Raw genomic sequence first — 72,089 nt, forward strand, 5'->3', positions numbered from 1 at the left:
TGGAACGAGTTAAGGCTTGTACTATCCCTTCACTAAACCCGATTATCCTGCGTCGTAGCAAATCCTCAGATTTGTTAAAAAACATATATGGATACTGAGGCGAGAGATGTGCCGAGACGGCAGCTTCAGTGTCCAGTACTCCAAAAGGTCCTTCGATACGAATCTTGGCCACAGGGAGAGAAACACTGGAGGTTTCCACGGCTTGCCTTATCCCAGCACATTCTCCCCTGAACTGGCCTTCTTCTACTAACGACGGGTGCACCACGTCCATTGTGGCTGCCGAGTCGCGAAGCAGCCTACACGGTTTGCCGTTTACCACGAGGTCTCGAATGTATGGTTCTAGAAATTTTAGATTTTCCTCGTTACTAGTTAGTGACATCAACACTAGTTTGGGATTTTCGCATCCCACGGAGATATGCCCCGTCTGCTGACAATTGTAGCAAACTATTCATTTTTTGGCCTCGAAAGCTTTTTCTTTTGCCTTTCTGCACACCGTTCGGGTGGTTCCATTTCTCCCTCGCTGTTCTAGTCACTACTTTTCACCGAATCTGACCTTATCATTGTTTTATACCGACTAGACTGACTATCACTCTGGCATGTCGGGTCTGCATTTAGTCACCTCCTTAGCAGCTTCGTTGCCTTCGAACGCACGGCGGGTTACGTACTCCCCGGCGAGATTTGCCGCTCTCGTGATGGTGTCTACGCCTGGCCTATTCTGAACCCAATACTTGATGTTTACTTGGCAGCCGGCGGTAGAACTGTTCTAAAGCAACGCACTGCATTGTTTTTTTGGCGTCGCCGAGTGCACCCTCTTCTCTGAGCCATTCCTTCAGGTTTACCTCCAAGGTGTATGCAAAATCCGAGTATGATTCACTTTTGGTTTTCTCGACTTCCCTGAATTTTCGCCTGAATGCTCCTGCTGACAATCTATGCTTTCTAAGTCGGCTCGCTTTGACTTCATCGAAGTCCTCTGCTTCTTTTTTCCCCGTACGGGCGACGATATCAGCTACCTCACGTGGCAGTTACGTAAGCAAGCGTTGCGGCCACGTGTTTCTCGAGAATTTCGCCTTCTCACAAGTGCGCTCAAACTCTACCAGAAAAAAGCCTATGTCCCCTCCTACTGCGTAGGGTGCCATCAAATCTGTCATTCTGCGCTCGCTTTCACGTGCCTCTCTGCTAGGTCTTCCAGTAGTTTGAGCTTTCAGGAGCTCAATCTCTAGGCACTTCAATTCGAGGTCGCGCTATTCTTCGGCCTCACGTGCGGCGCGCTCGCGCTCTGCTTTTTCCTCTTTTTCTAGGCGTTTATGCTCTTCTTCTTTCTCTTCAATGCTCTCTAGGCATTCCCTCAATTCATCGTCGTCTGCACCGCTCGCTTCCATCGCCTCAATTATCTCCGGCTTTCTCTTTGATTCGGCAATTTGGAGGCCCAACTCTTTGGCCAAGCTCAACAATTCCGGCTTCTTAACTGCTTTCAAGTTCATGGCTGCCCTTAGTGCTGCTAAATCTTCACTCTATACAACCTTGACGTACTCAAATTTCCTTCAACGGTTAAAGAAAAAAATCATGGCAATGTACTTTCCAAAAAATACGTAAAAGCCAAGTGATATCTCAGTGAAGAAAAGTCGTGCACTCACCATATGCAGTCATGAATCCAGACACCTTCCTTCCGAACGTTGTCGCCAGGATGAATAGGCTACGATCTCGTAGTTGTCGTCCAAGTTGGGGTCTCCAGGGTTCCGTATACCAATCGCTGCCAGTCAGTTTGTTGCGTACTCCAGGGTAGCGTATCGTACTGCTGCCGAAAAGTAGCGGCGCCTGCCTATCGAACCTCGACTGACGTTACTTATTGGGTAGCGTGGCGTTGTCGGCGAGCTGCACGCATCCGGTAGACCATGGCGACCAAGCAAGGGCGAGACGATTTTCTAGTGCGAAACTTGCACGGTTCATTCAAAGGTAGATGAAAGAAAATGAGAAGAGCATGAAGTGATCAAAAGTACATTTCGGAGCCCCTTAAATAGGCTCTCTACAATCGTGGGCGAGATCTTGCTTCCATCGATGTCACGTGACCGGCACAGAAAGAGGGCCCCTCCTCCTCTGATTATACCGAGCCTGCTGAAAGGAAGCAGTCGTCCCGCCTCCCGGAATTGTAGACGCCTGTCCGCCTCTCCTGCGTTCTGCGGGTTCATGGAAGTTCTCTTCTAGGCCCAATTCGAGGAAAGGGCCTCTCTAAACATGCACACACCCACACACCAAAGAGGCTGTACACTGCGGGGCTTCCGGCAAACAGGTAGACACTCGAAACGGTCATGGCGAATTAGGAAGTCACGCTTCACTTCGACGAGCCCTGGTGGAAGAAGGTCCGGTGAGAGAAAGTTCTTTGTGCACGATGTGCGGGACGCCAACCATTGCAGGAGAAGTCACGCCTCATTTCGACGAAGATGGTCGGATGAAATTCCTTTCGCCACGTGGTGTCAGATGCCAGCCCTAACACGCTCGAGAAGCGCACACTCACGATCTCGAGCTTGTCGACCGTGCTCCTCGCGGATAGGAGCGAGTCCACGAGGTCTCTTCACAGATAGTCGTCCAGCAGGTAGTAGCAGAGATGGACGTGCCTCAGGCTGCCGCTCAACTTCAAGCCATCCCGGCACCAGGAGTGATTTTCCGAGATGCATGACTTACCACACGGCTTGACGAACTCAATGCTGTTATGTTTAATGAGCAACCAGTAGACCAGCGCGAACGAGTGCCTGCGCTGTTGCTTGGACGCGCCGGCATGCAATGCGTTCACGCAACCAGGTCAAGACCAGCCCTCCTGGACTGACTTCGCGTAGCTCGATGCTGTTGAGCCAAATGATTCTGTTTCATGGGGACAGCTCTCCAGGGAGAAAACAGCCATCGGCAGTGCTGGCGGTGAAAGATTTATCACAGTGCCCCCGGCGACACTTCAGGATGCGCCACAGGTAGCGAAGGGTGGAGAAGAGCTGGTTTACCGACCGGAACAAGCTGGGATATCTGCTGACGAAGTACAGTCGCGGACAGAATAAAATGGACCACGGCGAAGGCGGCCGGAGCGGCTGCGGGGGCGGCGCTGCTATCGCGCTTCGTGCGCTCCCGACGAGAGTACCCCGAGTGACGTCAAACTTCTCCACACCCTCGCTCTCGCGCTGGCGCTTGTCGCGCTTGATAAATATCTAGTGCCACGTTCGGCTCCTCTGCTGCTGACGGTCGGGACGAAGGGGCGCGTGAATCGCCAGTAGTTCAGCACTTAGCGCTGTCACGCAGTAGCGGACGGCCGCAGCCCATCAAAGCGCCGCGCTGTGAAGGAACCAAACTCGATGTTTTTCTTTTGTCGGCGATTTACAGTCGCGGACGCAATGAAATGAGCCATGGCTTCGGGCGAAAAACGCGAACCAGTGCCAACAAGTGAAGGCGCCTGATACGTGTTGAGACGTCTGCTCTTGCATGCGCGTCCCTTTTAGTTCGCAGCCTCTCCAGACCTCTAACATCGACTTAGCGCTATTTAATCGTAGGGCGCAGCGCGAGGTGACGCCGCTACAGCGCCGCAACGTCTGGTGCGCTGCCGGAATGGGTTGTCGGGGGTGCACTGTTCGCTGCGCCCAGCTCACGCTGTTGCTGACGTCTGCCACCATAAAGCCACAGTCCCTATACATTTCTTTTTTCTGTCGCGTGACGACGATACCGCGTAGTCAAATGATAACTGCGGCGTCTCGTCCACTAGACTCCAAATTATCCGTGCGTGATAGGTTGTTGGAATGACGGTGCGCGACCCACTCTTTATATTTGCCCATGCTATCTCGCACTGCTAGGGTTTATTCGCAGGAGATAATGCGACGAACTAAAAGGGACGCGCATGCAAGAGCAGACGTCTCAACACGTATCAGGCGCCTTCACTTGTTGGCACTGGTTCGCGTTTTTCGCCCGAAGCCATGGCTCATTTCATTGCGTCCGCGACTGTAAATCGCCGACAAAAGAAAAACATCGAGTTTGGTTCCTTCACAGCGCGGCGCTTTGATGGGCTGCGGCCGTCCGCTACTGCGCGACAGCGCTAAAGGGCCGTTTAAGGGCAAGATATAGTCCGGCGTAACGCGCGCGCGCGGCCACGCGCGTCGCGGTTAAGCGACGTCGGTGAAAAACGCGCACTCTACAGTTCGGCGTCACGGCGTAGCCGGCGTGTTTAGGCGCGCTTGGCGAGCACAACGCCGCCGGCGCGGACATAGAGCGTGTTCTATTTCACGCGGCTGCCGCTAGACCAGAATGCACTGCGCGCTGCAGCGGCAGCGAGCAGAAGGCAGAATGGCGGCCTGCGGTGCGCGTACTGACAGTGCGGCTGTGGTTTTTTGAACATCCGTGTGGGATGACAGCGCGAGTGAGGACGCCTGCTTGAAGCGATTTGCAACCTTCCATGTGTATACGATGTGAAACGCATGGACCACCGCGACACAGAGCGCAAGAACAACGCGTGGGAAGCTATACGAAAGCAGTGTGGTCTCGCCACAGGTAAGCTGCATTTCGCAGCTCCTGCACTAGCTGGTGGTAGTCGCCGAGTTGAGGGCGCTTGTCGAATAGCTTTCGCATGTACATACATGGTCCGCTTCCGTTTTTGACGTAGCCGAAGTACTACCAATATGAGTGCGATGTTCTGGCTGTCAGGCACGGCGGCCGCATTTCGATGGGGGCGAAATGCGAAAAATACCCTTGTGCTTAGATTTAGGTACACGCTAAAGAACCCCAGGTCAGAAAGAAAGTGGTTTTCGCACGTAAAACCTTATGTTTTTTTTTCTCGCTGTCAGGACAAGTTAACGCCATCCCGCAAATGTTTTCATTGTAGCGCACAAACACCGCGCGGAACGAGAAGCGCGCGCGCTACTCGAACGGCGAGGGTATATGCAAGACGCGCATGCGCCATGTAAACAGCTGTTCGCCGCGGCGGTGAAGTTGCGCTCCCGGACGCACAGATGGCGCCAGCCTCGAGCTACGCGTAGCTACGCGCGCACGCCGAACTCTAGAGCAAGCAAATTTCTTGCACCCCTGGCGTCGCTAGCGCAGCGTATCCGACTTCGCCTGCCGCGGCCTGGCGCGCCGAGAACGCCGGACTATATCTTGGCCTTTATAGTCCGACGTAATAACGCACGCGCGCGCGCACGCTACGGCACGTCGGCGAAAACGACACCTCTATAGTCGCGCGCACCGGCGCAGCTAACGTAACCGGCGGCTTCCAACGCGCCCCGACGGGCGCGGCGCCGATTTGGCTCCGGAGCCATTCGCGCGTCGAAGTCGGCGGAACTCTCGCACCACAATGCATTGCGCGCGAAGAAAAAGGCGCCAACACAACTCTGCAGACGGCTTTTGCGGACGGCGCGCGACTTGGCGAACCTTCTGCGCATGCTCCGAAGATAGCAGCCTACGGCGCGCGCGTTGAAGTATAGAGGGGATGGCATCTCGGCTGGCGCAGCGCAACCGACGTAGCGTGACTGACCGCGAACGACGCTCGCCTGCACGCCGATAACGTCGGACTATAAACGGGCCTTAAGTGCTGAACTACTGGCGATTCACGCGCCCCTTCGTCCCGACCGTCAGCAGCAGAGGAGCCGAACGTGGCACTAGATATTTATCAAGCGCGACAAGCGCCAGCGCGAGAGCGAGGGTGTGGAGGAGAAGTTTGACGTCACTCGGGGTACTCTCGTCGGGAGCGCACGAAGCGCGATAGCAGCGCCGCCCTCGCAGCCGCTCCGGCCGCCTTCGCCGTGGTCCATTTTATTCTGTCCGTGACTGCACGCGCTGTACTCGCGCAGCAGACAACTCCATGGTCCAATCTCGCAGAGCTGAGAACAAAAAGCAGTCGTACATGTATGGCCTCTCACACTTCAAGCAAGCGTAGCAAGCAGCACGTACACATGCTATGACTTCTCGTGCTTCTGAGCGCGCGCTCACGTGCATTCGCATCAGTCCGGCTCGGATAAGAGAGCTCACTTTTGTTGCATAAAAGTTGTATGTTTATAAACAAAAAAGCCTGGCGAATACTTTGTAAGGAAAGAAGTAGGTGAATATAGCATATGTTTGGAAAACAATAACATGACCCTAACATAGATAAAAGAATTCAAGTTGTGATATCACCGTCAGAGAAAATTTGCAGGAGCACAGTTGGTCGAAAAACTCTTGCCTGTACTGAAACCGAACACAGCGCGGCAGTACCTCCATGACGTCACAATGTGCAGTTTGTCTGCCTAGCTACTCTGTTTCACGTTAGTGAGGCAATGAGATGCCAGCTACCACTGACGTCAGCCAATCAGGAGCGATAATGATGGGGAAGCACATGCCTACGTGCTGCGTCTCCCTGCACGTCAGGGCGCTGTCTATGCCTTCCAGGGAGTAGTATCGAGTGCAAGAGAATGGATCGAAGACTTCACTACGCTGTCAGATTGAAACGTAGTGTAGGGACATCAGACACATTAATTTCTTGACGAGCGATTTCATTGCAAATCCAGGCAGCAGCACCTTAGCTTCGTTTGTCTATCATCATCATCGTCATCAGCCTATTTTTATGTCCACCGCAGAAGAAATACATATCCCTGTGATCTCCACTTACCCCTGTCCTGCGCCAACTGAATGCACTTGCACTTGCAAATTTCCTAACTTCATCACCCCCCCCCCCCCCAGTTTCCTGCCGTACTCGACTGAGCTTCCCTTCTTTATGCACCCATTCTGTGGCTTTAATGGTCCACCTGTTATCAATCCTACGCATTACATTCCCTGCCAAGTATCATTTCTCGCTCTTAATGTCCACTATAGAATATCCGCTATCACCGTTAGCCCTCTGATCCACACCACTGTCTTCCTATCTCTTAACGTTATGCCTAGCATTTTTGTTGCATCGCCTTGCGCGTTTCTTAACTTGCTCTTGAGCTTCTTTGTCAACCTCCAAGTTACTGTCCCATATGTTAGCACCGGTAGAATAAGGCGATTGTACATCTTTCTTTTCAATGATAGTGGTAAGCTCCCAGTCAGGATGTGGCAGTGTCTGCATTTGTCTATATAACGAATCATATTGAACAGCGAAAAGAGGTTTGGTAAAGGCGCAAGGAATGCACAGGTTGATGAGCCAGATGAAACTGCACTACCGCTTAGGGCTGTGCTACACTGTGCATTCACGTACGCCAAGGGAATGTGAAGGACAATAGGTAAATTAATTATAGACATACCAGCGCTATAATTCTGGTTTAGTCCACGTCCTGCAGTGATGTGCATTGACCTTCGCGTAAGCTGTCGCCATCCTAAAGCACTATCAGCCTGAATAGTTACGCGAACAAATGAAAGCGACTATAGCCGCGTTTACATGAATGCGACAGTGTCGCATCGCATCGCATTTCTAGCGCATCACATTCATGTAAACAGTAGTAATGCGCTAGGAAGGCGCATCGCATTAATGCGCCAGCCGAGGGTAGATTTACGGGCGCGAGTCGACTCTCGCGGAGCATGTAAACACAGGATCGTCGCATTAGGAATGATGGGAAGGAATTAGCCATCAACATGGCGGCGGTCCCGGCTGCCCGCTTTGAATTGAATTTGGCGTTTCTTTTGTAAAATGCACTTCGTTCGCAGCCATTGATTGTGTAAATGGCTTTCGCTTAGTCTCAGGCCTTTTCGACGACAGAGTATTATGGATACCCTTGTGGTGTTTTCGAGATCGCTTCTCGTTTCGAACGAGTCGGAGCCTAACGAAAGAAACGTTCGAGATGTCAGCGCTACCTATCGCTAGAGTCGGAAAATAGCCGCAACGACGGCACATGGCCTCTGAGATCTGAACATCTCGCTGGCCAACTAAAGCTGCAAAACACGTGCGCGGCTTTGTGTCCGCTACACTATAGCGTATAGCGTACGCTATAAGTCGCGTACGCTAAACTAAAACTGTCTGTTTCTCGGCACTCAACCGCCAACGTGCACTCGGCCTACTACCGGAAACCAGTTACACCGGAAGTTGGCTGCACTTCCCTTATACGACACCATGTGGCGCTACGTTCTCGCGAGAGTTAAGGCGCTACATGTATACGGCGTCGCATCGCCTTTCCCAAATGCGCTTGGAAATGCGATGTGCCACTGTCGCATTCATGTAAACGGGGCTTATGCCTTGGCGTTGCGCTTGTAACTTTCCCTACATTGATATCAGCGGCTTAATTCGAGCGTAACAGTACGCATTTGAATCATCATGTTTGCCTAAGACCGGCTACGGAGCGATTGCACATAGCACTCTTATTAGATTACAAAGAACAGATGTTCCGATTAGTTATTTTTTCACGTTGGTGTTTCAGTTTAGGCTGTTGGTGCAATAAACTTGAGCCTCCAGATATAATTTAGTGGCAATGTCTTGAGGGTCCAAGAAAGTAGTAAGGCAGCTACCACGGGCGAGAGTACCCGATACCGCAAGTTCAGTTGTAAAGCGCCATGTAACCGCTTAGCCACCGTGGCGTGTGACAAAGCTTTTCTTCAGCGCAGCGAGCCACGAAGCTGAGAGGAAGAAAAGTGCCTCACGTGGTCATTCAGGAGTTGCGGACCCCTCGGGTACATCGGCAACATCGATCGTGAAGCTCGACCGCCTCCAGGTGTGGACGCAATCCTGGGCAAAATCCCTGGAAGCGAAAGGTGCCACACCGGACGCTGGATCGGGCTTTGCGTGGTTCACGCGTGCATCTGTGCAATTTCGTGTGCACGCCTCACTCGTGGCACGCTCTCTCGGGGCTGCTTCATGAACGCAAGGTTTTCACTCGAGACACAGCGTCCTCCTTTGAGACATGTACTAAGCCACAAGCGATGAAAAGCCGAAACACCGTGAAGTCACGCAGTGCGCTCGAAAACACAACATACAAAAAATTACATTTCGAAAAAATGTTAATGGACAAGTTTTTATTGGTTTATAGTTAACAACACCTCAGTAACCTGGGATTAGCAAAGATTCATAATGCGAGGTGCAAGGGAGATCCGTCTCTTTCTCTTCACGTGTGTGTGGTTGTGGTCACGTTAACCCTGCGTAATATCAGTTCTGGTTTTGGCAGCACACAGCGCAGAATAACAGCATAAGGAAGGCTATATGGGAAACTAAATTGGCCGAGCTGTTTTCATACGAAAGGTGATAAGATTAAAGTAGAAGGTTCAATATATTAAGCGCAAAAGTGATAATGGCAACTATAAGAGAATACCTTGCATTTGTATGAACCTGTGATTTGTCTATTTCAGGGTAACCGTTTGTAGATATATGTGGCGGTAGAAACAAGTCCGTAATGCTGACAGAAGTGCATTTTCGGTGGCGACCAAAAGTACTGCCAGCGCGCCGGCCATGCGGCAACATTGGCCAAATCTAAGCGCAGAATCCGCTTAATTAGGCAGCTTTTTCCTAAGTGTTTTTTTCTGCCATGTTCCTGATCTTCTACGCTTAAACTTATTGCCATAAAACATGGAATTATGGTTTTCTGGAAATTCTGGAATCATGGTTTTCTCGACTGGCCCACCACTGTAACATATTTCTTCAACAAGCGCACTTTGACTACCATGTTTTGTTGGTAAAACATTGCTCCTCGGCATTTTTGAATGTTGTTGCTTAAAAATTTCGCATTGCTTGTCAGTAAATGTAAGGCTGTGTCCTCCTGTTTGGCTGATATAGTGCATGTCAGCGAAACAAAAGACTGCGGAAAAACGTTATCTTGAATCATGCATTCATATATTAACCAATTACTTATAGCTGTTTCTTTCGCCCATCAAAAGTGCGCACAAGTCACAGTTTAACGCTTTTGCTTTCATTCACACACTTCACACAGGGAAAGGACTCGAAGTAACTTGCTAAAGGTCAAAGCAGATCAGCAATTATCATTTGGAACTCTAATTCCTACATACTAAGTTAACAAAGGTATGAGAATGCCCCAATCATTGCAAACTTTTCAAGCTAGTAGGGTGTCCTGCTAACACAGGACACTCTACCTTTTCTCTTTTGATATGACACTGCCTACGTGTACAACCTTACTAATGTGCAAACACATGTAACTAACTGGTCGAATGAGAAGACCTACGGTATCGCAAACTGTTTACATACACGCGCGTGCACATCAAGTAGCCCCGCTTTATGCAGACTAAACACTAAATGAATTTCAGCTGATAAAAAATTCTCTCGAAAGTGTACTTTTGCAAACTTCACGGTAAGAGGTTGGTGGTTGGTAAGTTAGCGTGCAAATCAAGATTTTATTTCTTGGATTCCGCGGCAGAAACTCAGCACGCGCTACATCAGAGGGAGGGCACGGAGTTCAATGCATTCTTCTGTAAGTATTTCCCATATAAAAATGACAGCATATTTTTTCTTGCCATATTGTTGAAAGCATGTAGAATCATTGTGTTTTCATTTATGTTTGCGCAGTTATAAAGTGCATACAAGCTATGATCAACGATAATAGCATGTTGTATTTCTCAGCAAAAAAAAGGGATTGACAACATTATGTTGATTTTTATTTTGTGTTTATCGAGACTGAGTGTGTGTGCGTGCTTGCGTGTGGATATGTCTGTGTCTGACTGAAGAATAGCCGAACAAAGCATCAGTTATTTCTTTAGTTACAACCACGTGATAGCTGTCAGAAGGCATCGAAGCCAAATAAATTTAGAACCCATTGCACTCTGTAAAAGTGGATGACCAGCGAAGCTGCACTACGTTGCACAGGATAATACGAGACCCCCACCTAATGCAAACCAACAATAAAACCAAGAAAAGCATCCAGAAAATTAACTGTGGTTGAAATTGGAATGTAGAAAATAACGAAGGGAAAATGAAACTGGACTAAAAGATAAATTGTCGCTGGTGGAAGCCGAACCCACAACCTCAGCATTAGGCGTACGTTGCACTTCCAATTGTGCTACGGTGACGGCTATCAAATCGTCCACTAACTTTGGTATTTATGTTAACTAGGTCTAGCCTTAGGAGTGTTAGCCAGGGCCACTCAGAGTCATGGTCGGCGGATGTAGAGCATCCGCCCAGGTTAGGCAACGGTACATTTATTTATTTTCATCATTTATTAATGGTAGTGACGATCGCTTTGTGTTGACGGTATCATAAACTGATTGGTTGGCTTACAACCGTGGAAAGAATCTTGACCAAAGTTAAATCTATGCACGACCGTTGTTGAGTGACTTGGATTGGTGTGGCACTTCAATCCAAACTCTTATAACGCACACTGAGTGGACGATTTCTTGTCTGGTTTTAAAATATTCACACTGAAGTCGCCAACGATCATCACAGGATGGTTGTGTCATCACGGCTAACAAGCACAACGTGCGTAGTCATGAACTTCTCGATATCACACTTGGGTGTGCCTAGGGATATATACACAGTGGATATCACAATTCCGTCTTCTGCTTGTACGGTACAGACATCCCCACAGTCGGTGGCATTGTCTTCTCGCGAGTCAATGGCTTACGGTTTTACACACATTTTATCTTTTGCATATATTGCAACGCCTCCTGCTCGTGAGTCGATGTTCTGTTCACAAAAAATTCCAGTATACGCACCGACTTGGTACAATGCGTCTTAATTTATTTATTTCATCTAAATTATTATTATTATTATTATTATTATTATTATTATTATTATTATTATTATTATTATTATTATTGTTGTTGTTGTTGGCGGAGAGAGACAGGAGAAACTTTATTCAAAGTCCTTGCTGAGGTCAAGGGAGGCGGGAGGCCGGGTGACTAGCCCGACCGGAGCCTCCCTTCCTCAGGCAGCAGCCAGATCTTGAGCCTTGGCGGAGTGTTTGAAGCCTGTCTCACCTCCACTGCTGTTCGGCCCAGTACAGTGAAAGCTCGTTAATTCGAACTTCAATAATTCGAATTTATGGATAATTCGAACTGTACGATTTGGTCCGGCCAAGCTCCACAGAAGTCTATGTATAAAAAAGTCCGTTAATTCGAATGCGAGAAGGTTCCCTCACGGATAATTCGAACTACGCTCGCCTGGCACACGGCCAGAGAAGCGCGCCTACTGCCTACACACAAGGCTGTATTGCCTCCGAAACGGAGAGAACGGCGAGAGAAGGCAAAATCGGAAAAAAATGTAACCGACGCGGGGTCAGCCAAAAGGTAGCGGCGGCTGCCGCCTCTCCGTTCTACGTAACCTCCGAGACTTCTTGCCCGTTGCGAATCTCGGAGGCTTTGCAAATCTTGTACAGCTGCTAATGTTGTGCGGAGATGGCACGGCAAGCTCCAAAACACAGCGAATCAAGTACGTCGCAGCTGCGCCTGCAATCAAGAACCAACGAATCAGGGCCTTCGCCACCTTCACATGTTCAGCGTCTTTGTTTCGGCAGTCTTCATCAGTTGTGCACCTCTGTTTTCAGCTTAGGAGGTATCGGCCGTCGCGATTCATTGTGATGGTGTTAAGCCTCGGCCAACGTTCGTTTCGGTGGACATCGGTGGTGTGGCACAGTCGGACACAGAGCTTCGACTTGAAGATGGCGTATGGCACACGCCATCACTTTCTGACACACCAAATTTCTGACATGCCCTACTGCTTCCAAATCGCAGTGTACTGTTGCCCTCCTTCACTTTCGTTAGTTCGAACTTTCGTTAATTCGAACTGAAGCGGCTTCCCCTTGCGGCTCGAATTAACGAGCTTTTACTGTATTGCGTTATCTCATGGGACCAGCCCACACTCACCTTTTCTATTGTTCACTCATGGACATGGACAATGCATGGAGCCTAACCCATATACAGCTTCGCTGTAAAAGTCGCAGTTTGGCCCGAAAGGCGAACGGTCGATTGCGATAGCAAATTAGTAGAGAGCTATACGAAGTGAGGATAGTAGTTTTATCGGCAGTATAAGCTTGTCAACATTCGCTTACTAACTAAAACCAAGGAAGGTATCACGCTCGCACAAGCAAACTTGAACACATCTCACTGGATGACCGCGCACACTCGCTGCAAGACACTAGGGTGGGAAAGCACGGCAGCAGCAGCGAGCGGACTGACTTCCGTGCCGCCCTATCAAACCCCTCAATCTCAAAAAGTAGCGCCAACCACTTCCCTCCTCCTCCACTTCACTCCCGCACTGGGCACGGTCTCGACAGTGGCGCCGCCTGTGCTGGCCCTGCCGTAGTAGACGACGCCTAACGTGCTACGGGAGGAAATCCGTGTTCTCAATAATGACTACACAGCTAGCGCGATTGTGATTACGTACCTGTGAAGCTGACCAGACTGTTCAGTGGCAACAGTACGTGCGATAAGTACGCCACTGCGATAGGGTAAGAACAGGCTGTTCGTTAACTTAGGCTGCTTAAGTTATGTTTGGGTATTAGTGGTTGAGAGCCTTCGGTTAAGTTCTGCGTAAACCTTTACTCTTGTGCAGCGCGACGGTCAGGTTTGGTTGAACTCAAGGGGAACATGGATAGGATAGGAATGAACTTTATTTGTCCAACGGTTGTTGATGTTGGTGCCCGGGGCTAGGCTGCCAGGGGTCTATCAACCGAGGAAAATCTTTCGAGATCCCCGGCAACGGCCCTGGCCCGCTGGACGGCCCACTCCTGGTCTTCGGGTGCCTCGCTGAGGAGGGCGGCTTGCCATCTCTCAGCGAGGCGCAAGGGGAACATGAACGTCCGCTTTGGCGGCACGAAATTTCGGGGCGAAATTTGGGGTTCCCAGTTGAGTGGCTTGCATGGAAATTTTGATAGTAAGCTTGGCGGGTTAAAAGCTGATTCCGGGCGTTTGCACGCTGAGTGGTATTGTGTTGCCGGGATCGACTCTTCTGTGCCGGTTGTTGTGAGACGGTTGAATGCATTCCAAGTGCGCAAAGGTTGCAGAGAGCAAAGCCATTTTCTTGCTCGCCAGCCATTCTCTTCCTGCCCAGCGGTTGTCAACACTGGCCAGGCGGGATTTCCCGGGCCATGGAGGAGCTGTTAGGATCGGCCTGCAGGGGTACTGCTCTGCAAAGCCATTTACGGAAGCGAAGATCTTGGGAGCCTGGCCTCACAGTTCGTAGGCCCAGAAAGCAGTTCGAGCTCTTTTTCGCTACCTGAGGGCAACAGACTTGAGTGCCCGACTATAGACATCCTATACTTAAGTTCTCTCTCTTCCTCTTTTACTCCCCATTCCCCTCCCCACGTGTAGGGTAGCAAACTGGACTCAGTCTAGTTAACCTCCCTGCCTTTCCGTCTTCCCTTCTCTCTCGCTCTCTCTCTCTCTCTCTCTGTCTCTATTTCAGCCCGCTGCACGTGCTTCGATCGACCCGCGGTGGTGGGGCCCTTCGGAGAACCAGCGAGGACGACAGCGCTAACCCACCATGCGCCTTGTTCGGAGAACCGGTGACGGCAACAGGGCGGGCCACGTTTGGCGCCCAACGTATTGTTGGTCCAGACAGGCCGCCATGGGAATATGAACCTGGCAACGTTTAACGCTAGAACGTTATCTAGTGAGGCCAGTCTAGCAGTGCTGTTGGAGGAATTAGAGGGCAGTAAATGGGATCTAATAGGGCTCAGTGAAGCTACGAGGCCAAAAGAAGCATATACAGTGCTAAAAAGCGGGCACGTCCTGTGCTACCGGAGCTTAGCGGAGAGACGAGAACTAGGAGTCGTATTCCTGATTAATAAGAATATAGCTCGTAACATACAGGAATTCTATAGCATTAGCGAGAGGGTGGCAGGTCTGGTTGTGAAACTTGATAAGAGGCACAAAATGAAGGTTGTACACGTCTACGCCCTTACATCCAGTCATGATGACCAGGAAGTCGAAAGCTTTTATGAAGGCGTGGAATCGGCCATGGGTAAAGTCAAAACAAAATACAGTATACTGATAGGCGACTTCACTGCCAAGGTAGGCAAGAAGCAGGCTGGAGACAAGGCAGTGGGGGAATATGGCATATGCACTAGGAATAGCAGGGGAGAGTGATTAGTGGAGTTTGCGGAACAGAATAATATGCGGATAATGAATACCTTCTTCCGCAAGCGGGATAGCAGAAAGTCGACGTGGAGGAGCCCGAACCGCGAGACTAGAAATGAAATAGACTTCATACTCTGCGCTAACCCTGGCATCATACAAGATGTGGACGTGTTCAGCAAGGTGCGATGCAGTGACCATAGGATGGTAAGAACTCGAATTAGCCTAGACCTGAGGAGGGAACTGAAGAAACTGGTACATAAGAAGCCGATCAATGAGTTAGCGGTAAGAAGGAAAATACAGGAATTCCAGATCAAGCTGCAGAATATGTATTCGGCTTTAACTCGGGAAGAGGAACTTAGTGTTGAAGCAATGAACGACAATCTTGTGGGCATCATTAAGGAGTGTGCAATAGAAGTCGGTGGTAACTCCGTTAGACAGGATAGCAGTAAGCTATCGCAGGAGACGAAAGATCTGATCAAGAAACGCCAATGTATGAAAGCCTCTAACCCTACAGCAAGAATAGAACTGACAGAACTTTCGAGGTTAATCAACAAGCGTAAGAGAGCTGACATAAGGAGGTACAATATGGATAGAATTGAACATGCTTTCAGGAACGGAGGAAGCCTAAAAGCAGTGCAGAAGAAACTAGGAATTGGCAAGAATCAGATGTATGCGTTAAGAGACAAAGCCGGCAATATCATTACTAATATAGATGAAATAGTTCAAGTGGCTGATGAGTTCTATAGAGATTTATAGAGTACCAGTGGCACCCACAACGATAATGGAAGAGAGAATAGTCTAGAGGAATTCCAAATCCCACAGGTAACACCGGAAGAAATAAAGAAAGTCTTGGGAGCTATGCAAAGGGGGTAGGCAGCTGGGGACGCTCAAGTAAGAGCAGATTTGTTGAAGGATGGTGGGCAGATTGTTCTAGAGAAACTGGCCACCCTGTATACGCAATGCCTCATGACCTCGAGCGTACCGGAATCTTGGAAGAACGCTAAGATAATCCTAATCCATAAGAAAGGGGACGCCGAAGACTTGAAAAAATTATAGACCGACCAGCTTACTCTCAGTTGCCTACAAACTATTTACTAAGGTAATCGCAAATAGAATCAGGAACACCTTAGACTTCTGTCAAGCAAAGGACCAGGCAGGATTCCGTAAAGGCTACTCAACAATACACCATATTCACACTATCAATCAGGTGATAGAGAAATGTGCGGAATATAACCAACCCTTATATATAGCTTTCGTTGATTACGAGAAAGTGGTTGATTCTGTCGAAACCTCAGCAGTCGTGGAGGCATTACGTAATCAGGGTGTAGACGAGCCGTATGCGAAAATACTGAAACAATATCTGTAGCGGCTCCACAGCCACCGTAGTCCTCCATAAAGAAAAAAACAATATCCCAATAAAGAAAGGCGTCATGCAGGGAGATACGATCTCTCCAATGCTATTCACAGCGTGTTTACAGGAGGTATTCAGAGACCTGGGTTGGGAAGAATTTATTTACATTTATTTACATATACCTTACAGGCCTTCGAGAAGGCATAGTGTAAGGGGGGAAATACGGTAACATATTAGTATGGAATCGGGAAAGAAATAAACATCAGCACAATGAAAGGAGTACGCACAGAACATGGAAAATTAATACATTAGCAAATACAATATGTAGCGCAATAACAATAAATGGTAAATAATAACATAACAGCATAATAACATTGTAAACGTTTTTGCATGTTATACAGTAGTAAGTATTGTAAAAAAAAATTTGAGAGCACTGAAATTCTTTAAGATTGTAGAAAAATGCAAGAAAATTACGAAAGATATGACGTGTTCAGACTGTTGAAACGGCATATTGATTGGTTAGCAGATTGCGAAGTGCAGTGTGTTTAGGTTGGCATGCAATGGTATCTGGCAGTGCGTTCCATAAACGGACCCCACGGGGCGAAGCTGAAAAATTAAAAGCGTGTGTGTTGCCATAAATTCGGGTGTAGCTGAACAGATTGTTCAGTCGTTGTGACGTCGAGGATGCTTTTTTCAAGTTTGATAAGGTTAGGCCAACTGTGTGAACAAATCTATGAAATAATAATAGAAGGGAAATATCACGGTGAGTAGTTAGTGGTTGCAACGAAAGATCGATTTTTATTTGGGTTACACTTGACTGGTTGCTATAATTTCTAGAAATGAAACGGCTCGCTCTATTCTGGATACTCTCCAGGAGTTCGATGAGGTAATTTTGATGTGGAGACCAAATACAAGAGGCGTACTCAATTTGTGGCCGTACAATAGTTACGTAAGCTAGTTTTCGTAGTGCTGAAGGCGCACTTCGTAAGTTGCGGCGCAGATATCCTAATGATCTGGAGGCATTAGCTGAAGTGGAGGTGATGTGTTTAGTCCATGAAAGATTGTGTGTAAGGAGCACTCCCAAGTACTTATATTCTGTGGTGTGGTCAATTATGTTAGAATCCAGATGATAAGAAAAGTGAGAGTTAAAAGTTTTTCGAGAAAAGGAAACTACTTTGCACTTCGACACGTTTAAGGACATGAGCCATGTAGCACACCAATCACTAAGTGCCGCGTGGTCAGAGGGACAGTTAATCGAACGCTATACAATGCAGTCGTCAGCAAATAATCGTACGGAAGATGATATATTGTTAGGTAAGTCGTTAATGTAAATTAAAAAGAGAAGAGGCCTAAGTACACTGCCTTGAGGTACACCAGAGGTGACGTCAGAAAGGCCAGAGGAAAAGTTAGCAACAACAGTGAACTGTTCGCGATTAGTAAGAAAATTACGAATACATGATAGGGTTAGTGAGTCGAGTTTAATTGCTGAAAGCTTTGATATCAGGCGACTATGGGCTACGCGATCGAATGCTTTCGAGAAATCCAAAAAGATGCAGTCAATTTGTTTATTACTGTTAATTTCAAAGTGTAAGTCTGACGTGAAGTCTAGTAGTTGGGTTTCGCAAGAAAATCCTTTTCGGAAACCATGCTGTTTCGGGTAAAAAAACTTATTACATTCAAGATGAGAATATATATGGGATGCGATAATGTGTTCCAACATTTTGCAGCAAATGCATGTTAGTGATATAGGACGATAATTATCACTAGAACTCTTGTTACCTTTCTTAAAGACAGGAACTACTTTTGCTATCTTCCAGTCTGTAGGAAGCATACCAGTTGTAAGCGATTGCTTAAAAAGGTGTAGCAGAATTTCGCTTGATACCAGTATTGTAGTTTTTAGTATTTAAGAATTTATACCATCTATACCAGAGGATGAAGACATTTTAAGGTTATATATAAGATCGACTACGCCTTTTAAAGTGATAGTGATGGGTGCCATGTACTGGAAATCAAAATCGGGAACAAAAGGTATGTTACAACTATCTTCTCTTGTAAAGACGGATGTGAAAAATGAGTTGAATGCTGTTGGACATTGACTGTCAGGAATAGGTGTGTTGTTTTTATCCTGCAATGAAATATTACTGCCTTTATTACTAGGGTTAACTATGTTCCAGAATTTTCTCGGATTGCTTGTAAGAATTCCCGGTAAGTCTATTGAAAAATATTTATTCTTGGCGACCAATAAAGCTGTGCAGTACTCTTTTAGACAGCTTTTGTATTTTTCCCACGTCAATGTTGTTTGTACACGCTTTGCATTTTCATATAGGCGTTTTTTCTTGTTTCTCGTTCTGTGAAGACTTTTAGTAAACCATGGGTTGGAATTATCGTTAGTTATAGTAACAAGAGGAACGTGCTTTTCAATCAATGTAGACAACTTATCTCTGAACAGAACCCAATTTTCGTTGACAGATCTGCTGTAAAACGATGGTTCCAATACAGTAACAAAAAAGTTGCTTAGTTCTAAATTGATGATATCATAATTACCTTTATTGTAGTCTCTAATTAGCTTTGTTATGGAACCGGTGGACGCGCACGGAATATCGATGGTCACTTGGAGTAGCCGGTGATCGCTGAATCCATCTAAGTAAGTTATATGTGCGACAGTTTCTGGAGCTGTTGTTAAAACGAGATCCAAAAGATTGGAATTACGAGTCGGTTGATTAACTACTTGAAATAGGTTAAAATCTAATGTTAAGGAAATAAAGCTTGTGCACATATGACACGAAGAGGATAGATTAACCCAGTCGATTGAAGGAGGATTGAAATCTCCGAGTAGGTACATTACATCTGCCTGATACAGACCAATTACCTCATTAATACTGTCATGTAATGCAGTTACGAAGGAAAATTCAGAATCCGGCGCACGGTAACGGTTACCGAGCAGTACCTTCATGGTGGATACAGAGCAGGCTACCCAAATGATTTCGAGGTTAGTACGGGTTTGAACAACAAATGATGCGATATTCTTTTTAATTGCTATCATGACACCGCCCCCTCTTTTCTTATCTCGGTCGCGTCTGTATATGTTGTAGCTTGTGTTACCGGGAAAAATTTCGTTGTCGGTTATTTCAGGGTTTAACCAGGTTTCGGTAAAAGCAAGAGCATCCGAAATGCAATCGTCCAGAAAAGAAGGAACAAGATCGCGCTTTGACATAATACTACGGATGTTAGCAAACGATAGTGATAAGGATGAATAAGTAAACGTTTGATTTGGTTTATGGTGATTGCACACATGCGTATTGTGCCGGAGCTATCTGTTGACCATGACAACTGCATCGGTTGAAACATCGTAGGTGTACGTCTCAGAGTCTATGCACATTCGGTCGACATGCAACTTAAATGCCTTGTTATTATTCCTGGCAAAGCTAATTAATTTCCGCCTCGCTTGTCGCGTTGCGGCAGAAAAATCCTCGCGGATTGAAAAAGTCGATCCCTTACATTTAGGTGCTGAAGCCAAGATACGCTCTTTGTCTTTGAAAAAAGTGACCCTCGCTATGATTGGCCTGCGTTTTTCTTGCGAATGTTTGCCCAAACGGTGCCCGCGCTCGAATTGTTGAGCTGTCGTGTTAACGCGAAGTTTTTCTGAGCAAAACGTGATAATTTTTTGCTCGAACGCAGCCCAATCTTCTTTGGGATCATCATCTATTCCAAAAAACAGGAGATTCGAGCCGCGTAGTCTATTTTTAGTGTCCTTACACCTTGAAGACATGGCTGCCAATTGCTCGGAAACGTTGCTTATAGCATCGGAATTTGTCCCGGCTTCGGCTCTGGAATGCGAAGAAGTGGCGGATTCTAATTTTATGATTTTTGCACCGAGCAGCTTGATTTCGTTTTCAGCTGCCTCTTGCTTTTCTTTCGTCTCCTTAAGTTCGGCGATTAAAGCAGCGTAACCATTTTCAAGCTTTCGAATAGATTCTAAAGCCTGGGCAAATGCATCAGCTTCAGTTTTGGACATTGGACCAGGATTTCGTTCCATTGGGGATAAAAGTTAATGGAGAATACCTTAGTAACTTGCGATTCGCTTAGGATATTGCCTTGCAATATCCTAAGCGAATCAGGGACCAATTGCAATGCATGCTCACTGACCTGGAGAGGCAAAGCCGAAGGGTGGGTCTAAAAATTAATCTGCAGAAAACTGAAGTAATGTTTAACAGTCTCGGAAGAGAACAGCAATTTACAATAGGTAGCGAGGCACTGGAAGTGGTAAGGGAATACATCTACTTAGGGCAGTAAGTGACGGCGGAAATAATCAGAAGAATAAAAATGGGCTGGGGTTCATTTGGCAAGCATTCTCAGATCGTGAAGAACAGGTTGCCATTATCCCTCAAGAGAAAAGTTTACAACAGCTGTGTCTTATCAGTTCTCACCTACGTGGCAGAAACCTGGAGGCTTACGAAAAGGGTTCTACCTAAATTGAGGACGACGCAACGAGGTATGGAAAGAAGAACGATGGGTGTAACGTTAAGGGATAAGAAAAGAGCAGATTGGGTGAGGGAACAAACGCAAGTTAATGACCTCTTAGTTGAAATCAAGAAAAAGAAATGGGCATGGGCAGGACATGTAATGAGGAGGGAAGATAACCGATGGTCATTAAGGGTTACGGACTGGATTCCAAGGGAACGGAAGCGTAGCAGGGGACGGCAGTAGTTAAGTGGGCGGATGAGATTAAGAAGTTTGCAGGGACGACATGGCCACGATTAGTACGTGACCGGGGTTGTTGGAGAAGTATGGGAGAGACCTTTGCCCTGCAGTATGCGTAACCAGGCTGATTATTATTATTATTATTATTATTATTATTATTATTATTATTATTATTATTATTATTATTATTATTGTTTATTGTTAGTTGATTTGCCGGGTCTTCATGGTCTCTCTCGGCAGCAAGAAGAGCTTCCCTAACAAAAGGGTGCTTGGCGGTACGGGGGCCCCAGTCTGCTGACACCCGTGGCGACTACATGACAAAGGCAGCTTTGGAATTTAGAGGCGCAAGACAATGGGCAACCGGCAGCCGCGCTGCGGGGGTCAGCTTGGGGAACCGACGCGCCTTTCAAGACTCAAGATAATGCACAACCGGCGGGTCCACTGCGTTGACGATGACGCTGAACGGTTCTTTTACCTATGGATCTAGGGAGAACGGAGTGTTTATAAGCGGCTATTTGTCGGGTGCTTGTGTGTGCTCGTCGTCGTGCTCTGTGCTCGTGTTTGTACTCGTGAGCTGCGTGCTCGTCAGTGTGTTTGGAGCTCCGTGCTCGTTTGCTGTATGCTTCGTCTTGCGGGCTCCATTTGGGAGTCACGCTAGAATGTGTAAATGTATCTCTTGTTTAAAATGTAAATACTGTAAATAAAACCCTGTACGCCTAGTTCCTCCCAAGTTTCACTCTACGACCTACAACCCTTACAAATGGTGGCAGCGGCGAGATCAGCAGACAACCCCTTCAACTGGTGGCAGTGGCGAGATCGTCATCCAAATCTCACAACGCGGAGTCAGAAATGACATTCTGCCTCCTCGCCGGCGCGCTGTCGTAGTGATGCCCAGACACCCGAAGTTTGTTCGATAAAGCATGACGATTCCTCAAGCGAGAATGTGTTTGTTCTCATAAACTCCAAATGGATCGCAAATAGGTCGGTGTGTCGTACGTGTCTCTAGTGCGTTCTTGCAGTGCAGTGAGAATGCGTACATTTTTTTCGTATCGCCAGACGTCTAGCTCGCAAGTCCGTATGAGGGCCGCAGGAAGCCCAAGCAGAGAAAAGCAAGTAGAAGGCAGCGATAAAGGTGACTTTTAAAAAAGAAACACGCAAGAACTGGGCAGCAGCCGGTACCTGCGATTGATGAGAACAGTTCAGTTGGCTGGCCTTATGAAGCATGCATATTTTCATGAAAGCCGGTAAAAGCAGCTGAGTCGACCACACGGCCCAATTTGCCAGTGTCATTATTAACTTCTTTCAACATGACTTCGGCAACGGCAATGCAATGGGACATCGTGATTGTTTAGTATTGCTTCGGAGCTCGCGCGTCCGAGCAGCCCGGTTGCGCGCAGCGCGGCGTGGTTTCATGAGAAATGTAAACAAGAGAGGAGAGCTGGCCCGATAGGTGGAGCAACTCCATGAGCAGCGCGAACTTCCGGCGTCACTTTAGCTTCATAGAGTGACGTCAGGGCCTCTCCTGAGTTTCCTTCCTCCAGGGCTGCCGCGGAGCGAACGAGCAAACTGCGAGTGCGAACGACGAGAGAAAGAGCTAACAGCGAGGAGGCCTAGAGAGGAGAGACCAGGCGAGGACGAATATCGCTGTCTTTAGTTTTATCCAGGTGTAGTATGCTGTCGCTGCTAGCAAGTGGTAGCAAGGGGAAGCACGTCCGCTTGTGGCGTCATCTATTGGCGGCTAGAATAACCAGGCATGGGCGAAAGTCAAACGCCTGCTAGAATTAGCTACACTGCACCTCCCCCCCCCCCCCCTCCGCCCTGCCTGTTCATGAATGTAGCGCAAGAAGCGGGGCCTGCAGCGCAGCATCTGCTGCTAGCAAATCGCGGTGGGTACGCAAGCGCGCTGAAAACGTGGAAGTGCCAACATTGATTAGGTACTCCCAGCGCATATTATTTGCGTACGCATTCTAAGGCTGCATCCCTCGAAACGCTGGCCATCCGTCCGTCCGTCCGTCTATCCGTGCCTTTCTCTGTAACGCGTTACATGATGCAGTGTATGCATAGGTATAGAGTAGGTCCTATGGAGGTATATTTGAAAATGCCTTTGACTACTTATGGCTGCCGATATTTATGATTATGATTATATATAGGGAACACTGAAGAATATAGAGTAATTAAGGTTAATAAAGACTAAAAAGATTAATTACGATAAAGTAGTAACGATGACTAATTCAGCCTAATAAAGAACAGTGAGGCTAATAAAATTAACGTATAAACAAGAGTACCTAATGTTAAATTAACAGAGCCTAATCAAGAATATTTAAGGGTACTTGAGATTAGTTCAAACCAATTAAGTATTCGTAATTATTGAGTGATTACTTACCCATACCTCTCCATCATACTTTCGATTAAGCCAGAATAAATAAATAATTATTCAAACGTTCTCATTTATTATTATTATACATAAAGAGGCGTGGCGCGTTCTCTTATTACATTACAGAAAGAGCTGCGGCGCCGTTCTCGGAAAATAATCGACTTTATGATTGGAAACAGGCAGTTTCGGTTGTCGTTCACTTCATGTAAACGATGAATGCAGATTGGGTTGGCCACACCTCTTTCAGGTGCGTGGACATATGTCAGGATGCCCTTCCAAGCCTGCATTGCTTCTTCGTGGTACCTGAGTGTTTCAACTACACGAAGATAACCATGTTTTCCCTGCACTTTTGCAAAGGACGTGAGTGGCTCGGTGGCGAGTTTTGAAGGGGGAATTTTTCTGATATTCTTCAATTGTACCAATTATGTACAAAGTGCAGTACTTGCAGTACAAGCCCCTGTGAGAATCGTAGAGGGCAGGCCACTTGAATTTGTTTAGGTGCTACTGACTGACGTATCGCTTGTAATTTTGTTGTTTTCCCTGTAAACTGGGTATGAAAAACTAGTTATCTGGAGAGCAACAGCGCGTTTCTAACAAATACCGCGTAGTGTAGACTTCAACTTGCCCGCCGAAAAACTTTCAGATGGCGCATTGAGCTGGCACTAAAAAAGTGGCAGACGTCCTCGAGCACGCGCTAGTGAATATCGCGTCCAATCCTGCGATTTGGCATTTTTGGTTACACGCAGACGCTGGGTGCCAACATTCGCATTGGAGAGGTAGCGAGGTGCTAAATGATGCTGACCCGGGAGGAACACAGATATTCGTATTTTTCGCGTCAAATGACAGCTTTGGGTAGACTGCTGATGAGGCGTCTCATTCGGTGCCTTCGACTGCAATGTGTAGCGCTTTCTTGAGACAGAGAAAGAGAGAAAGCCAAAGGAAACGCAGGGAGGTTAACCAGATATTATATCCGGTTGGCTACGCTGTACCGGGGGACGGGCAAAGGGTTGCGATAGGTGAGAGATAAAAAGGAATGAAAAAAAGAACGATAAAAAAGCACACACAAGTATTAACAAAATACAGGGCTGTTTCTGTGGGCACTGCCACGTAGTCTGCGAAGGCATTCCTAGTATTAAGCAGTGTTACTATCCCATCCTACGTTACACAATGTACAGTCACAATTTTTCACAAAGTCCGGTGTCTTTTTAATAACGCAGCAATGCTTTCATAGCGGTTCGCGCTGACGTTCACGCAAACCAGTTTTCAAGGATCTTGTTTCCGTTATTGAGCGCTTCTCCAGTTGGTCTAGGGGGGGGGGGCTGCTCTTTGGGGGTTGAAACGAGGGCACTCACAATGAAGGTGCGCGATTCTTTCGTTGCACCGGCAGAAGTCATAAAGTGCGCTGTTGGCCATTCCGATAAGAAAGGAGCACGCATCTGAAAATGCTACTCCAAGACATAGACGGACCAGAAAGGTTCAGTTACGTCGTGGGAGGTCGGACAGAATACAGAGCTGTAAATGATTGTCGAGGGTATCAAGGCGTGGACTTGTGGATTCGGATAAATTTCATTGACCTAATGTTAGGTCACGCGCAAGCACGGAAAGTTTTTTCGCTGCGTCAGCTCTCGAAAGAGGAATGGCAACGCAGTTGACGCCGTCATGGGCAAATCGGGCAGCTGCCTCCGCCCGATCATTGCCATGTATGCCACAGTGACCACGCAACCGGTGATATATTATATCGTGTCCTTCTCAACTATGTGATGGTGGACTTCTCTGATCTCTGCGACGAGCTGCTCATGTGATACATGGTGCAGTGCTGAGAGCACGGTGTAGTGGGGATGAGCTCGGGCAACGTTTGACGGGTCGCGTGTTCTTTTGGTTCGGACCGTTTCATCTAGTACGATAAGCACAGGCGCCGCAGTAAGTCACGTTGGAAAGAGGCTTTACCTCACGGTCTCCGAACGAAATGGATGAGAGCAGAGAAACCATTTTGGAGCGAGTAGCTTTCCGGGAGTCTTGAGTTGCGCTCACCCAACAAATCATGTAAATAGCTGCCAGATTAGATCCCTTACTCAATTTTAATAACGAAATCCCCTATTCCCTAACTATTCCTTTTTTATTCTTTTTGTCATTTACCGTTGGCCCATAGGAGATAGCACCGTTGCTTTACTGTCGGCCACTAGGCGCGATAGATAAGAAATGAATTAAACAGGGGAGAAAAATAACCGTTACAAATTGGGCCCAAAGCTACTCCTAGTTTACTCTTCAACTGTGCAGAGAGGCGGGAAGGGAAAGCACGAACAGATAGGTACAGTAAATGACGCACGCGTATGCAAGATGTGTTCACAGTGAATTCGCGGTGTAGTTGCATGATGCATCTTCGAGAAGAGCAGTTCGGATTCAGCTGTTTTGTGAGTAATGGCGCAGGTTACCGAAGTAGCAATACGCTCTGCAACATAATAGCACTGCCTAGTAAACAACATATAGATCAAGAAAAAAAAAGACAAGCGTTATCTGACAATTGAAAATTTACTGCAAAGGAAACGGGATGCACGCTGACTGTCCCAACTATCATGCACCAAGGTTTAAAGATAGCCAAGTGCGACGTAGCTGGATAGTACCAATGCAATGTTGTTTGCCGTCGCGTGTAGATAGTCAAATTATTTTATCATACTGCCTAATTACATAACTAGCCTTAAAAATAATCAGATTCTCATACATTATAATTAGATGAACAGTGTCAATGAGAAAATTGTACAGCGACATCAAAAGCTCCCGACGCAGCTTTCTGTTGTTCAATGTGCTACATGTAAGTGGCTTTACAGCGTGAAAGACGCCCGCAAATGCACGCAAAGTTGCCGCGTGACTGGCGGTTTGAGGCGCTTTACATTTATTCGCGGAATTTTTTCACACTTGAAGGCATACTTTTATGTAGCACATACACAGCAACAGGAAGCTGTATCGGGAGTTTCCCATGTTGCTTTGATAGTTTTCATCTAGTTATATTATTAGAGAAGTTGATTAATTAAGTAAGATAATTATCTAACGAGGTGAAGTGCAAAAAATGTATGAGTATATCCAAGCGACGGCAAACAACATTACCTAGGTTCTGTCCAGCTAAGTGGCATTTGCATATTTTTTAAATTTTGGCGCATGACAGTTGGGACACTTTGTATACTACGAACCCAGACGAGAAATACATACATGGCTGCGAAAGTGTTAAACTCCAGAACCCCGAGAGAAGTGAAGAGCCATCACGGCATATCTTTTGCCAATCCCGCTGAAGACTCGCTGACACGCGCTTTTTTGTCCAATACTCCAGAACAGGGTCTATAATTTGCCACACACGCTGATAATTGCGCCTTGCAATTATGGCAGTGCTACAGAACTGCCCGCACTGGTGAATCACTGTCGCTTTTAAATGCGAAGCATTCCACTGCGTAGTCCGAGCCAAGGTCAAACGCGGCCATCCAAGATCACAGAGTTTGTCGCACGCTCGCTGACCGCTATTGGTTCGGTGTGTTCTTGCTCCACGCTCCCGCTAACACGCCGCGACTGGCTTGGCACCTTCTTGCTGGTACGCACGCCACAAAGGTCCGGGAAATTTTGCCGCTGCTCTCGGTTGCGCTGGTTCATCTCAGCGCATAAGGACGACTGCCGCTTCTGCGCATCGCCAGCGTCTAGACACGTGTGGTTCAGCGGTGTACCTGGGCACCGCGGCCTTTGGCGCTGTCAGCATCGCCGGACTGCTTAAAAGAAGCTATCCAGCGAGCGTGCATTTCCTTGGCAGCAGTGGCAGCGTATGGTATCTACATTTGCCTATTTTACAGGTTGGTGTTTTCTGCGCGGATGCCATTTTTTTGGCCTTGTCGTTTCTTTTTACTCAGTAGTTGTCACTGCTGCCCTCGCTTGGTTTTTACATCACACCTTTCTTTTTGAGTGTGTTTTGGCGTGTGCTGATACTGTCTTCAGTCATGCAGAAGTCTATCAATGATTTAAGAGGGGACCTACGGCAGGAGCTGAACCCAGTCCGGAAGGCTGTAGAGAGCGAGTTCCGCGCGCAGGTGAAAGCATTGCGAACAGAACTTCGTGATGATGTTCGCAGTATGGATCACATGAATGGTGTCTTCGAAGACATTCGACAGAATTGCGATGCCGTCAAGGCGCAAAACGCTGAGCTGAAGGATGAAAATAGTAAGCTACGCGCTGAACTTGATGGAATCAAGAAACACCTTGCAGACGCGGAGTCTCGTTTGCAACACGCCGAACAATATTCGAGCAACAAGAATATCGTAATTAAAGGTATAGTGGAAAGCCCCAACGAGGGCCTAACTGCTGTTGTTTGCAAACTTGAACAGCTTTCAGGAGTGAGCGTTGCACCAGGTGATCTTGAGGCTTGTCGCCGTGTTCAGGCTAGAAAAAACCCACGCCGCTATATGGTACAGTTCACGCGACGACAGAAACGGGATGCCCTGCTTGAGAAAGCAAGAAAAGCGCGTCTTAAGAACAGCGACTTTGGCATTGAATCAGCGTCGCCTGTCTACGGGAGTGAACACTTTGTCCAACACTAAAACACCTCCTCGGAATGGCTTCGACTAAAAAGTGCAAAAATGGGTGGAAATACGTATGGGGCCTTAATGGGAAGATCCTTGCGAAAAAGTCGGACGGAACAGAGACACTTGCCATAAGGCAAGAGTACGATCTGGAAAAGATCCAATGAACAGCTCTGCATGCTTATCGAGTACACTTAAGAATGGAGCAATACGAAGACAACGGAATACGGCGCCACATTAGTAACACAAGCAAAGTTATAACAGAAACTGCTGAAGCCAGTCAGGCAGTACTAAATCAAACACGAAGGCGCAGACCGAAACGGAAGCCTCGCAATATTTTTACATTTACTTTCGTTGGAACACTGTCTAATTCATATGAAATCGGCACTTGGCAACGACTGTTATCGTGGATGCATTCAAACACGAGGAAACTTTCACAAGCTGTAATGTTGTTGATACCGGGTACAGTCAATGAACTGAGAGGGTCAGTACACTGTGACGTCAGATATTCGGTGTTCTTTATCGTTCTTGTGACGAGAATGCAGATAATCATTTTCATGAATCGACAGACATGACATGGTCACTCATGCGCGGTAGTAGTGGCCGGGACAATCTGGTCAATATGTGTTTCCATCGAGCAAATGCTAGACCAAAAGTGTTGTTTTTCTCGTCCGTGATAGCTTCGTCGAAAAATGAAGCTGCAAAACTGATGCAGCTAAGTGACTTAACGGTGACTGAATTTTAGCAATGCTGTAACTGTGTCCATATCAACTTGAGATCCGGTCGCAATAAGGACGACGACACTGAATGTTTCTTTGGCGAGGTTAAAATTATATTTCTTATTGTGATGTTTACGGAAACGTGGTTTACTTGTGAAGAGAATGTGTTTGAAGTGCACGGATATAAGTCTTAGGCCCGTATTCAGAAACAGAACTTAAGTAGGGCATCAGTATGTGCGAGAAAAGTACAAATGTTAGGAAAGGTTTAGGCGACTTCTTCAAAAACGACGCTTGAGTATCACTTTCGAAAGTAACACTTTTCGAGTCAAGTATGTCGTCTGGTGTCGAGGATACGTAAATATTTGACGTGTACGATAGGTTCAATCGCAAAAAAATAATTTTTGCAGCAGATTAATGTGGATATAACTGTTGCAGTGCTTGCTCGCGCATTCTTATGAGTAAAATACAAAGAACGGTTTGGTTTTAACGCTTTACTCAAACTCGTCTGGCCACAAGTTCACGTTGGCTCTCGCAGCCACTGCGGTTCTGCGTGTGGCCGTCCCGACTTTTTTTTTTTTTTGCTGCTGAAAACTTGCGGTGTTCTTGCGCAGAGAGTGTGTGCGCGTTGCGTGTTTTCAACCCACGCGGACGATGGAAAAAAGGAAAACAATCTTTCCCGAGGAAGAACGCGCCGTGCTCCTTGAGTTCGTTTCGTGCCATCGCAGCCTTTTGACAGTGAAAAACCTCCGCGTCATCTCCTCCGGAACTTCTGGTGGGTACATGAGTGCGGTCAATGCACTCGCTCACACCAGGAAACCGTGCGATGGCGTAGAACTCCTCCATTGCTGATGCCAAATCATTACCATTTCGCAACTTCACGAGCTGCGGGAACAAAGTCTCAGCAATCATTCTTGACATTCGTGCAATGATTCGAGACACAGCTGCTTGCGAAACAATAGAGAATTTTAGCAGAGCGTTTACGGTCCGTTCCGCTCAGACCGGCCTATCACAACAATTGGCACGCAGCCGCTCAGCAAAACGCTACCGGGAACACTGACGCGCGTGCGCACAGCACACATAGCGGCAGCGGAACGTGGGACGCTGACCACGTTCCGCTAGGAATCTGATTTAGCGGTGCGTCAGGGAGCGTGTAGTTGCTTTCGCAATCGTTTTACCGCCAAGCTTAGAGCACGTCAGTGACGTCTCTGGGAGACGCTTGTTAGATAAGCGAAATCAATGCATTCTATTGCATTGATTTCGCGCGTGAAACGTGTGCAGAGCGATGCGCAAGCAAACGCTCTGCTAAAACTGTCTATTAACGAGGTTCCCGCTGACAACCTCAAATGTTCCGGCGCCGTAGAATCGCAGCACGATTAGAAGCTGGAGCATCGGCGGTACCGGGTGACCGCGTTTATTGTCTTTGGGGACCAGTGGCAGCATTTCCAAAAGCCGTAGCACCACTTGCTTGGAAAAGTGGTACCGCCACGAGAATCCCGCGTCGTTGTATGCTTCCATGGGATTCTGACGATCCTTAAGCCATGGCCGTAATGGGTACACGTATCGGTATGCCTCATCCCTCGTAATATTGCGCACACGTCCGGCGAAATCAGCAAAGTCGTCGAGGCTGCCGTAGTAGGCGGCCTTCTTGCTTGCTAGGCGAGAGTAGCGAAAGTCACACTTAAGGTTGCCAATGACCGTACTTTACTTTCCGGCACTCAAGTATCGATTAAAGTTTACTTTAAGTACAAGATTTGTCTATGAAAGGCGTTAAGCATCGACCGGCTACTTAAGTCATAAGTTAAGGGTAAGTTCCGTTTGTGAATACGGTCTTTACTTTGTAAACCGCTAACAGGAGCGTGGTAGAGGCGTGTCCATTTTGGCCTCAAATAAGTGCATTGCGAATTACTATCTGAACATTCTTGTTCTACTCCTTCCTATGAAGCACTTGTCATCAAGTCACGGAAATGTTTATTCTGTGTCTGCTATCGCCCACCTCGCGGTGACGTTTCTGCCTTTTTTAGGTTTTTAGATTCACTCTTGGAATTTGTTAACTATTATAAATATCAAATAATTTTAGGCGGTGATTTTAATATTAACTTACTAGCAGATAACCATATTAAAACTGCCTTTGAGTCTCTCTTAGATATAAACAATTGCCACACCGTAATAACTTCTCCAACGAGGCTGACAACTTCAACAGAGACTCTTCTTGATCTCTTCATTACAAATGCTGATTTGTGCCGTGCGCACTCTGGTGTTATAAAGTTCTGCCTCAGCGACCATCTCCCAATATTTATTTCTGTAAATGAATCTTATAAAATTATTCACCCCTCAAAGCCACGGGCACACATTTCTTACGGATCAATTAACTCTCCCATATTAACCACTTTTCGTGAATATATCGCACAGGTAAGCTGAGATGATGTTTTGAGTGAACGTAATCCGGAAATCGCCTACGACAGGTTCTTAGAAAAGTTTACATCTATCTACAATTCATGCTTTCCACAAAAAACATTTACCCGACCAAAGAAAGCTTGTAAGCCATGGATAACTACTGACATTTTGCATCTAATAAGAAAACGAGAGCAGCTATACAGAACATTCATTCAAACTAGATGTCCTACAACATTTAGTTCTTTCAAAAAACATAGAAATCATGTCACTAAAGAACTTCATGGTGCTAAACACAGGTACCGTTATAACCGCTTAATTTCTTAAAGCCAACGCTCTGGAGAGATGTGGCGCAAACTAAATACGATATTTGGCACAAGTACTGAACCTATTACAAAAATACTGAAGGACAACGTGGAAATTTGTGGAGCAAAACTAGCCAACGCATTTAATAATTCTTTTCTTTCTAATTTCCCATCGTCATCATCTGGAGGTGACAGCCTCTCTTACATGCAGCTGCGCTGCGAGCATACAATGTTTCTGCATACAAAATTCGTTATTGATCTGATCGCACATTGCTTAATGCATATAATTAACAATTGCCTTTCATGTGCGGTATTTCCTCGTAAAATGCAATGCGCAAAAGTTACCGCAATCCACAAAAAAGGCGATAAGAACGATCTTACAAACTACCGTCCAACCTCTATACTACCTGTCTTTTCAAAAGGTCTTGAAGAAATAATATTAACGCGTTCAATCTCATTTACTGATTGCTGCAACATGCTAACTGACTCGCAGTACGGCTTCAGGAAAGATAAATATACAGAGCTGGCAGTGCTCATGCAAAAAGAAATAATACTTGAAATGTTTGAAAGTCAGAGCTTGGTGCATGGTATCTTTCTGGATTTCACAAAAGCATTCGATCATATTAATCACAACATACTTGTGAAAAAATTGGAGCACTATGGCATTCGAGGGAAAGCTCCGTCACCCATTTTATTGTACCTACAGAATCACTCGCAGTTTGTCATGATTAATGGTCACTCTTCTCTAGTCAAACCAGTTAATTTAGGTGTTGCACAGGGAAGCATCTCGGGTCCTTTTTTATTTGTTCTTTATAATAACGATATTGTTAACGCTGATCATACCGCCAAGTGTATATTATACGCTGACGATACTAGCCTTTTCTTTTACCGGCTCGGTTGTCGCATGCCTTTATTTTCGCGCAAATGAAACACTTCATCGCATTCCCTTGTGGGCTACAAATAATCAATTAAAGCTAACCACTAGTAAAACGAAAGCAGTTTTGTTTCATCCACAAAACAAATTCTGCGATATCCCAGGACTACTGCAAAAAAATTTCGAAATAGAAGTTGTAGAAAGTTTTAAAACGCTTGGCGTGATTTTCTACACTAATTTGTCCTGGGATGCTCACATCAATTACCTAACAAAAAAACTCTCCAAAGTAATTGGTCTCAGAGCGTCGACATTGCTTTACGTTCCCTCCTTCTATTAACATTATTTCGTACAATGCTCTATTTTCTTCTACGTAAAACTATGGTGCGCTAGTTTGGGGAATAACAACTAAAAAAAATATGAAGACATTTCTTTCACTTCAGAAGCGTGCAATACGCTTTGCTTTTAAAGCTCTTTACCTGAGTCACACACAGGACATGTTTAACAAGCCTGAGCTTGTAAACGTACAATCTATGTACAATTTCAGACTACTTCGACAAAATAAACTGGAAACAAACAAGAAATATTACCTTCTCAAATCACTGGCGCGGTTGCAAAAAAAATTCCCCTGCACACAACACACGCTATCCCGAAACATGGAAAGTTGATACATGCCGCACGACTTACGGTAAGCAAATGTTAAGGTACACATTACCGACCTTGTTAAATGAGTTGGGCAAAAATGGCACGGATATCGAATTGATCTCTTTGAATCAGCTACGCAAGATATATGTATAAGAATCCATTGTTCTATATTTTGTTGAAACACTATTTTTATTTTCTGTACTTTTTTGTCGTGTCTGATCCAGTAAATTTCCCAGGATGTTTTTGTATGTTCATAAATTTTTCTTTACGAGCACATTTGCCTGTTTGCATTTTATATTTTCTGTAGTTTTTGCATTTCCTGGAAGTTGATTTTCTCCTCTGCTTTTTGTATGGAATTGATGCCACTGTATGCCATGCTATGGTGCACGGGCCCAGTCCAGTCTTTTCAGGCTTTTAGTCCGTGCTCCAAACATCTGGCAGATGTTGACTAAAGCTGCATGAGTCCGTGCCGGAGGTGCCTGTACGTGACAGTCACGTACAAAGAGCGGTAGTGGCTGCTAATGAGGCAATATGGAAAATGAGCCGAGAGAAAGGCTTTGAGGTTGTCGAAGTAAACAGGGTAGTGGGAAGTTGTGGTGGTTTTAAACGAGACGGGATCCACTTCAATTACAGGCTGGCACGAGAAGTGGGCGGGCGACTTGGTGGTTGCGCTGCGGCTTTTTAGGGGTCCCGCGGTCGCTCAGGAGTTCAGAGTAGATAGCAATGAAGAAGGTCCCCTAGGGAAACATCAGAAGAGCATCGCCGTCGAAAACAGAAAAAGGAGGAAAGCAAGAAGAAGAGCTCGCCATGCAATAGGCTACATAAACATGCAAGGGGGGCAGAAGAAAGGAAAAGTAGGCAGAGCTTGAGAAACAGTTACATAGAGAACAAATGGGGGTGTATGCGGTTACAGAAACGCACCTTAGAGACTCAGCCACCAGTTATTGAGAATTATGTTTGGGAAGGGTGCAACAGAACTAAGTCGGAAAGAAAGGGAGGGGGAGTCGGAATGCTCATCCATCAGGGAGACAAAAAGAAAAGAGTAAATTCAAAATGTCAAGACCAGGAAAAAAGCTTGTCTGGGCGTTAAGTATTTGTGGACCAGAAACAATTGCACAGAGAAGAATAAGGAGTTAGTGGAATGCATAAGCGCTGATATTAAGGGTTTCGGGAATGGTGCTGAAATTATCCTATTAGGTGACATGAATGCCCACATACAGGATTTTGATGGCTATACCGACAATAACGGGAAGTCAATGCTAGAGCTTTGTGAGCAACATAACCTCGTTATCGCGAACACAAGGCCTAAGAGTAAAGGGCAGATCACGTGCGAAGTGAGAAACCTGCACTCGACCATTGGTTACTGTCTGATGACAGAAGGAATTCATGATAAGTTGAGAGAAATGGTCATGGATGAGGAAGGGTTTAACAGCATAGGGAGTGACCATAAACGCATCATCTTGAAAATGGGATATGTAGTTGGGAAAAAGAGCAAGGAGGGCAACATGGCCAGTCAAAATTTGAATGCTGAACAAATATCAAATGTAGTCACTAGAGTTGAGGAAGAACTTGGCAAATGGCGAAGTAAAGAGTGGGAATATGGTGAGCTTCTAAATGTAATAACGACAGAAATACGGAAAGAGAAACAACATGTTCGTTGGAAAGGCAGAAAGAAACCGAAAAGCTGGTGGAACAAGGAGATACGAGAAGCGATCGCCGAACGACAGAAAGCATCTCGAGAGCACAGGCAGGCAAAGAAGGCGCAGTTGCCACATGATAAAGTAACCAGTAAATGGGAAATATACGGGGAGAAAAAGTCTACAGCTCAAGTACTGGTGCAAGAAAAATTGAAAGGTGAAAGTGAACGTTGGTTGTCAGAAATACGTGAGAAAAAGAAGGCCGCCCCAAGAATATTTTGGAACCACATAAAACTATTAGGATGGAGTTCAACAACAATACAACATATCCTAGATGAAGATGAAAACACACTGGAAGGAGAAGTGGCAATAAATAACACCCAAAAATAACAGCCGAATCTTTCCAAGCCAATGACGAGGTTGTATTTGAAGAAAAAAAGAGCATGAAAGAGACCCAAGTGGAAAAGGAGCTGGTGCTGACAAATTTCAACTGGAAGAAAGCGGACGAGAAAATTCCTAAGCGCACAGCCACGGGGCTAGACGAGGTTCCCGTTCGGCTGATTAATGAACTAGGACCAAAAAGTAAGGAAGCTCTGGTTAAAGCAGTGGAAAAAACTTTAAAGAATAGACGAATACCGGACAGTTGGCGATAAAGTAGAATGAATTTAATTTATAAAGGTAAGGGGGAGAAAGGTAGACTTCACTCGTACAGACCGTTGACCATTGCATCGGTAATATACGGGCTACCAATGCAGGCAATCAAATTAAAGCTTCAAGCATGGCCAGATAATAATGGCATTTTGGGAGAACTTCAGAATGGCTTCAGAATAGGTAGGTGTTTAGATGATAACTTACTTTTTCTTACAAGGTGTATAGAAATATCAGAAGTAGAAAGTAGACCGTTATATGTGGCCTTTTTAGACATTACAGGAGCCTATGACAACTTAGACCGCAGCATTTTGTGGGATATTCTGGAAGGGGAAGGCTTAGGTGACGATTGTCTACAGCTTTTGAGAGAGATTTACCTAGAAAATACCGTTTGCGTTGAGTGGGAAGGGATGAGGAGCGAGGAGAAAGTTCATATCAACAAGGGACTGGGGCAGGGGTGCCCTTTATCCCCGCTGCTGTTTATGATGTACATGGTGAGGATGGAGAGGGCGCTAGAAGGAAGTAATATCGGGTTTAATCTCTCATACAAACAGGCGGGTACAGTAGTACAGCAGCAACTCCCAGGTTTATCTTATGCGGACGACATTGTGTTGCTAGCTAACAAGCAAAGTGGTTTTCAACGTCTGGCTAATATATGTGGGCAGGAAGGCAACAGTTTAGGTTTGAAATTTAGCGTTAGAAAATCAGGTGTTAAGGTATTCAATAAAAACAGTGCACAGACAGTGGAGATACAGGGCCAGGAAATACCTCGGGTAACAGAATATAAATATCTTGGTATATGGATAAACGAAGGCAATAGATATATGGAAACACAGGAAAAAACAAAAACAGTGAAGGGGAAGAGAAATGCAGCCATAATGAAACACAGAGCGCTATGGGGATAATATAGGTACGAGGTCTTCCGAGGTATGTGGAAAGGTGTAATGGTTCCAGGACTTACTTTTGGAAATGCAGTTGTTTGCTTTAAATCAGGGGTACAATCAGGACTCGACGGGAACCAAAGGTCAGTGGGTCGCCTCTCATTGGGCGCTCACGGGAAGACTACAAATGAAGCTGTGCAGGGTGATATGGGCTGGACTAGTTTTGAAGTGAGGGAAGCTCGCAGTAAAATTCAGTATGAAGAACGGCTGAGGAATACGGAAGAAAGTAAATGGGCTGGGAGAAGGTTCAGGATTCTGTACAGGAAAAACTTTGATTCACAGTGGAGGAAAAGAACTAGGAAGCTTACCAGCAAGTATGCGGCCTGTAGTGTGGACAACACAGCAACAAAGAAACTCAAGCGGAAAGTCACAGAGGCTGAAATAATCTCATGGGTGACAGCGATGGAAAAGAAACCTGCCATGAGTAACTACTTAAGAGGAAAAAACGAAATCAGGAAAGAAACAATTAATGATAACTCAAAGTGAAGCTCATTAATTTTCGAAGCGAGATCAGGATGCCTTAGAACATGCACCTATAAAGCGATATATAAGACGGAAGAAGAAGCATGTGCTTGCTGCGGTAAAGCTAGGGAGACTATGGAGCATGTTTTATTAGAATGTGAACACGTCTACCCAGCGGTAGGTTTAAGCGCTACTGGCCTGCTTGAAGCACTTGGGTTCAGCGAGAGCAGTGGAAAAGTAAAGTTGTCCGCAATAGGGGGGGGGGGGGGGGGGGGGCATTAGTAAGAGGCGAGTAGAGTATTGATGGAAGAAAAGTAGGGAAATGACAAAAAATGGAGACGTACAAAAGCACAGTTCGAAATAGGGGATCAGAAAGCTTGGGTGGGGTAGTTCATAGTGTTTTTTTGCTTCTCTTTTTTATTGTTTAACCTAGGTAGGACATTAGGCCGTATAAAAACAAGAGCTTGGTGGCGCAGCCCACCGCCCAGTTCTAAAGGCTACGCTCATAACATCCATCCATCTATCCATCCATCCATCTATATCGTCCACCCCAAGGGGCCGCCGAGACCAAGCTGCCCCGATTGGAGGACCGGAACTTACGTGATGTATTGGTGTACTTCCAAAAGCACTTCGGTGAAGACGAATTTTGTGCGGCGGCTAGCGTCTGCCACTGCCTCTAGTTGCCATCGTACATCGTCAGGGTGTCGCGACCCGCGCATGCATGTCGCGATCCTCGAGCGTGCGTTTCCTCGGAATGACTTGAATTCGTTCGGGCTTTGCCCCACCTGGAGGAGAGAAATGCTTTGCATTAACTTAGGTATTCATTGAGGATAGTTTCTGCCATTATAGTTTTTTTTCCTTCTAGTCTGTATTGCTTTGATCATATATGCCACGTTTCTTTTCTAACCAAGTTTCAGTTGCCAGGCAGTGCTCAAGGTTTCAACAGCAAAGCTGTTGGTGCAACGAGAAGCGCTCTAAAGCCATATTTACGTGTGCACGTCACTCGCAGGTTAATATTGAGAGGAAATGGGGGTACGTTAAGGGTGATGTGCAGGGAATTTTCTAACTGCGTACGTTAATGAAGATTGGGTCACAATAAGTAAATCATCGTTTCTTTTATGTTAAGAGCCGGTGTGTGAAACACAAAGTTTTGCCGCTTGCCTGCAAGAGCTCATTGTGGGGAAATTCTGTGTCAAAGCTGTTAGTAGGATTAGAAGCCCTCGAAAATGTTCCATGCTTGCTTTTACGGTGTGGAAAGACTAGATTATTAACGAAATTTATATTTAGAGTGAATATGGGGCTTGTTAGCGGTGACGTGCACGTGTAATTTTTTTTGCGTTTAGCATTCTTTGCCTCGTTCATGCGTTCCGAGTCTGTCTATCGATATATCATTTTATTCCGGATGTAAGAACACAGGATCAGTTATAATCTTATTTTGCAGTATGTGCTATGACGGCCTAGATCTCTAGTTAACACCCGCCCTCAAGAGTTCTTCGTGAACTTTACGGCGCCGAAACCACTGGCCACCTTGGTGTTACTCGCACGCATGACCGCGCGCGCTATCGCTGGTACTCGCCTTGCCTAGCCAGTGCGGTGGCATGTCAACGCCTGCAAGCTCTGTCAACACCAAAAGAAACTGCCTGTGCTTCCTGCTGGGTATCTTCAGCCCATCGACGTCCCACCTGACCCTTCTTCCGTGGCGGCTTAGACCGTCTTGAACCCTTTCCTACGTCCGCTTCACGAAACAAATGGGTTGCCGTCACTACCGATTACACGGCGCGCCACGCAACGACACGATCGCCGGCGACCGGCTGTCCTACAGACGCGGCGGACTCTCCCTTTCGTGATCTAATTTTAGTACACGGCACCCCGTATCAAGTGCTGACTGACCGAGGCCGTGCCCTCCTGTCTAGAGTCATCGGTGATGTCCTGTGCTTTTTTCATTGGTGGACCATCCTTCCTCAGGGGTTCCAGGCAACCGCTGACATTAGTAGGTCCACCAACCGAAACGGTTTGGCAATAAAGCGAAGATTACCGCGAAGTTGTGACAATCATTTTCGGACACACACCCACACCCACACACACACACACACACACACACACAAATATATATATATATATATATATATATATATATATATATATATATATATATATACATATATATATATATATATATATATATATATATATATATATATATATATATATATATATATATATATATATATATATATATATATATATATATATATATATATATACTCCCAGGGTTCTACTCCCAGGGTTCTACTAGTACACATAAATACCCAAGAAAGTGGATGGGGAAACGCCGCCGCGGTAGCTCAATTGGTAGAGCATCGCACGCCACATGCGAAGGTTGTGGGTTCGGTTCCCACCTGCGGCAAGTTGTTTTTTCATCCACTTTAATTTCCACTAATTTATCATTACTTTATTTCATTTACTAAGCACATGCAATTTCCCCTATGTTGTACTTGGTGTCAGTGTTTGTTGGCTTCTCATTACATGACTAATAAAAATATCGGGTCCCTCGGTTAACCCCCTTTCTTCTCGTTTATTTATATATATATATATATATATATATATATATATATATATATATATATATATATATATATATATATATATATATATTGCCGCGACGCTATCTGTGCCCAACCACGCTGACGACGAGGACGACGACCCAGTGTGTGCAAGCGAGCGTGTTAGCGACGAAGCAGCTTAAACTGAACGCTTGTTCTAATTGTGTAGATTAAAAAACGCCCTCCGCTCTTGTCTCAAGTGAGCCGTGACACTGGTGGAGGTGCTGGTATCGCATCATCGCCTAATGATAGGGGCGACTCCTGCGAGTAGCCCTGCAAGTAGCCCTGCGTCCAGCCCTTCAAGACATCATCCACGCATCGAGACACCTGTGCACCGCGCAAGCCGCCACCTGCAAGGTCTGTGCCCGGAATTCGGTCTCTTGCAACTAACTTCGTCAGCCACCTCAACGACTCAGGAAATGGCGATTGCAAGTCTAACACAGCTGACTATCCAAAATAATCTAGCCCCCACAAGCTTCCACTGTGACACGTACGAAGACGCCGAAAACTGGCTGGACCAGTACGAACGCGTAGCTAAGGTCAATCAGTGGCGTCCGGACCAGAAGCTTTCCAATGTGTACTTCGCTCTTGAACGTAGCGCAAGGACGTTGTTCCAAAACCGCGAGGCACATTTGACAACGTGGGACGAATCTTGTCGTCGGCTACTTGACACCTTCGGAAGCACTGATCGCCGAGATAATGCACAACACCTTCTCGAGTTGCGCATTCAGAAGCCCAATGAAAGTGTCTCCATGTTTGCCGAGGACATGTCCCGTTTGTTTCGCCGCGCGGATCCCAACATGCCGGATTCGAAGAAGCTGAGCCATCTCATTCGCGGCGTCAAAGAACAGCTATTCGCTGGTCTCGTGCGTAACCCGCCAACAACAGTGGAAGAATTCATTAAGGAAGCCACAGCAATCGAGCCGGCGCTCCAGCAGCGTTGTCGGCAATACGAACGCCTGACTGACGATGCGCCTGCAGGAGCCGCAGTACTCACAGTGACAGACGAGACCTCGCTGCGTCAACTGATAAGAGACATTGTGCGCGAGGAGATTGCGAAGCAAACTGTGACACCGAAAGAGTTTACTGTTGCTTCGGTCGCTGAAGTTGTTCGCCAAGAAATTCGGCAAGCATTAGCACCTCCCGAGCCACTCCCTGAACCGAGTCCCGAGCCGCGCTTCGAGCCACGCGCATATAGCTACGCAGACGCTGTCCGTCGCCCGCTTTCTACCATGCCGGTACAGCAGTACCACCAGCGGCCACCAATTGCTGCCTGGATACAGCGGGAGCATTTCAGGCGACCCCAGCCTCGCAGGACCGACGTATGGCGCACTGCTGATCGCCGACCATTGTGTTTTCACTGTGGCGAACCAGGGCACATTTATCGTTTTTGCCCTCATCGCCAAGGTGGCATCCAGGAAATGTCACCTGCCACTCCGCGCCAGTTTCCAGAGAGTCATCCACGCTTCGACGACAGTGTCAGTCGGGAACGAGGCAGCTCAGCTAATCTGCGGTCGCGCTCGCCGTCTCCATTACGTTATTCTTCGCCGAACCGTCGCAGTTTCGCCGACGTGGTACGAGGCCGCTCTCCAAGCCCACGGTGGGGAAACTGAAATCAGCGACCTCCGGGGGGGAACGTTGCAAGTCGGCGAACCGCCCAAAATCCCCCATTATTGCTGAGAAACGAGCAGAGCAACCCGGAGAAACGGGACGCCGACGAATTTGTAAGTGCCGACCTACTCTTAACAATTGATGGGCACGACGTGACAGCTTTAGTTGATACTGGTGCAGACGTTTCGATAATGAGTGAGCAGTTGGCAGACCGGCTTAAGAAAGTCAAAATGCAATGGACGGGCCCTTATATTCGAAATTGCGGGTGTCAGATAATGGTACCTACAGGAAAATGTACTGCACGGCTCCAGGTAGGAAATACAGTTTTTGTCGCCACTTTTATGATTTTAAAAGAGTGCTGCAGATCACTCATCCTTGGAATGGACTTCTTGCGGGAGTACGGCGCCGTGGTTAACATACGGGACGGCGAGATAACCTTCTTAACTAGTACAAACACGAGCCAAGACGAAGAGCGCCGGCGTACATCGTTACGTGTCACCGACGACGACGTCTGCATACCACCACTATCATGCAGTCTTGTCTCCATAAGTTGCGGAGAACAGTTTGACAATGACGGTGTAGCCGAACAACTAACTACACTTCTGTTCCATCAAGGTATTGCCATCGCTCGGGGTATCTTCAGCCTAATCGGCGGTCGCACAGAGGTACTACTGACAAATTTTACCATTGAACGCCGGCACATCAGTAAAGGCACCGCTGTGGCGTACTTTGACGAAATTGACCACGTCCAACACTGCTTTGCTGTAAAAGAGGAATCAACCACCGATACGATGCCATCTACACCCGTCGTCGACGTTGACCCAGGTTTAGCACCGCAACAGAAACAAAGGCTCAGAGAACTGATTGACCATTTTAAGGACTGCTTCTCTACAACGTCCCGAGTGCGTCAAATACCACTGACGAAACACCGCATCATTACGGAGGAAACAGCAATACCCATCCGACAGCATCCGTATCACGTGGCTGAGAAAGAGCGTGAAGCAATACAGCAGCAAGTCAAGAAAATGCTAGAAGATGATGTCATCCAGCCGTCGAAAAGCCCTTGGGCATCGCCCGTGGTACTCGTTAAGAAGAAGGATGGTAGCCTGAGGTTTTGTATAGATTATCGCAAGCTCAATCGGGTTACGAAAAAAGACGTGTATCCCTTACCACGCATCGACGATTCCTTCGACAGGCTACGGCATGCATGTTACTTCTCATCGATGGACTTAAAAAGTGGATACTGGCAAATAGAGGTCGATGAGCGGGATCGCGAAAAGACTGCGTTTGTGACGCCTGATGGGCTCTATGAATTCAAAGTTCTTCCTTTTGGTTTGTGCTCCGCCCCAGCCACGTTCCAAAGACTAATGGATACTGTTCTCTCAGACCTTAAGTGGAAGACTTGCTTAGTGTACCTAGACGATGTGATTGTTTATTCTGCCACATTTGATGAACATCTCAGTCGGCTACTGTCAGTTCTTCAAGCCATACAATCCACTGGGCTTACCTTAAAACCTGAAAAGTGCCACTTTGGCTAAGAAGAACTACAGTTTTTGGGCCACATTGTAAGTCACACAGGTGTCAGACCTGATCCTGAGAAAATCGCAGCCGTCGCAATGTTTTCAAGGCCTACGGACAAGAAGGCAGTCAGAAGCTTCCTGAATCTATGCGCATATTATCGGCGATTTATTGCGGGTTTTGCACACATCACCTCACCGCTCACCTGCCTAACCAGAGAAGATGTCACGTTTGTGTGGGGCGAGGAGCAGGAGGCGGCATTTAACGAGTTGCGGCACCGTCTACAAACTCCGCCTGTTCTTGCCCACTTTGACGTGGATGCGCCGACAATGATCAACACCGACGCCAGCAATGTGGGTCTAGGTGCCGTCCTTGTTCAGCAGCAAGACGGCGCTGAGCGAGTCATCGCTTACGCGAGTAGAACACTGTCACGTGCCGAGTCGAACTACTCCACCACAGAGAAGGAATGCTTGGCTGTAGTATGGGCCATTACCAAGTTCTGCCCGTACATATGGGGCCGCCCATTTCAAGTCATAAGTGACCACCATTCTCTCTGTTGGTTGACCAACATGAAAGATCCATCTGCACATTTGGCACGCTGGAGCCTACGGCTTCAAGAGTACGACATGACAGTGGTTTATAAATCGGGAAGGCAGCACTTAGACGCTGACTGCCTTTCCAGATCACCGATCGAGTCGTCAGGCTGAGAGGATGACGAATCCGCAGGCTTTTTAGGAGCTGTTGGTGCGGCTATCATGTTTCAACAACAGCAAGATGACCACGAGCTCGCTTCACTAATTGATTTCTTAGAAGGCCGCGCCACAAACAAGCCCAGATTATTCTCAAGGAACTTGTCATCATTCTGCATACGAAACAGTGTTCTTTTTAGGCGGAACTTCTCTTCAACAGGGAAGAGATACCTACTGGTCATCCCTAAAACTCTCCGCAGTGAAATCTTGCAGGCCTGTCACGATGAAGCTACCTCGGGCCACCTAGGCTACACAAGAACATTAGCACGGATCAAAGAGAAATACTACTTGCCACGGCTCGCAACACAGGTGAAGCACTGCGTTCTAACGTGCCTTGACTGTCAGCGACGAAAAGTGCCACCTACGAAACCTGCCGGACTATTACATCCCGTTCATGTGCCGGAAACTCCGTTTGCACAAATTGAGATGGACCTTTTGGGCCCATTCACAATATCAACTGCCAGAAATAAGTGGATCATAGTTGCGACAGATTACCTTAAGCGTTACGCAGAAACCATGGCACTTCCGAGCACCGCAGCAGCCGAAGCCGCGCAGTTCTTCATCGAAAACGTCGTCCTGAGGCACGGTGCTCCAGCGGTCATCGTAACCGACAGGGGAACCGCGTTCACGGCTGAACTTTTTCGAACTGTACTCACGCTCATTGGCACAGCACACAGAAGGACGACAGCTTATCACCCGCAAAGCAATGGACTTACGGAGCACCTCAACAAGACTCTCGCAGACATGCTGTGCATGTATGTCGATGTGGAACACAAGAACTGGGACCAAATATTACCCTACGTAACATTTGCTTACAATACGGCTCGGCAAGAAACAACAAGAATGACGCCACTCAGTCTCCTCCACGGTCGAGAAGTGACTACAATGCTGGATGCTATGCTTCCTCATGATTCCAGCGATTCCGAGACTGACGCCGCAGATTATACAGAGCACGCCGAAGAAGAAAGACAGCTCGCAGGCGTTCGCATAACTAGCCAGCAAGACCGTGATGCGCGACGTTACAATCAACGCCATCGATGCGTCGTCTACCAGCCCGGCCAAAGAGTCGGGGTTTGGGCTCCAGTACGCCGCCGAGGCCTCGCGGAGAAGCTTCTGCGCCGATACTTCGAACCGTGCAAGGTTCTACGACGCCTCAGCGACGTCAACTATGAAGTCATTCCTGACAGCCAATCCTGCTCGAGGCGCCGTCAGGACCTGCCTGAGACTGTGCACGTGGTGTGCATGAAACCTTATTTTGCTGAATAACATAGACACTTGCTGGTCGGCTGAACTACCCGCCGAGCATCGGGACGATGCTTCTTCTGAAGGGGGGCAAATGCTGCGACGCCATCTGCGCCCAACCAAGCTGACGACGGGGAGGACGACCTCGTGTGTGCAAGCGAGCGTGCTATATATATATGCTATATATATATAGCACGCTATGATATATATATATATGAAATAGAAACGTCGACCGGTGGGGTTCGATCATGGTACCGCCAGCACACAAGTCTGCTACTCTAACCTTTATGACACACAGACATACCTTAAAAGGCTTACTAAACAATCCGTAAGAATTCCCCGTATATAAGTGAGCGCGTGGAAATGCTGCGCTCGTTTTCCGAACACCGGCGGTTTCCCGTCGGTTCCACCTCACTGTCGATGTGAAACACTACTGACGGCGCTCTTCGTCAAACCAGTGTGATCGACGTTTCGTACGTAGCTGAAAGCGCCCTGTTCTAAGTAGCTGGACTTGCCTTAAAGGGACCCTTAAATACTTCTAAAACATAGGAAGAAAGCGTTGCCAATCTGTTAACGGGGCTCCTGTGAACATGTGAGCCGAACATTATTGTACTGCATGAACCAGGGAATTTACACTCTCGTGTCAAAGCTGTGAAAAATTGCTTGCTGTCATATGCGCAATGTCGTCATGCAATGTCATCGAAAACAGCTGGAGCCACAACTGTTATTGCCAGATTTCGTGATAGTGAGAACAGTCTCCGGAATGAAATTATTGCTCATTTGAGTTAAACAAATGAAAAAAAAATTCTGTAATGCTCCGACAACATTCGAACGATTTATGGACACGATTCAGTGTGGAATTTGATGGGAAATATGCATGTGTTCCTTAGACGATGTTGTCATTTACGGCAGGACATTTCACGAGCGCAACCAAAGACCGGAAGCTGTGCTTCACTGCACACGGTAAGCTGGACTGATATTAAACTCCAAAAGTGCCATTTTGGCGAGTGTCAAACACTTGTTTTGGGTTTCCTCGCCGACAAAGGAGGCGTCCGCCCAGACCCGCAGAAGCTTGCAGCCGTTCGTGACTTCCAGCAGTCGAAGACGGTGAAAGACCTCCGCAGTTTGCTGGGATTATGTTCGTACTTTCGTCGTTTTGTTAAGGACTTTGCATGCCTAGCTCAGCCGCTCACGGCACTCCTTCACAAGGACACACCGTTTACATGGACTCCTGAGTGTGAGTCTGCATTCCGTCAACTAAAATTCCTGCTCACCTTAGCTCCTATTTTGCACCACTTTGATCCTGAGGCCCCAAACGAGCTTCACACCGATGCTAGTGGGGTGGGCGTCGGAGAAGTACTCGTACAGATACATGGCGGACGCCAACTGGTCATCGCCTAAGCAAGCCGTACTTTTATCAAGGCTGAGCGGTATTATACCATAACCGAATTGGAATACCTCGCGGTAGTCTTCGCCACCCACAAGTTTCCACCATACTTGTACGGCCGCCACTTCACGATAGTGACAGCCCCCATTCTTTTTGCTGGTTGGTTGGACTACGCGATCCATCTGGCCGATTAGCTAGATGGATCGTCATTTCGGCTTCAAGAAAACGATCTTTCCATCACATACAAGAGTGGTCGCTGTCACACCGATGCTGACTGTTTATCTCGCCTTCCGTCAACAAACATGCGAGATACGGACGATGAATTAGATGAATACCTCCTTACCATCTCTGAACAGTTTCCTGATGCGACCGCCTTCAAGCGTGAGCAAAAGCATTACGCTTCCATTAGACCTATTCTTGACGCCGCTCGGTCACCAACACGGGGCTCACCTTTCATAGCAAAAGGATAGCAACATAGCACTCGTCTTGTCTGCTTCTAGTCTCTGTCTGTGTCTCTTCGCGTTACAGTTCAAGATCATGTCACCTTTCATTATTGTTGACAGTTTATTGTGTACGACGAATTATTCTGCTGACGGCACTCTACTTCTCCTCGTGGTTCTCCAGACATCGAGACCTATGATCATTCAGGCCATAAACGGTGACATCACGTCAGGCCCCCTTGGCTTTGCTCGGACGCTCTATCGCCTGCGCCTACGTTTTTATCGGCCCAAGCTCTGGAAGACGGCGAAGCAGTACGTTTCCAGCTGTGCAATTTGCCAACGACATAAGCAGTTAACGACCCCTTCTGGGGGTACCCTGCAGCCAGTTAAGCCGCTGAGCTTGCCATTTGAAAAAGTTGGTTCCTACTTGCTGGGTCCCTTCCCCATTTCTACTACCGGACGTCGCTGGATTATTGTGTGCGTGTGGAATATATGGACCCGGTATGTTGAGACGGCGGCACTTGCTTCGGCTACAGCAGCTTACGTTTCATCTTTCCTGCTCTACTGCGTGATTCTGTGTCATGGTGTTCCACGCGTTGTGATTAGTGATCGTGGAAGGCAGTTTACTGCAGACGTTGTTGAAGAACTACTACGTCTTTGTAGATGTGATTACCAGCACTCGACCCCTTACCACCCGCAAGCAAACGGCCTCACTGAGCGCACGAGTCGTACGCTGACCAACATGCTTGCCATGTATGTCTCCAGAAATAAAAAAAATCGGGATTCTATTTTACCGTTTGTTACGTACGCTTACAATACTGAAAATCCTGAAGTAACAAGTTATGTGCCTTTCTTTCTTCTGTATGCGCGCAACCCCCAAAGCTTTACCGACACTATCCTTCGTGGTCTCCACATGATAAATCTTCCATAGGCCGAACTATTTTTCGTGCCAAAGAATCCCGTCGACTGGCCCGCCTCCGGACTCTCTCCTCTTAAAGGCCGTGCCAAGGCTCGTTATGACGATCGACATATGCTCGTCGCATTTGCTCCTGGGGACTTTGTTTGGCTTTGGACACCGGTACGGAAAAAGGGGCTGCACACAAAACTTAGGTCACGATACAGCGGCTCATATGTCATACTGAAATGCTTGAGTGACGTGACATGTGCCATCGCAAGAGTGACTTAGCACAACCAGTGGTCACGTAAAACGCAAGTCGTGCACCTAGCCCGACTCAAGGTGTACTACCACCGGGCTACATAACTCGCTCGGAGAGCTAAGTCTGCCCCTGGAGAAGCTATCACGCTGGAGGACACAGCCGAAGGAAGAGAAAGTAGAGGTTTGCGCGAGGAGCTGGCCACTGCCTGTTGGCGTTGCATGACCGTCCTGTCCCTTGCTCTGCGCGAACCACCTATCATCTTGTAAATAAACCCATCCCATCCGTAACAATTTCAAGTAGAAACTGCTCTGGGAGTTTTCAAGCATTGTGACACTCGCTCACCTACACGCCACCCGGTGTCATTATCAATGTTATGAAACTTGATCCAACCAGTATAAAGGACAGCGCTGCGGCGACACGAACTCCTGCGGACGCCGGCGCACGTCGAATTGATGACGGGAGCAAACAACTGCGGGCGGCGGCGCTATGTGCGCTCATAAAGTTCCGATCATTAGGAGTCAATATAGCTGTTTAGTGCCTCATCCATCCGTGCCGAACCATTATGAACCAGGATAAACCGCACTACGGCGGCAGCTGCGCATGGCGCTGCTGCTCAGGTCCCTACCTTGAAAGCGATCTGCGATGAGACAGCGTGCGCTGAGTCTTCGGAGCTTCGTGTGCGCTGTATTCTCGCGGCTTAGTTCGCGTTGAAGCGAGAGGCAGCACGAATCACACACATATATAAATATATATATATATACATATATATATATATATTGCCGCGACGCCATCTGTACCCAACCACGCTGACGACGACAACGTCGTGCATAACTCATTATCAGCTCCACCCGCTGATAATGAGCTATGCACAACGTTTCTTGTGAAAATTTGGTTCATCATTCTATGGCTCCTTAGTGGGCGACTGTACTTTTCCTACCCGTTAACGCAAAGCTGGAAAGGCAGACAACGTGACGCACAACGTCCGTTTAATTTATGTAGCTGTAATGAACCCCTTGTAAAGCTAAGGTGCCGGCAGACCCCATCTCGCGATGAATGTCGACGTTAATGCAGTTAGCATCAATGAAGTGCAGCGACACACCCTATTGCCACTGCGGACGAATGCAATGGCAATCTCGCTGCGAACCTCTTTGTCGAATGACACCGCGATGCAGTATATCTTGTCGTAATCACAGCACCCCAGTTGCAACTCCATAGTATTCCTAGTACCCTGGCTGTAACTCCGCTGAAACGGCTCTCCATCAAGTGGCCGCGCTCGATGCATAGTTGTCTGCTGTGGATGCAGCGCTACCGCTGTAATATGGTCAAGGCTACATACCCCTTGTGTCACCGTGGCGCATACATTCTGGACGACTGGCCAGGAATGTGCACATATACCAGTATCACGTACCCAGAGCCCGACGCTGCCTGTTTGGCCAGTCAGCAGCCAACAAGTTGTCTATTCGGCTGCGTACCCAGTGGCCCATGTTTTCCGCTCCGCAAGACTGCAACCAGCATACATCTAGTGGCTGAAGCTTGTCACAACTTGGCTCACTGGGTGAAAGAGGTTACATACATACCGCAAAGTGGGTAAAGTTAGCAAAGAAGGAAATTTCTGAGAGTCTCCGCTAAGTGTTGTACCCGGCGTAAAGCACTATGCATTCCCTTTCCAAGTTCTCGGCTGTGCGGCAAGACCGTGCAAGCCATCCCACTGCCACGTGGCGGGAAAGCTTGCTTTGTCCGCATACTGCGATCAGCATAAGCTGCCCATTTGGATTCATTTCGTTTGATTGCTGCACGAGGAAAGGCAAGATGTACAGCTCGCAAAAAGTGAAAACAAATACAAGGAAACCGGTAAAATTGAAACAGTAGAATTGAGAACGCTGTGGGATAGGTGAGGATGCTTAGTTGTTTCTTCTAAGCCCCCATAGAGGTAGTGATGATCAACTGGCCTCCTAGAGCTTCGCACCCTTTTGACGACGAATACTGCGCGCAAGCGCAATGGCACCTATGGCGTACACTACACCGACAGAATTCTAGGTATCTTTTTTTGTGTGTGTACTACTAAAAATCACCTGGACAGCTTCCTGTCGGTAATAGCGCTGCAGATCACGCCGTCCTTTCTTGAAAGTGTTTGGTTTTGGTGCCGTAGCAAAACGCAGCTCCAAAAGATATGTGGCATCAGGGTTATTTAATCTTCGTTATGGAGGACAGCGGAAGATTTATTTAGGGTGCTATAAGTAAGGGCGCTAAATGTATGGTACGTGACGGTACCTTGAACGACTTGTCTTCATGCATCCGAATGGCGACGCTGTGGGCGCGACGACGTAGGCGTAGATGCGCTTCTTGCCGCGCGGGCCTTCTGGTGGTTTGCAGTGCGCGTGACCGCCGCTTACATCGAAGCCAATGCGCCATTCGTCTTCGTGACCCTTCTTCGTATAGCCAGAGTAATAGCCAGAGCTCAATCTGCTTCCTGCACATTAACAGCTCGAAAAATGTCACGCCATCTTCGAATGGCGATTTCAGAGCGCCCCGGTGGCGCTCCAAAGTCGTGCATAGCAGCGTTTCAGCTGTTTTGCAAGTTTAACTCAGCCACGACAGGGATAATCAGGTTTCTATATCTAAACTGCAGCAGGCCTAAATCCAGCAATATAGGAATTGCTCCTTTCACGACATCTGTAGCGCTGATCGAGCGCAGTGAAACACACATTCGAATCCGATCTATGCTAGCGTAGATAGGCTTCAGGTTTTCTAGATTTCTTTCATCCGACATCTCACTATATGCATGAATTCATGTGCCTAGACTCAGTCACTTTTTCTTTGCCCCCTTCGAAATTCGACTGTGCTCACAGGTCGATCGTTAAATTGTATTTTCTCTTCGTATTCATTGTATCACAAGCTGCGTTCAAGTCATCGAAAGAAAAGAGTGACATAAGTAGCCGCATGATTTACACGTTCTCCACTTGGCGATGTTTAGCATTCACCGTTTGCTAATGAGTTTGTGCCATCCACTACCCCCTTTTCTATTAGCGTCACTTTCAAACTGTTCCTGCATTCTGTCGTTAGTTCGGGGCCTCCAAATTTGTCTTTAAATTGTCAGTGCACAATAAGCACTGCTTATGGTTTTGTACGGTGTCCTCGATTGTTCGTGGACACCTGTCGTGATGCTTAGTAAATAAACGAAGTGCTGTTCAAACATATGAAAACGGACCGCCGAGCCTCGGGTCTAAGTGAAAGTGGCTGTATTCAACGTGACAATCCATTATATGAACCGTTACATTAAACAAAGTAGTTGAAGCTCAACAGGCGTGGATATTGAAAGAAATCCTGCGAAATATGAAAAAGGACAGCGCGACTAGTAGTTCTGGAAGTGAATGGCACGGCATACAAAGTGCAAAATCTTGGAGAAGTTTGCCTCAGTACGTCACGAAAAAATAAAATTTAGTAGTCTCTTCAGAAATAAATACATGGTAAAGTTCAGAATTCGTGCCCTTTCCACTATGCTGGCACTGGCCAAATTTAAGTATTCGTCGGAGACAAGAGAAACCACGATGCTGAAATTCGATCGCGCTTTACACTTCCAAAAAACAATATTCGTCTGGAAGATTTAGGGCATCTCGTGATAAACTCAGTTTGAGCGTTAAGCCAGTACTCGGGCACACAAATGTGTGCAAACTCTATTTTGCTAAGAACAAATACTAATTCGAATTCCTTGCCACAAATTCTTCCACGATCAGTTACGCCTGTGAGAAAGTAAGCTTTGTTACAGCTTCTAAAAGTAAGTTAGTAAGAGTCCTACAAAAAGCAGTAACGTACACTTTTACTACATGGCCTGGTGTCCCGCCAGGATCGGACAGCGGTAACGTGTTTCTGAGCATGAAGTCGCCGGTACAATTCCTGATCATGCCAGATACGTTCTAATGTAGGTCGATCGAAAAACGTCTTGTGTGTTGATATTTCGGAAAATGGTAAAAAGAAATTACCTAGACAAAGACAACAGGAGCCAGCAACTGCGCTATGGCGTTCCTCATAGCCAAACCGTGGTACTTGAATTAGTATGTAGGAATTAGATTATCGGGTTTAACGTGCCAAAACCACTTTCTGATTATGAGGCACGCCGTAGTGGAGGACTCCGGAAATTTAGACCATCTGGGGTTCTTTAACGTGCACCTAAATCTAAGCACACGGGTGTTTTCGCATTTCGCCCCCATAGAAATGCGGCCGCCGTGGCCGGGATTCGATCCCGCGGCCTCGTGCTCAGCAACCCAAAACCCACTGAGCAACCACGGCGGGTGTATGTAGGAATTCGAGACGTCTCATTCAGATTTCTTGCCGTGCCATGACGTGACCCACCGCCGTGGCAACAATTACTGTGCCGATGCAAAAAAGAATGCACATTACTGTGCGTGCTGACTGGGCCGAGCGCAGCAACAACGAGGCCCACCGAACCCTACCACTTAGTGAAATCTCGTGTTTAAAGCTGACGGCCAATATTTCCACGTGCCAGTGTGTCCCGAAGTAGCTACAATATGTACTTCTGGGCTAGATTTTGATACTGTGGTTGAAAGCTGCGATCTTCTACATACTTATGGATACTTAGGAGCGCAGCATGGTAAGCAGCTAAGCGCCAACTTCCCGACTTAGGTGCTTATTTATACTGAATCTGTCTTGACAACCCGATACTCCACATCATGTTGGAATGTCAGCTCAGTGCTCAATACTCGGACCAAGCTGTTACCTGGAACAGGGCTCCGTCGTGACACCCCTTCCCCCCCCCCCCGCTCCATATATATTTTACGAACGACATACCTAGCATGTAAGCTTGACTGAACACTAAATTAGCACTTCAACGCGAAACCCGCAATTTGCTCTATGATGTATGGGCGATATGCTGAATAGTTCCTGTGAATTACTTTCGCGAACTAGAAGTAGACTAGTACGACTCGAACAGCTTTGGAGAACGACGCTTGAGCCATGCCACCGACCTAAGAATAATATGCATTGTTACGACACCGCATTCGAGAGCCTGAAGATGGTTTCGTGGTTTCCTTTTATATGCCAGCAAAATGATGAGACACACGAGCAGCATGCACTAGCAATTTCGAAGAAATGGAGAATAACAGCTCAGGGCTTTTGTGCGGAGCTCTACGCTGCACCGATCAAAACACTTAAAAGCCGACAAGCATCACTGAGAGCTCTAATAATGAGAGTAATTACTAACCTGCCGGCAGTCGCACAATTTAAATAACTACAGGAACAAATTTTGTTCGACAAAATAAAGGAAATCTCATGCAATATACGAAGGAGGCTGCTGCTATGCGACTGAATTATCAGTATGAAGTTGGGGTAGAATGCACTAAAGGACATACAGTGCCTACTTTTAAAAACAGGCCTGCAATACCACCTGTATGGTGCTACCACCTGCTCGAAGCGTTAAGTGGGCTGCAGAGAGAGAGAAAAAATAAAGGGAAAAGGCAAAGATGGCAAGGGGGAACGGATAGGGGGAATAGAAATCAGGCAGAGAGAGAGAGGCTGTGAATGTGCGCACGTGTCTGGACAGCACCGCGCTATCAGAGGCCGTCGCACAAATAGGTTGTTTTCAAAAAACGCAAAAGTAACTTCACTGTCTTCTGTGCCGATGACAGGCGGTACCGGTGCCGCAGTAGTGCCTGCGCGCTCAGTGGACGATCATCTAGTTGCCTCAGTGCATTGGGCGGTGATTGTCTTTGTATGCCATGTTGCGGGCCGCGGCACAATAAGTGGTCTATATATGTTCTCCCTGCAGCCACAGACATCACATGTAGGACTCCAAGCCATTCCGATTAGTGATGACACATACTGCCAAAAATGTCAAATATGGGATACAAAAAATTATGAGTTGCCTGAATGCATTATGTTCAGCGACGAAATTACTCATGTCAAACGAGACTACTTAAAAGATGCATACATCGACGAGACCTTTCTTTTTTTTTATGACTGCTGTTTAGAGTGATCTGCGTTTTCATCTTTATAATTCCAAAAATAATAATTTGGAGGTTACCGTAAGATTTCTCTCCCTCTCTCTCGAAAGAGGGAAATGGTTAAATATGGTGGACTCAGTGTACGAATTTCAGGCATATATATAGAGATTACCTCCGTTTTATCATTAATGCTGCGCTGAAGCAGGGGGCTCAGGCGTGCTTTTCAAGTCAATTAATGGGCGCTACAAGGACTTGATTTCGGTTTCATTCAGGTTGAAAATATTTGAGCAAGAGCAACTAAACTAACCGGAATATGCCACCTGCGGGAAATCCAACTTATGCAGCAGTTTTTCCGAAAAATATGTTCCAGTGCAAAATTGACCCCAAATTTTTATTTCCATTGAGTTTTCCAGGACGAGTTCGAACATCGTGCTATGTATGGAACGGAAATATCGGGCCATCGAGAACAGTGCCGCTGCACGTGCACTGTATGGCGAAAAGTGTACACGTTACCGGAAACCCCTGTTTTACCAGCTGTGCAAGCACCTCACAAGCACGAACGGTTTCTTCATCCAATTGTGCTTGTTTTGGAGAAAAGGAAGGTCATTTTTTTGCTGCCATGACCAATACAGTAAGCACTGATACCGAAAGTGTACGCATAGGCGAGCATCGCAAAGAAAGTGAACGGCATGCGACGTAGGTAATGCGCTAAATATACGGTGCAGAATATTTTACTCGCAAGCAGCACAGGATACCGAAATTTGGTCCTTGTGACCGCGAGTGGCTGGAAGCGCCAGCGCAGGTCAAGGAGAATGCGCGGCAAAGACTCGGGGAGTGGCATTGTGCTCGCAAATATCTCGGAGACAAAAACAATCCGAACGCGATCACGTAGGCGTAACTGGCCCTGTCCTGAACAGCTGAAGTCGAAGAGAACGGTGTGCACGGCGTCTTCCGTGTATAAAAGAAAAAAAAATTCACCATAAATAATTATAGCAGCCAGACCCGCAGAAGCCGAAGGTTTCGCGAACGGAATAAATACCACCTCGATACCATTCGCCGTAACCTCTCCCTTTTCGGCTGGCTACCTGTGGGCGGGTACATCGCCTATGCTTGCGGCGTCCCATGTGATGGAGAACGCTTAGGAGAAAGCATCTTGCTTTGTAACAGTGCACATCAAAAGCAGGATGGGCACATGTAGAACGACACAAACCGGGCGAAGGTTTTCCTTGCGGGCACCAACTCCGATTCCTAATAAAAATACCTGGAAAGCACAAATAGTCTCATTGGACAACCGGTGGACCAATTCGAGGAAAATTGACGCTTTCGACAGAACAGGGTAACTTGTAACAACTGTGAGAAAAACAAGTTTAATGTAAGGCTTCATATTTTTTTTTCTTGCTAGAAAATGCTAAGTTTCACACACATAAAACTTATGCACAAAGTTTACACATCCACAACTTTGCACCGAAACAAAGAAAGCCTATATTGCGGTTCTGTCCACTGCATCTGGTAGAACATCTACGCGCAAAAATTCAACGTATGCATTTACAGCTTGAGTGAAATTTTGACAAAGCTCACAAAGGTTTTGCAAAAGCTCTAGTATATGTAGGACTTTTGCAGTATATATCTAGCATATTTAGTATATGGTAGCATACCTTTCATCGGTGAACAATAAATCAGTTTTGTAAGGTTTACATTGTTTAATAGCTGCAATTCACGAAATTGCGACTGAGTTATAGAGTTCAACATTGGTACTTGAGTTCTGCAATAATCACCAATTTCTGAAAATTTTGCTACCTGAATAAGTCACTCCCCTGGCTATGCCACTAATCCCAGTACTTCGTAGCCGTTGACGATTTATACACACTGTGCGACGCTCTACCGCCTCATGATCGCTCCCGGTCTTACACGTTGCTATGATTGGGGGTTCAATCGCATCGCTTGTGATCCGTTGTCAAGATTGGAGTCGTGCATGAATTAGAAGGTAGCTGGCCCTTGCCGTCGTCCAACTTATCCACGCTGAGGATGTTGATGAAGGGAGGGACTCCTTTTCATCGAGAATGAGGAATATGGGTTTCTTTACAGCATTTATATCAGTCGAACATGACTGTGTGAGAAAGTACATCAGTCTGACATGACTGCTTGAGAGAGAGTGTCAGTCTAACATGACTGCTTAAGAAAGTGTGTCGAGCATCCGCACAACAGCGGCTTATAAGCACTCGGTCCCCCCTTGATTCCAAGGGGACGGAAAACGTTCGTCCAGTCATTTTAAACAAGCCGCCTCTCTACCGGGACGGGTTACATACACACACACACACACACACACACACACACACACACACACACACACACACACACACACACACACACACACACACACACACACACACACACACACACACACAGGTGCAATGAACCGGAGCCGACGTCAGAGGGGCTCCGTAGAACTCGGAGCCGTCCCGAGTAGCGTGCCCGGGTAGCACATTGTCTTGCGTCTTGGTCGGCGCGTGGCAAGGAGTGTCAGTAGGCGTTCCCGCGGCTCAGTAACAATAGTTGGTCCGCCAAGCCCGTTTAGTTACAATGGCGACTTCTTCGAACTCAGCTCCAGCGACGGAGAGTTGACGACGCACGTATTGTTGTTCACACGCAGTCGACTTGGTCACGCCGTGGCTAGAGGTGTGCTGCGACGTTCCGGCATGTTGCCTCCACAGTCGCAACTGGTTGGCAAAACTTGCACTGCAGCTGGCCGTTCTTAACAGCGCCTCCATGGCCCGGAAAATCTCAACTGTCTAGCGCTGACAACCGCTGGGCACGAAGGGAACGGCTGGTGGCCAGGGGGTGATGCCTTGGCTCGCAGCGACAACGCGTGTAATGATGTCACCACCCCAAAACATCTAACAAGGACAGGCAACTGCAAAATGAACCCCACAACACGGCTCTGCGCCGAGATGACGTACCTTGGCTCTCACTTTAGGCCCGCTATAGCGGGTCTAAAGTGAGAGCCAAGGTACGTCAGCCAAGGTACGCCAAGCTTTTTGAAACCAATAGGCTTCAAAAAAAAACATAAGTGCAGAAACAAAAAAAATCCTACATTTCGCTATGCCAATTTCTGAAGCAATTTCGTGCTGACAAATTCAGCAATCATGCAAAGAATCCTGCTTAATGAGATGGGATCTTCTTGGCGAAATAAAATTTACACTAGTAACCCTAAAATTCAGAAGGGACCCTCAAACGTAGAATTCAAATTGGTCTGCTCAAACCATCCGCATTGCTATGCAACTTTCCCTTCTTATATCCAACGGAGAAGTTGTACTCTTGGAGAGCGAGACTCCATCGGAGAAAGCAGCCATTTTTGTCTGACATTTCATTGAGCCACGTCAGAGGACAGTGGTCGGTCTCGAAGATGAACTTCGCTCCGTACAAGTAACACGACAACTTCTGGGGGGCCCAAACTAAACAAGCGCATTCCTTCTCTGAAGCGCTGTAGGCTTCCTCTCTTACATTTAGTTTACGGCTGGCATAGAGGATAGGATGCTCCTCGTTATCGTCGCCGACCTAAGTACCACGCTCATACCTCTGTCGCTTGCGTCACATTGAACTATGAATTCCTTTGTGTAGTCTGGCGCGCGAAGTACAGGACGAGGAACCAATAGCGTTTTCAAACTTTGGAAAGCGTTCTCTTTGTCCTTATCCCAGTGTACGCTACTCGGTTCTCCCTTTCGGAGGGCGCCCGTTAATGGACTTGCCATTTGCGAGTAATTCGGAATGTACCGTTGATAGTACCCCACAAGTCCCAAAAATGAACGAAGGTCTGTTTTCGTGCGCGGCTGAGAAAATTGTCCAATCGTAGCTTTTTTCAGCTCGGCCGGCCGTCTCGTGCCTTGGCCGACAACATGGCCCAGATAAGTAACCTGTAAACAACCAAATCTACACTTTTCCGATTTCTTCGTTAAGCCGGCTTCCCTCAACCATGAGAACACCTGTTTGAGGTGCGATACGTGTTGTTCCCAGCTGTCCGAAAAAAAGTGCTACATCATCCAGATATGGCAAGGCAAACCCCTGCAAGTCTTTTAGGACAATAGCCATTAACTTAGAGAAGCTGAACGGGGTGTTCTTCAGCCCGAAACTGAGCGCGAGAGGGCGAAATGTGCCTACAGGAGAGATGAATGCGGCATAGCGGCTGGCACTTTCTGAAAGTGGAACTTGCCAGTACCCCCACACGAGATCTATAGTTGAAATGTATTTAGCAGCGCTAACTCTTTCTATTCGTTCCTCAATGTTGGGTATCGGGTACAGCTGATCCCTAGTGAAGGCATTTACCTTCCTCTAGTCAACACTCGGACGAGGGTCCTTGTTAGGGTTTCTACCAGTATTAGCGGTGACGTGTAGTCCCTCTCAGCAGGCTCAATAACGCCACACTCTAGCATGCACTGTATCTCTGCCTCGATAATTTCTCTCTGTCTTGTAAACACCCTGCAAGGCTTTGATCTAACTGGTTCGGTTGATGTCAGTTCTATTTCATGCGTTACTAGTTCGGTTATACCTGGCCGATCGCTGAACCTGTCGATATATTCCCCTAACACCCCTTTTAGCTCATCTAGCTGCTCGGGTCTTAGAGCGTGCGAGCTTACCGAGTGTTCTACTGCATCTTCTAGGCCGATTTCAGAGTTGGAGGTCGCCCTATACTCCTTAAACTTGGTACTAGTGCCATCCTGCTCTTTGATGGTATAGTTAACGACTCCGCTCCGCTCTATATACGGCTTCATCAAACTGCAGCGATATATCCTCACCTCCTTCCTGCAACCGGGCGTTTTCAGAGCATAGTTAGTATCTGAAAGTTTGTGCAACACTTTAACGGGCCCGTCCCAGTGAACTTCAAGCTTGTTATTTCTTGAAGGTTTGAGGATCGTTACCTGGTCTCCGGCGTTAAACGTACGAAGCCTCGTGTTCTTGTCGTAATAGAATTTGGCGTTCCTTTGAGCTACTCCCATGTTCTTTCCTACTAGTTCTTGGGTTGCGCTTAGCCGTTCCAGCAAATTTAGCACATATTCAACCACTGTTGGACTCCCCTCTTTCCTCCCACACAGGCACGTACCCAGGATTTTTTTTCGGGGGGGGGGGGCCACCACCTCCATCATTATCATCATCATCGTCATCATCATCATCATCATCATGTTTTACGTCCACTGCAGTACGAAGGCCTCTCCCTGCGATCTCCATTTACCCCTGTCCTGCGCCAACCGATTCCAACTAGCGCCCGCGAATTTCCTAATTTCATCGCTCCACTTAGTGTTTTGTCGTCCCCGATTGCATTTTCCTTCTCTTGGTACACATCTTGTAACTTTAATGGTCCAACGGTTATCTAACCGGCGCATTACATGACCTGCCCAGCTACATTTTGTCCTCTTGATGTCAATTAGACTATCGTCTATAACCGTTCGCTCTCTGATCCAAACCGCTCTCTTTCCCTCTCTTAACGTTATGCCTAGCAATCTTCGTTCGATCACTCTTTGCGCGGTCCTTAACTCATTCTCAAGTCTCTGCCCCATATGTCAGCACTGGCAAAATGCACTGATTGCACACCTTACTTTTCAATAATAACGGTAAGCTTCCAGTCAGGAGCTGGCAATGTCTGCCGTGTGCGATCCAACCTATTTTTATTCTTCTGTGAATTTCCTTCTCATGATCAGGGTTCCCTGTGATTAATTGACCTAGGTAAACGTACTCCTTCACAGTCTCTAGTGGCCGACTGGCGATCCTGATCTCTTGTTCCTTTGCCCGGCTATTTATCATTATCGTCATCTTCTGCATATTAATATTCAACCCCACTCTTACACTCTCTCTGTTAAGGTCTCCAATCATTTGTTGTAACTCGTCTGCATTGTTGTTGAATAGAACAATGTCATCGGCAAACCGAAGGTTGCTGAGATATTTGCCGTCGATCTTTACTCCTAAGCCTTCCCAGTTTAATAGCTTGACTTCTAAGCACGCAGTGAATAGCTTTGGAGAAATTGTGTCTCCCTGTCTGACCCATTTCCCTAAAGGTATCTCCCTGCTTTTCTTGTGTAGAATTAAGGTAGCTGTAGAACCTCTGCAGATATTCTTACGCGAAGGATCAGTCAGTAAGACGAGAAACTATTTACAGATTATATTTACAACAACGGTTGCAGCGCTGACCGGTTAGATTCACAGCGCGAGCCCAGTTCATTCTTCCTCCTCTTTTCTGGATGATGGCGCCCACGCACCTCGTTCAAACAAACAAATACCACACGCATGTAGCAATGTTTTTCAAGATTTTTACGTAAGCGTTCTGTAGTGCTTGATTACGTAGTGCCTCTATGACTGCTGGTATCTCTACTGAATCAAATGCATCTTCGTAATCTATATAAGCCACATAGAGAGGTTTATTGTACTCTGCAGATTTCGCGATAACCTGATTGATGACATGGATGCGATCCATTGTAAGGTGTCTCTTCCTGAAGCCAGCCTGTTCCCTTGGTTGACAAAATCCAGTGTTGCCCTTATTCTATTGGAGATTATTTTGGTAAATATCTTATATACTACTGGGAGCAAGCTAATGGTCCTTTAATTTTTCAATTCTTTAACGTCTCCTTTTTTGTGGATTAGTATAATGTCTGCATTCTTCCAGTTTTCTGGGACCCTTGCAGTCGATATACACTTCGTATAAAGAGCCGCCAGTTTTCTAAGCATTATGTCTCCTCCATCTTTGATTAAATGGACTGTTATTCCACCTTCTCCTCCCACTCTTCATCGTTTCATATCTTGCAGCGCCCTTCTGACCTCATCGCTAGTTATGGGAGAGTTTCTGTATCCTGTTCATTACTGTTTCTAAGTGAGGTATCGTGTCTCCTCTGGGTACTGTATACAGGTCAGCTTAGAATTTTTCCGCTGCTTTTACTGTATCTTCGAGATTGCTTATGATATTATCCCTGTTTCTTTTAGTGCATACATCAAGGTTTGTCCTATGCCAGGTTTCTTTTTTACTGATTTCAGGCTGCGTTCATTTTTTTACGGCTTCTTCAGTCTTTCACGTGTTATCCCTGTGATCTTTGCTTTCCCCTTTCCCATTCCCCCGGTGTAGGGTAGCCAACCGGACGTTATTCTGGTTAACCTCCCTGCCTTCTTTTCTCTTTCCTCCCTCCTCCATAGTTTCGAATATCAGTTATTTTCGCCTTGTGGATCAGTTTTGACAGTTCCGCGAATTGCGTAACGCTGTGCGGCCGCCAGTCCCATAGAACCGCGTAGAGCGCAGGACTCTGCGATTCTAGACGTACTGCGCGCACCGAGAAAGGTTCGAAAAACACCCACATAAGCACAGCAGAGAAGTGGCTACGTGAGGCGGTTGGTTCGACCGATAACTGTAGAAGCGTCATTCAAAGCAATATTTCTCCACTTCCGGCGGCGTTTTCTCTACTTCCGTTTTAAATAAAAAGATGTTGATCCATAAATGTTCTCATAAACAACGGTTAACATTTTTATTATTCGCTTTTGCTTGCAGTTTGATTGTTGCGTTGGCTGTCTCCCTTAGTAGATTGCTTAATTTCTCAACTCCTTGCGATTTTTGTTTCCGGTTTCCAATTTTGCACGAAAAGTGCTATACAATTAAGGAAAAACAGACGAGGTAACTGGCGACAGTCATCTTGCTTATGGGTTTAAGGGTTATTGCAGGGTTTCATTATGGACGCTCTTTCAAATAATTTTATTTCCCACCTTACCTAACCCATATCACCTGTATATGGTTCCGGGCATCTGCCAGCGTCGCGGCGAGCCGTAACTCAAGGAAATAATGAAGCAAAGGGAAAATTTAAATGCAATTGGTGTTTTCTCCGGCCGCAATTCGTTCCATGAGAGTACAGACCAGCTGAGTAACAGCCGCATCCCTCTCCTGGTCCCAGGATCAGAATAAACAAAGAAGGTTGAACTAACAAAAGCAACAGCTATGCGCGTGACGGTTGAATAGATGGTGACAACTGAGCGCATCTCGAGTTAATCGCGCGGGTGCGGAAACTATGAGAAAACTGTCGTTTACATTACAAGAAATGCCGATAACTACCGCCATCTAAAAGGAGTGAAAAAGGCAGCATAAGGCTGACCGATGAACAGCTGCCAAGTCTCAACATTAATCTGGCGGCGCTTTAGGAATGCGTGAGGAGTGGTGGCGTGGGTGGGGAGGGGGGGGGGGGGGGGTATTCCACTTGATTTCGAGGGGGGGGGGCCCGGGCCCCCCCGGGGCCCCCCCCCCCCCCTGGGTACGTGCCTGCTCCCACATCTCTCTTAACATTCTCAGTGGAGAACGGAGTGTCGTCCTCCCATACACTAGTTCTGCTGGCGAGAACCCTGTCGCATCATGTGGAACCGTTCGCAAAGCAAAGTTGCCAGCAGACAGTTCTCCCAGTCCTCCTTGTGCTCGTAACAGAGCGCACGCAAAACTCGCTTAAGCACCGAATGCCACCTCTCTACACTGTTTGACTGAGGGTGATATACAGAACTGTGTATTAACTTTACCCCGCACTTTTGCAAGAATGTGGAAGTCAGTGCGCTCGTGAATACTGACCCTTGATCTGCCTGAATTTCGGCTGGAAACCCAACTCGTGCAAACACTGTCAAAAGCGCGTCTACTACTTCGGTGGAGCTAGGCTCTTTCATGGAGATTACTTCTGGAAACTTTGTAGCCGGACACAGCATGGTAAACAAGTACCTGTAGCCCGATGTTGTTTTTGGAAGAGGCCCTACCGTGTCTATTACAAGTTGTCTGAAAGGCTCTGTTATTAAGGGCACTACTTTCAGGGGAGCTTTCCATGTCTCTCCTGGTTTACCAGAACGCTGGCAGGCGTCGCATGATCTTACAAAGTCTTCTACGTCTTTAAAACAGCCAGGCCAGTAGTGTTCCATAAGCAATCTTTCCTTTGATTTGTTTATGCCTAGGTGGCCGGACCATCCATTTCCATGACAGAGACTCAAACGGTCCTCCCTATACTTAGTAGGTACGACTAACTGATCTAAAATCCTACCCTTTCGATCTCTGTAGTGCCGATACAACAATCCTCCTCTCTCATGTATCGTCACGTTTCGCCTACCAATGCCTTCTTTGGTTGTGTGATGTAATTTAGCTAAGCTCTCGTCATTCTTTTTCTCGACTGCCAATGACTCTCTTCCACACGTAAGAGCTGATCAAAGTTCTTTGAGGCCGGTGATAATAACGACCCTGTCTCGCTTGTGAGTGCGTCGGCTTGCTCTTCCTGCAGCCTTGAATTTTGACACTCTAGTGCAACGCTCTCATTGAACTAGTCAGCTGGCAGGCTTTCCTCAACTGCTTTTTCATCACTCGAGCCTAGCTCGGATTCGGTTATTGCAGTTATCTCCTTTGCTACTTCCACTGGAGCAGCTTGTGCATTTTCGGCCGAAAGCGACGCGATTTTACGAGCTTGGCCTCGCGTCAATGCCTGTACGTACTACGCCCTCTCCCAGTTTAAGCCCTTTTTCACGCAGTAACTGATTTGAACGATTCGAAAAGATGTAAGGGTAGATGTAAGGGATAAAGGGTAAGGGGGATGTATGTAAAGATGTAAGGGAAAAGACGTAAGGGATGCAGTGACAAAAATTTGGAAACTGCAGCCTCAGTCTCCAGCTCCCCGAATGGTCCACTGATTTTGACTTTGGCCATGGGCAGACACACGCTTTGTTCTTCTACAACCTGTTTGATCCATGCTACTTCTCCGGTGAAGTCATTTACCGTCACGTAAGACGGACGGACAATGTCCATCGCGGCGGCACTGTCTCTTAGCACTCGGTATGGTTTTCCATTAACTTGCAGGTCGTGAAGCTATAGGGGCTTAAAAGTTCCGTGTTCTCGTCTTTTTCCTCTACGTTCTCGTCTTTTTCCTCTACGTAGGAAAAAACTACGCTAGGTTTCCCGCAGTTTAGAGCTATATGTGCCAGTTTCTGGCATTTACAACAGCGGATTGGCCTAAAAGGTTCGAATTTTTCTTACTGTTCTTTTTGTGCGGTTTCTCCGCTAAGTTTCTCCTCGCTCTTTTCAACGGGCTTTTCCTCCATGTCTACAGGCTCCGATCGTCTAGTATGCGAACCCCTTTTGAACGGAAATGGCTTCCGCGGTCCATTTCGACCGTCCCAGTTTCCGTCCGCGGAGTTAAACTTTCTACGGGTTGCGTACTCTTCGGCTAATTCAGCCGCCCTTTCCACAGTGTTTACATTCCCTCTGTCTTGCACCCACAGTTTCACAGCTTGTGAGATGGTTTTGTAAAACTGCTCTAGACACATGCATTCTATGATTATGTCTCTGCTGTCATACGCTTCCGCGCTTTTCAGCCACTCGACTAGGTTGGGCTTTAAGCCGTATGCAAACTGCGGATACCCCTCGCTATCTTTCTTGCCTGTGCTTCTAAACCTTTGCCGAAAAGCTTCGGCTTTTCGGCAAGGGAGACTAGCCTTAACTTTTGCATAATCATATGCATCCTATGCACTCAGTCTGGCGTTTACTTCCGCCGCCTCACACGGCAACATAGACAGCAACCGCTGCGGCCATGTACTCGGACCGAAGTTCATCTTCTCGCAAGTCCTTTCGAAATTGCTTAGGAACAAGCCTATGTCGGTCCCGACCTCAAATGGCTTTAATAGCCTGTCCATGCGGTAGGATTCTGCCTCACCTGATCGTCCCAGAGCGCCTTCACTTCCTTGAGACAACTCCGAACGTTTGCTTTCAAGTTCAAGTTGCATTTTTTTTAACTCGCGATCTTTATCGCGTTCCTCTCTGTCTTGTTCTTTTCTCTCTCGTTCTTCTCTCTTTTTCAGAAGTTCAAACCCCATTTCAATTTCTTCCTCACTGGCCTGATCGGAAATTAGCTCCAATAATTCCGATTTTAGCATTTCCTTCCGTACATCTAGGCCCAGTACCTCACCAGCAATCAACAACTCGTCTCTCAGCAGTGTCCTTAACTCCATGATTGCTGCTTTACTGCCTTGGTCCTGCTCGCTAAATCTAGCTAGGAAAACACAACGTAGCTAACAATCAACAATCTAGCTTCCCGACAGTTCTAAACAGAACAGCCACAAAATGAAGCCTAGAGAGTCAAAGCAAGAACCAAGCACTCACTGCAGATACAGCACCACGTCGCAAAGTCCATCTCACCGCTGTCAGCCAGTTGTTATGATTGGGGGTTCAATCCCATCGCTCGTGATCCGTTGTCAAGATTGGAGTCGGGCATGAATTAGAAGGTAGCTGGCCCTTGCCGTCGTCCAACTTATCCACGCTGAGGACGTTGATGAAGGGAAGGACTGCTTCTCATCGAGAACGAGGAATATGGGTTTATTTACAGTATTTATATCAGTCTAACATGACTGCTTGAGAGAGAGTGTCTGTCTAACATGACTGCTTAAGAAAGTGTGTCGAGCATCCGCACAACAGCGGCTTATAAGCACTCGGTCCCCCCTTGATTCCAAGGGGACGGAAAACGTTCGCCCAGTCATTTTAAACAGGCCGCCTCTCTACCGGGACGGGTTACACACACACACGCACACACACACACACACACAAGTGAAATTATCCGGAGCTGACGTCACAGGGGCTCCGTAGAACTCAGAGCCGGTGCGAGTAGCGTGCCCGGGTAGCACATTGTCTTGCGTCTTGGTCGGCGCGTGGCAAGGAGTGTCAGTAGACGTTCTCGCGGCTCAGTAAATATAGTTGGTCCGCCGAGCCCGTTTAGTTACAATGGCGACTTAGAGCTCGGCTCCAGCGACGGAGAGTCGACGACGCACGTATTGTTGTTCACACACAGTCGACTTAGTCACGCCATGGCTAGAGGTGTGCGGCGACGCTCCCGGCATGTTGCCTCCACAGTCGCAACTGGTTGGCAAAACTTGCACTGCAGCTGGCCGTTCTTAACAACGTGCAAACATTTCATTACCGAACTGCAAACGCCATCGTTGTCCCATACACCACACGACAGCCTAGGTATATACGATTATATGCCACGTACTCACTGATGATGTCACAATCCGCGTTTCTCTCGCTTACGTTCGTCAAGTGCCTATGTAGAACCCACCAATTGGCATAGCTGTTCGTCTTTCACGAATACTGTGGACAGTCTGGTAACAATTTCGCGTCAACCCAAACCGTGCTCGGTAGCCAGCCACTAGGAAAAGGCTTCGCACAATATCGATTCCAGGAGTGCGTCGGATCTATATTTTTCGTGTTTATTACCGCAAATACACGGATTGCTTATTTCTACTCAGAGGGCTATCTGCCCCAGTTTCTGATTGCGAATCCTGCCGGTGTTATTGGCGGCTCGTGCGAACGTTTAAAGGGTCCCTAAACCAGCTCCGATATTTTTTTTTTTTCAAATTTTCATGTAAACACGCCCATCGAGTTCAGATGCCGTCACGACCAATGATGCCAAACGCATCCGCGTAACGCGCCGCGGGTGCTCCACGAAATCGAAAAAGCAATCCCCTGCTCCCCTCTGTGCCTTTCCGCTAACCCCAGCGCTCGTCATGATGTCACTAGGGTGCATCTCGTGACGTCACCAGGAGCAGACGCTGTCGACTGGTCGAAATACGACCTCCCGTTAGTCTGCTACCAGGTACGCGCGCTCCAAGTTCTTCCTCGTCGTGTCGCTTGCTCGTGAGCACTTGCTAATCGGTAACTACGGCCCGCAACGCTAGTGCCAAATCGCTCGCGTTCCAGCGCAGTCGTGCTCAGAGGTCCGCTGATCAGCTGCGCGAACAGAGTCCGACAGTGCTTTGCGAAGGCTAGAAGGCGTCCGTGTGGGGTGCTTGGATGCAAGAGCGCCGACTGGAAGAACGAAACGACACGACACCGGCTGATTCGTGATGACGACCTGCGCAATGCCTGGCTCCAGCGCATTGGAGCTGTTTCAATTAGTTAACTCAGTAGCGCTGTAATGAACGCACGCTTTGCTCACTTGTGTAACTCTTCATCCGTTTGCATGCCGAGCTCCCGGAAAGCGTAGTACGCCGTCTCGAGGACACCAGGATTCAGACATATGCTAGGAAAATATGGCTGCCGTGTAATGTAGAGATCGTTTCCTTGAGCAACTTGTGAATGCCCTGCAGGGAACCTGATGCTCTTTAGCGCAAAAAACTAGAAAAAAAAACGGTGAGATTGTGTTGCCCTAAAAAGCACCACGTTGGGTGAACACCAACTCGCCCGAGAAGAAGTTATCCTGCAGTAGGCGTTCTCCCCTGCATATGCGTTCGCCACGTTTGGACCGCACGCGCACCTACATTGATGATGCCATACAGCGCGAAACGGGCTAACAGCCAGTGGGCGAAAGCGTGCCTACCCATATCGTCCCCACGATCTGGGGAAGGCGGCGACGGCGGCTGTTCATCTCCAGCGGAGGTGCTTCGGCACGGCGCGTCACCGCACGGACCCATATACGTTGGAGAACCTGTCTAGGCTTTTCCGCAACACCGGATGTGCATCGCGGCACGCTTCGCACCAGCACGCTCCGACACGCCAGCAAGAGCGGGTTGCCGAGAAACGCCGAGTAGCGGTAAGCAGAAGCGGACAGCGTCTCGCAAAGCGACGACCTACGCCACCTGACACTTGACGGATCACTCGGCGAGAAAGAGACGGAGAGGGAAGCGAAGAGTTAAACGAGCGAGCGCCACGCCCGGATCGCAGAGACAGGAATGCTTCGATCATCAAACGCGTGCAACTCCGCTATTACGGCACCATTTCGACAACAATCTCGCGGCTACGTGCTCGCTGCAGGCTCGTGCACAACTGAAAAACACCACAACTCAATTTTGACCTCTGGGTGGTTGAGGGGCCCTTTAATAGCAAAAATAATCATATCTACAGTGTGATTGAATGATCCCTGGATGGATGGATGGATGTGTGTTGTTTAGTGGCGCAAGGGCCAGGTATGGCCAAAGAGCGCCATGACTGATAATGTTGTGTTAAGCGCTGATTTGTGAGTGGTGATGGTGGAATGTAACATGGCTGTAAAGTGGCCTAAAATCAATCAGTGACATGGAAGCGTAAAATAGGATATAGCATAAAATTATGATAGTGATACATGTAGTGGTCTCTGGATATAGTACGCGTGATAAGTGATCATGGAGCTAAAATGCGAGAATATGTAAATAGCACTAATGCCTCCGGGGGCCTTTGAGTACAAAGGCTGAGAGGCAGGTGCTTTCTTTTATTGCACCTACCGCAGCAGAAACCTCTGTTAGAGGCTGTGCTACGGATTTCCTGGGGCTATAATATGGAAACTATCTACATCTTTTAAAAATCTTAACAGGGATTCATGTTTGAAGAAAGGTTCTATGCCTACAATCATTTGAGGATGAAGTGGAATTTGTTGCCGGTGAGGTAATGGAAAATGCTTTTTCCTATTTGCATCTAATTCTCTGCATTGCATCAGGATGTGAAGCACGGTAAGTGGCTCACCACACTTATCACACATGGGTGGATCACCACCTGACAAGAGGTATGCGTGCGTACTGTATGTATGTCCTATTCTAAGTCTGCAAAGTATTACTTCCGTGTGGCGGTTCTTTGATACCGGCGGCCAGTTGCCAAGATATGGCTTGATAACATGGAGTTTATTTTCTGTTTCTTTATCCCACAACCGCTGCCAGAAAGCCCTGAGCGCTTTCCTTATGGAGGGCTTAAGGAAGGCTTAAGGAAGGCTCAAACTTCGTACGTAAGCAACAGGCAACGCGCTTGCTCTGGGCGCCTCCATCTCACAGCTGCGCCTACCTTCGCAAACGTAAACCACTTCGTAAACCAGTGGCGCGATATCTGTCAGAATTTTGGCGAAACGCGAGGTATGAATGACTCTTCTCGCTGAACCGCTGGCTCGTTGCCACTCAAATGCGGTAAAAAAAAAATTCTTTCAGTTATGGGGCTTTCCTTGCCAAAATCACGATCTCATTATGAGGCACGCCGTAGTGGGTAACTCCGGATTAATTTTAAACACGTGGGTTCTTTTCAAAGGCCGTAGTCGACTCCTTTTGGGAGGAAGCTTTACTACGGCCGCAACTACGACGCGGCCTCTTCAAATACATGTAAAACGCAAAAACGTTTTTTTCTGATATAACCCCTGGAGCGATTTTAAATTTATGGCGTTTGAGAGATACAGTTACATTCTAGTGACACTTGGAAGCGTAATTTCGATTTAGGGCCTGAATTTTGTTACAGGGATATTCAAAAATTCGAAAATATAGAAGCACGAAGTTTACAAATTAATAGCTCTGCATCGAGAACTGACACCGCAGTTCTGTAAGCGGAATCCATTAGATCATTCAAAGCGGATAAACATACCACAAGTCACCCTTAAGATCATAGGCGACACATTGAAAGAAGATCATGCAATTTTATGGTGTCCTGGCCACGAGGGTTCTCGGGAAACGAACAGGCACACACTCTAGCTCGAGGCTTTACTAACCGAGCTGGAGATACGCACAGCGATGAAAAAGACGATCACCTACTGGTCCGCGATATACTGGAGCACCAGCGAAGAACCCGGCAACAGTACGCCCCGCCCCACAAACTACTCAATGTAGAGGAGGCGCAGAAATATAGAAGAATTCAGACGGATACCTACCCACATTTGGGTAGATACAATAAAGTAAACCCAACCTTGTACACTAACTCTTGCCTGTGGTGCGGGTCATGGCCTTCATTGCCTCACGTAACATGGGAGTGCGCCAAAAGACCTCATGCCATTAATTCACCTTTGGTACTCACCTTGCTAAGGGAGCCCTGGGAGGCCATCCTCGCTCTTGCTGACCTCGAGGCCCAGAAAGGCCTCCTGGACCAAGCTGGGCGGGTCGCGATGGCCACTGGAGTCTTGGAATAGGGACCCACCCTGCACCGCTCCCTTCCACCATTTTTATTTTTTTTTGCCTCATCAATAAATGTTTATTCCTCCTCCTCCTCCTCCTCAAAGCGGGCAAATTCTATATGTGATTTACATGAATGAATTACATGAATTTGTCACGTTGTCTATAAGGGTTCTCCAAAAGCTGTATTTCCATACTACTATTTTTCTGGAGATTCACGTGTAACATATCAATTTTGTCCGCTTTAGATGCAATTCACAGAATTGTGATATCATTTGTCGTTGCTGAGTTACAGAGTTGTAAGCTTGATAGTATCGTTTTCTGAAAATTTGCGCATTTTCAATAAAATATTGGTAGTCTAAATAAAGAATTCGAGAGCTACAGTCACTAGATTTTAAGTTTTCCTTTTAAATGAAACAAACGTCGTCAAATTTGGTATAGTGGTTGCCGAGAAAAACGAATTCTCCTTTTACATGTATTTAGACAGGAGCACCCGAGCTAAAGCTGCTTAATACCGTGTCAGAGTAGAATTTGCTGTCTCTAGACCGTGTCGCCATCTGATACTATAAAGGCGAAACAAGAGGCTTAAGGGTGCGCCCTGTTTCGCTATTACAAAGACAGAGGGAACAACTGTGGTTCCATTGTAACTCGGGTCCCTAGATGAAAAAAAAAAGGCATTTTATCTAGGCACCTCAATTGTAGAAGTATACGCTCACCAAGGGTGTACAGGTGCACCAGCTGTCACATCAACTACACTATCTGCTATGCACCGAATTAGGCAACGCGCATTTCGATATATCTTGAACGACACAAGCAATAGTGCACCTAAATGTGGTACTAAAATGCGTGCACCTCGAAATGATTTCCTTGCGTAAAATTTGATCGCTAACGAGCGAGCAGTTTAATGAAGAGTGATGCATACCAGACCGTCTCACTTTGCAAAATAGTCTGTGATCTTCTATACACCACCTTTATTTCTCAGTAAAGGACAGACGGGAATGCAGTGTATAACATATTTTATTTCTGGCAGTACGTACGCTATAATTGCGAGTAGACAGTTTTGTGTCACGAACGGTGCTACCGCAAACGGTAAAGTCATGGCTATAATTAATCCTTCTATGTTTCCGACATTCGTACCTTTACGTGTACCGTGTTTACGTGCAAGCGACAGTTTCAGCAAGACGAGTGTCCGTGCTCGAGCCAGCAGCGCATCAACGCACTTAACATCACGATGACCAGCCAGTATTCAACAACTGGCGCACTGCTGGTTGTACGAACAGAGTGCGTAGAATGTGCGCTGCAAGTTGAAAACGAATGTTATGCTAACATACCACAAGTCCCAAACCACTGAACAACTCAGTCGTCTGCTATAAGCACCACCGATGTCTTCGCGTTCAAATAATCGGATGCTCACAAGTAGGCCTCTCGCTACAACCAAAACACAGGGCCGTTTTGTCGAAGCTTTCCACTCACGCACTTCACGTCGCTGTCAGACCGGTACGGCACACACACGGACACACCACTGCAATTTTTGAGCTTACAGATGACAACACGTCGGCATAATTACCACGCAACGAGATTGGAACCCCACACAGGGATACCGCATCAGGCCCGCGGCCGCTGCTAGCATTGGTGACCTACCGACTGTGGTGCATGGAAGAGCTCCTTTGTTCCTCACATTCTCTCGTTGGGGTGGAGATGGCGTATGAAATCACCTCGCAGTGTAGCATCATCATCCCAGCGTCTTTGGCCATTGAAAGAAAACCTTCCAGTTGGGTCCAGCTCGGTGAAGCCGAGGCGCAGAACAGACCGCAGCGATTTCACGACCATGTTAACAATGCTGCTAGGTCTGTTTCTCAGCGTTCCTAGCCTCGGATAGGATCATGCCGCTTCAGTAGTCGAAAAATGTCGCAGTAACACATCACGCAAAGATGACTCTACTTGTGTCGCGCCATCTATTGCTAAAAATAAAAACACTTTATTTCAAAACGTTTGCGCCGTTATTACAAATTGTTTTTGTTTAGCACCTTCCAGAGGATAATTTGACGGTCTCTTCTTAGAAAAGTATCATGCAAGTTCAACAATAATGTGTAAGAAGTGGTACAAATATTGCACTATTTCTTATATTTAACTGTTGGCCGAGTACAAACTTGCAGTAATCTAGGGAGCGTTTGATAACATAGCATTAAAACTGTGATTAATTTTGTTATTAAATTGTCCTTCAAGTCGCCACCAAGAGCGATAAGTGCAGATCTCGGAGGCATATGGCTGGGGACGGAGTGGGTGGCTCACGGGCGCTGCTAGTATCAGCGTTGTTTAATTTTGAACGAGAATTGAGCATGTTCTGCTATTTTGTGCTGTTTCGTGTCAGTTGTGAAGTCATAGAGACATTCTATTGTCGCGACACCGAACAAAATGTCTATTTACGCTGCCTGGATTTCATGAATTTGGTGTATCTAATGGTACCTTGCGGCCTGCGAGTAAACTAATATTTTTTTCATTTTCCAAAACAGGATACATCTCGTCTACAAATTCTTTACTGCCGCGAAACTCTTGTATGTAATATTGAACTTTAGCGTACATGCAACGCCGTTAGAATAGTAAAAAAACAATAATAATAATGAATTTGCTTTGTGGCCAGACTTTAGCCAAATTTTTATGTGGCCAGATTTTTGAAAGTCAGAAAAAAGGTCAATTCATTTTGGCGTAAGTTAATTTATTATTCCCTAACACTCAAATTCTTACGTATAGCAACTTAATTTAATGTTATTAGAAAAATATATTTTGAGTTATCAGTGTTTGCTGATTGCTGCTTTGTGAAATTTACATTGTTGCCAAGTTGTTATTTACCAGTTTGCATTTTTGGACAGTTTATAGATTAGCGCCAAAGAAGATGGCGTCTATGACGTATTTTCACCTCAAAACTCCTTTTGTGCGTATTCTAGCGAGAGAAACCATAGTGTTCGAGATTGTTGTTGTTATTTTGTCCACTTCAACAAGAGCAGTCGGTGGGCGGGGTTTGGACACGACTTATTCGTTATATTCAG

At 46.9% G+C, this 72,089-nt stretch overlaps 1 non-coding gene across 1 annotated transcript; it reads left to right on the top strand.

The window, feature by feature from the left end:
- Nucleotides 1-38,854: 38,854 nt before the first annotated feature.
- TRNAW-CCA (transfer RNA tryptophan (anticodon CCA)) lies at nt 38,855-38,927 on the top strand. The gene has a single exon. It is a non-coding gene; the product is annotated as a tRNA-Trp (tRNA).
- The last annotated feature ends 33,162 nt before the right edge of the window (nt 38,928-72,089 follow it).

This window comes from Dermacentor albipictus, unplaced genomic scaffold (genome assembly GCF_038994185.2).
Source record: "Dermacentor albipictus isolate Rhodes 1998 colony unplaced genomic scaffold, USDA_Dalb.pri_finalv2 scaffold_34, whole genome shotgun sequence".
In the NCBI taxonomy this organism is placed as follows: domain Eukaryota; kingdom Metazoa; phylum Arthropoda; class Arachnida; order Ixodida; family Ixodidae; genus Dermacentor; species Dermacentor albipictus.